We start from the raw sequence: 72089 nt of genomic DNA, 5'->3' as shown, positions 1-72089 counted from the left end.
TAATATATAAATATAAGAATATCATATTAATATATACAGTATTTACAGCCGTGGCCAAAAGTTTCGACACAAATATTAATTTTCACAAAGTCTGCTGTTTTCAGTTTTTATGATGGCAATTTGCGCATACTACAGAATATTATGAAGAGTGATCAGACGAATTGCAATTAAATGCAAAGTCCCTCTTTGCCATGAAAATGAACTTAATCCCATAAAATAAAATTTCCACTGCATTTGTGAAGAAGGTTTTAGGGCGCCCAAGAAAGTCCAGCAAGTGCCAGGACAGTTGATTCAGCTGGGGGATCGGGGCACCGCCAGTGCAGAGCTTGCTCAGGAATGGCTGCAGGCAGGTGTTGGTGCATCTACACGCACAGTGAGGCGAAGACTTTTGGAGGATGGCCTGGTGTCAAAAAGGGCAGCAAAGATGCCACTTATCTCCATGAAAATCATCAGGGACAGACTGATATTCTGCAAAAGGTACAGGGATTGCCTGAGGACTGGGGTAAAGTCATTTTCTCTGAAGAATCCACTTTCCGATTTTTTTTGGGACATCCAGAAAAAACCTTGTCTGGAGAAGAAAAGTTGAGCGCTACCATCAGTCCTGTGTCATACCAACAGTAAAGCATCCTGAGACCATTCATGTGGGGATGTTGCTTCTCAGCCAAGGGAGTGATCTCACGATTTTGCCTAAGAACACAGCCATGAATAAAGAATTGTACAAAAACATCCTCCGAGGGCAACTTCTCCCAACCATCCAAGACCAGTTTGGTGAGGAACAATGCCCTTTCCAGCATGATGGAGCACCTTGCCATAAGGCAAAAGTGATAACTAAGTGGATTGGGGAACAAAACATCAAAAAATTGTGTCCATAGCCAGGAAACTCCTCAGACCTTAATCCCGTTGAGAACTTGTGATAAATCCTCGAGGCGGGTGAACAAAAAAAACAACACAAATTCTGACAAACTCCAAGCATTGATAATGCAAGAATAGGCTGCCAGCACTCAGGATGTGGCCCAGAAGTTGATTGACAGCACACCAGGGGGAAATGCAGATGACTTGAAAAAGAAGGATCAACACTGCAAATATTGACTTTGCATACATTTCATATAATTGTCAATAAAAGCCTTTCACACTTATGAAATGCTAGTACCGTATTTATCGGCGTATAACACGCACGGGCGTATAACACGCACCCTAACTTTAAGAGAGAAGTTTCAGGAAAAAACTTTCCACAGCCCCTGCGTATAACACGCAGGCACAGTTTACCCTCTATTTTCAGAGTAAAAAAGTGAGTGTTATACGCCAATAAATACAGTAATTATACTTCACTATATCATAGTAACATCTTAAAAAAAAAAGTTCTAAAAACACTAAAGCAGCAGACTTTGTGAAGGTTAATATTTGTGTCATTCTCAAAACTTTTGGCCACTGTATATAAATAAGATGTAGTGGAGCAGGGAGAATGGTTCTTACCTGTGTCTATTAGATTTCTCTGTATACTTTGTCCTTTTTCTCTTTGGTCTTCGCAGTGTCCTCAGGATTCTGGTCCTGTTTGGTCCTTGCAGTCTTCTGAGCTCCATCTTCTCCGCTGCGCTCTTATACACCCAGAGGGAACTCATTGCTGGATATCATAGAAGTGAATCTGGGATCTTCCTGAGCTGTTTTACTTTCCCTTCTCCAAACGTCTTGTCGAGATGATGTTTTCACATCTGTGGCGCCCTCTAGTGGTCTCTTAATTTATTAATCTTTGTGTACGGAGACGTACTGTCGAGGAAATCCCACAAAGCCGTGACAACATGTCTGTATACTGATTTGGATTCCTGATCTGTTGTATCTAAATAATCTCATATAAAAAAAAGATTATAGCAGGGCGCTCCTTTACTCCTGATGCTCAGATGCAGGAGCACTCCCCTTTAAGGCCCCTTTCACATTGAGGAGTTTTTCAGGCGGTACAGCGCTAAAAATAGCGCTGCTATACCGCCTGAAAAACTCCTGCCCAGCTACCTCAATGTGAAAGCCGGAGGGCTTTCACACTGAGGCGATGCGCTGGCGTGAGACAAAAAAATCTCCTGTCAGCAGCATCTTTGGAGCGGAGAGAGGAGCGGCGTGTATACCGCTCCTTCACCGCTCCTTCCCATTGAAAACAATGGGAAACCGCGGCAATACCGCCCGCAATGCGCCTCTATAGAGGCGCATTGCGGGCGGTATTAACCCTTTATCGGCCGCTAGCTGGGGTTAATACCGCACCGCTAGCGGCCGATTCCCGCGGCAATCTCGGCGGTATAGCGCCGCTATTTTTAGCGGCGATATACCGCCACCGCGGCTACAGGTCCAAATGTGAAAGGGGCCTAAAGGAGAACTCCAAGGAAAGAACGTTTATTTAAAATCGGCTGGGTAACAAATCGTTAAATACAGTGCTGGAGGACTGACTATTCTGTACAATTTACACTTTTATTCTTGCACGGAAGTATAGAATCCACTCACAGACCACAAAGCTTCCTGGGCATGGAAGAAGGGGTGGGCAGTGTTTTAAAAGATCCCAAGGCCTCCTGTTGGAAAGTGAAACAAAGTTATATTTCTCAAAATGAATAAAAGTTTAAATTGCAAAGACCAGTGTGTGACCCAGAAGGTGGCATACCCACCCAAGAAGCTCAAAAAGGCCTTATCTGATGTGATAGATGGCAACTGATTTGCAGCCAGGTGAGAGGCTCTCCATTGTCAGAATTGGCGTGGGGATAACTAGGCCAGAGCCTAATAGCTCACGGCTCCTCCAGATGACCCAGCTACTGTGGGGGAGCGCCTCCCTAATTACTACCACAGTATTGCAGTTTTAGTGAGGTGGCTCTTTGTCCTCAGGCCTGGGATCCCTCTAGATGTTCACCAGAGCGATCCTGGACTTTGTTAGAATAAAATCAAATAAAATCAAAACGATATCATCTTGTGAAATTCATATTCAAATAATATAAATTAGACTTCTAATAAAATAGAAAAGAATAGAATAAATAAAAATAGAAAAGAAAACAATATAATTGTCTGATTGGACACTGCAATCCCTGATGACCTTCTGCGGCCATCTTGGTTGGGGCATCCCTTTTTAAATAGAGGCTCCTGCAGGGGTTTGGCGCACATTCTGCGAGTGGATCGTGTAGAGACAGGAACCCGCTTTGTCAGGGAGAGAGGGTGAGTGTTAATGAAAGGTTCCAGTGCAGGGAGGGCAAGAGTAGGGATAGCGCATTACACCCTCAAAACACAGGTCTCCAGAATTGCCACGGCAGATGTTCCTATTTGCTCTATTGCTGCCAGGGCCTCCTACCCTGTTAGTCACCAACTCTCCAGCAGATGCTGTCCCGGTAAAGTGGGCCTTGTCTGTGTTGTGGCCACTGTGCCTGAAGATATACTGCTCTAATGCTGTGTTCTAGTGCCAGGATATTCCAGATCAAGCTGGCTTATCTACACTGCTATTTCCACCTGTGCTATAAGGACTGTACCAGCACACTATTGGGAACTGTATTGCCCCTCTTACCCCAAGTTTTGTTGTGCCTTTACTGCTCTGTACTGCACCTGTTGCCATTAGAGGATTTACTAGTGTTTCATTACATTGAATACCCTACTACTGGCCCTGTTCACATACTGCCCACTTTAATACCCTCTGCACTTCTCTCCTGTACATTCTGTCTGCTCTCATATTCTCTGCACCCTTTTACTGTTGAGTTTTCAACATTGTGTTGAAATACAATGTCCATTTGTATTTTGTGCAACAACTACATCAGCCAGTAGATGGCAGAGTTTGTAGCTGTATATACGGAATGCTCTATGTCTTTTCCCTGAATACATTTTCTGTTTCCTGACTGCAGTTAAGAAGCGAAACCCGTGTGGACTGTGCATGGTCTTGTCAGAGAAACATATAAAGAAACATATTATACTTTGAACACTAGATGGCAGCAAAATAACAGAGCTGTCAGAGAAACCTTCAGACTGGCCATCACATGACACAAACCACATGACTTCCACATGACATCCTGGCTGCCTATAAAGCTGAGCAAGTGCTCAGAGGAATTGCTGGTTTGTCTTCAGCTTCCTGTACCTAAATTCCTGTTTCCTGTTAATTAATTACCTGCTGTGACCCGGATTGACCCTGACCTACTCTGATCTTCTCCTGGACCCGACCTCGGCTTGTTTTACGGACTTTTAGGTAGATTAGGCCGGCTTATCAGTAGATAAGCCGACCTAACTCAGAATCTACGCCGACTTATGTTTAAGCGTATGCTCAAACAGAGATACGCTTAAACATATCTAAGATACGACGGCTTGCGCCGTCCTATCTTAGATTGCAATATTTTGGATGGCCGATAGCTGGTGCTTCCATTGCGGTCGGCGTTGAATATGTAAATGAGGAGACGCAGTACTTTTACGCCGTTTACGTAAGAGATAGGCCCTGTAAAGTTAGAGCTAGGCCCTATTGGAATAATAATGTCAAGTATGGCCGCCGTTCCCGCGTCGAAATTCGATTTTTTTACGTCGTTTGCGTAAGTCGTCCGTGAATCGGGATTTACGTAGTTTACGTCCACGTCAAAATCAATAGGCCCGTGCGGCGTACTTAGCCGCAATGCACACTGGGAAATGTAGGCGCCCGGCCCATGTGCAGTTAAAAAAAAATTTGAAAAATGTAAGATCAAGCACAATTAGCATACAACACGCCCCCCTAACACACATTTGAATTATGCCCGCCGATTTAGGCTACGCCGCCGTAACTTAGCAGGTAAGTACATTGTGAATCATGTACTTGCCTAGCTAACTTACGGCGGCGTAGCTTAAATGCCTTAAGCTACGCCGCCGCAAAGTTGCGGCCATGTACTTGAATCTAGCTATTAGTTCCTGTCTCCTGTGTTTGACCTTCTGCTTGTGACCCAGTCTTGCCTCCTGTCTCCAGTGCCTTGACCCCCCAGCCTGTGACCTGGATTGTCTGCTTACCTGTGTTTGATCCTCAGCCTGCTCTGGACTTTCTACCTGTCTTCTCCTGCTGGATCCTGATACCCATCGGTCCCTGCTCCAGTTTTACAGGACTTCCACGCAAGTTCTACCCTGCCTGCTGGTAGCTTGTGACTCTTTGTGCCATCCACCCTCTGTACCACCTTCAGGGGGCGGACTGTGCTTAGTCGCAACAGCGAACCGCTCTCGGCCTTGGTGAGTACCCTATTCTGTAGGGCTATATACAAAATTGTTAATATGCTATTGTCTGTTCTAAAAGGGGCAACGTTTTGGCAAGTTCAGTATAAAATGACCTACGCAGCCCAGTCCTGACCATGAAAATTATATAATTATTCTGTAATTTCCATTCTTACTTTTCCTTCTGTTCTGTTCCTTGTTAAACGCTACCATTTATTTCATAAAAGTAGAAGCGCACATAAGGAGACCACTCGGTTCTATATCTGTTTAATAGGCTTCAGCTTCATCTCCTCCCAAGCCATGTCCCTCCAATGCATTTCACCTGATCATGGGTTTAGTCATAGAGGCCATGAAGGGGTAAAATGCATTGGGGTACGTGGTTTGGGAGGAGACGAAGTTGAGGCAACTTGACACTTGAACCAGGCAGTCTCCCTTTGTGCCCTTCTACTTTTCATTTATAGATTGCCTATTGGGCAATACGGGCCCCTTTGAAGCCAGCACCCAGCAGTGTTTGGAGTCTACAGGCTGAACACTGTGGGGCTTGGAGCAGCACATTTATTTCATATTGTAGTAATTATATATTAGTATATAAGTATATTATTTCCCCCCACTTCCCAACTATTATCCAACATCTTCTGACCACAACGAGTTATTTTTCTTTCTTATTTTGAGGTGCCATAGTTGCACCCCTCACTACCCCATCATTAATCGATCCTGAATTTTCTCTTTCTCCATTTTCATTTACATAATTACAGGACAGAAGTCAGAAAATGTCAAATATATATATTTTTATTGATCCACTGTAAATATAAAACTTCATTTATATTATAAATAAATAAATATAAAAAATACATAAATATATAAAAATAAATAAATATTTCTATTCAGTGAATTTGGTCACATGGCTAGGAAAGACTTCTCAGTAGGCTTAGTCTTCTCATGCGAGACGAGAGCTGACTGGCCAGCAGGAGATTCCTCTGAATTTCAGCATTGACGGCTCTCCGGGCGCACACCTGGTTGTCCTGTGGAAAGGGGTAAATGTCAGTATGTGTATAAGAAAGCCATAGAGCCTTAGACAGACAGATAAGCCAATGGATAATCTGTTAACACCTATTTACAAAAGATCTGTGAACCACTAGCTATCTTCTTTTTTTTTTAAATGAGAATTTAATTATCATATGCTGTTTTCACCCCCCACCTAAAGTGTTGTTTTCACATCAGAGACCCTCCCCTGAGGATCTACGAACAATAGACCTTTTAATGGGTGAAAAGGAGGAGGTGACTTACTTTCTCCTCTATGATTCTCTGCAGGGTGATAAATTGTTGGCTGATTCCTTGTACGAAGAGCTGATTTTCTGCTCCCTCTGGGATCTGGAAGATAGAAAACATTTGTATATAACGTCTCCTGTCTTTAATGGCCTGGGGGTAAGAGCAGGTTGTGGGTCACTTGGAAACTTACACAGTCAGACAGTTGCTGCTCCTGGTAATAGAGAAGCTCCTGAAGCCTCTCCCAGGCAGGCACGTGGTAGTCCAGCTGCTCCTCATATCTCCTATAGAACTGGATGATTTGGTTGGCAACTTCACGCACAGCGATGGCCGCGGACTCAACCTGAAAAAAAATCAGACATCAATACCACTTCACAGCAGAGAGATAGTATTATTACAATGTGATTAGCTTATTTCTCATCTAGATGAGCCATTGTTTTACTTTTGGAAAGAGCTAGAAATGTTGTCAGGCTTTGTTGCTGAATGTCAGAGTTTTTCAACCAGGGTTCCATGGACCTCGAAGGTTCCTCAAGAGGTTGCTAGGGGTTCCTTGAGCCATGAGAAATGTCTGCCTCTCAGATAAGTTACCACTGACAAATTGATTTTCTTAGCTATCTGTAATGCCGCATACACGCGATCGGAAATTCCGACAAGAAAAGTCCGATGTGAACTTTTGGACGGAAATTCCAAACATTGGAATTTCCGCCAACAAAATGCGGTCCGGAAAATGGCAGAGCTAAATCAATTGTGCTTTCTGTGTCCCCATTGTAAGGATATAGCATCAATTCTTCTCCCTGTTGCACCCGGTCACATTTTTAAACTTGAGATGTCACAAGGACAGTCAGCGTGTGGAATCTCATCAACGAGGATCCAAACACTAATGAAAATATGAAAGAGTTTCTAACCTTCTAACACGTCACTGAACTTACTAAAAAAAACATAGGTTCCTACAAAAAAAAGTGCATTCGGCGAAAATTCTAATGTGAAATGGTAGGCCACTTAGTGCTTTATCCACTGTGCACCTAAAACATCACAAAACTTTTGGGCAGTATTGATAATACTGGTCCTCCCCATCCAGGTGGGTCTGATCAGCTTTGGAAATTCATTTATTTTATCTACAACCAGCCAGTCCCCCATTCTTATTATCATCTTTATATGATGATGTCTTGAGTTTGTGAAAGAGCTCTCAATATGAAGTTTCACTTACCTTGGAGATGTTGTAGAGAGTCTTGATATTGGGGACACTGAAGTTACTATTGAGACAAAATCCAGGAGAATCTTCAGCCGGAATCTGTAATGTACAGTATGATAGATTTACCTTTTTTGATACATTTGATGTCCACAGTGGCATAAAAAAATACAACACGATGAAGAAGAAGAAGAAGAACAAGAAGAAGAACAAGAAGTAAAGTTCATGACAAACATTAAGAGAGGAGAGGAATGGCATGGTGGCATCACACCTTCTGGTTGTACAGGAACACCAGTGACCCCCATGATTGGGGTGGACAGACCAGAGGTGGCATGAACCTCCATGTATGGCTTTAAATAGCAGAAGAAGGCCAGGACCCCGATGGGGCTGTAGAGAGCAGAACTAAGGGTTGGGTGATTACAGCATTTGGATATGTGAGCACACTAAAGATACATAGATGAGACCCCGAATCATAAAGATGGACAGAGCAGAAGAAAACTGTCTGGGACTCACCATCTGCTTAAAGTTTTGGAGAATCTGTCTGTTCACCACTGCTTGGTTTAGATGGAGCCATTTGCAGCTTTGAGTAGAGACAATGGATGTGAGGCTCATGAAGATGAGAATTGTCCAGGAATACGTGGTAGTCATTGTGGCTGGGAAAGAAAACATAATATATAAATATAAGAATATCATATTAATATATACAGTATATATACTGTATATAAATAGGAAGATGTAGTGGAGCATGGAGAATGGCTCTTACCTGTCTCTTAGATTTCTCTGTATACTTTGTCCTTTTTCTCTTTGGTCTTCGCAGTGTTCTCAGGATTCTGGTCCTGTTTGGTCCTTGCAGTGTTCTGAGCTCCATCTTCTCCGCTGCGCTCTTATACACCCAGAGGGAACTCATTGTTGGATATCATAGAAGTGAATCTGGGATCTTCCTGAACTGTTTTACTTTCCCTTCACCAAACGTCTTGTCGAGATGTTTTCACATCTGCGGAGCCCTCTAGTGGTCTCTTCATTTATTAATCCTTGTGTACGGAGACGTACTGTCGAGGAAGTCCCACAAAGCCGTGATAACATGTCTGTATACTGAGTGCGATTGATGATCTGTTGTAAAAATATTTGATGTGTAGCGGGGCGCCCCTTTACTCCTGATGTTCAGATGCAGGAGCAGGCCCCTTTAAAGGAGAACTCCTGGGACAGAAAGTTTATTTAAAATCAACTGGGTAACAAATAGTTAAAGGGGTTGTAAAGCTTCGTGTTTTTCCATCTTAATGCATCCTATTCATTAAGCTGAAAAAACACCTTGCACTGTCGGGCCCCCCAGCCCCCCGTTTTACTTATCTAAGCCACGAAACTCCGTGGGCTCGTTCCCGCGATGGTTTTCCCTGCTTGAGGCGGCTCGTCATTGAAGATTCATAGCAGCGCAGCCATTGGCTCGCGCTGCTGTCAATCACATCCAATGACGCCGGGGGCCGAGTGATACAGTCGGCGGCTGTAGCCGCCGGCCGTATAATAGGAGAGCGCCCACAAGCTGACCCCCTTGAGAGAGAGCTTCCCATGAAGGGGGTTAGCGCTTGCGGGAAGGAGCTGAGACAGCCGCTGAGGGACCCCAGAAAACCAGGATGAGGGCCACTCTGTGCAAAACGAACTGCACAGTGGAGGTAAGTAGAACATGTTTGTTATTTAAAAAATATAAAAACCAAAGCCATACAACCCCTTTAAATGTAGTGCTGTGTGCTACCTGCTGGAGGACTGACTGTTTTTTTTATAATTTACACTCTTATTATTTTTTATTTATTATTATACAGGATTTATATAGTGCCAGCGCTTTACAACATGAGGGCAGTCAGTTCAGTTTCAAATACAGGAGGAATCAGAGGGCCCTGCACATCAGAGCTTACAATCTAGCCAGGAAGTATATAATTAATTCCGACTACAAAGCCCCCTGGACATGGAAGAAGGGGATGGACAGTGCATTATAAGAGCCCAAAACCTCCTGTTGGAAAATGAAAAAAAAGTTTTATTTCCCAAAATAAATAAAAGTTTGAATTGTAAAGAATAGTCCTTGATCCAGGGGGTGGCATACCCACAACTTGTTCCCAGGAAAGATAAGGTTCCTTCCCTTCCCTCAGCAGCTCAGAAAGGCCTTATCTGATGATGTAGAGCAGGGGTCTCCAAAATGCGGCCCGAGGGCCAGATGCGGCCCTTTGCTAGCCTTTATCCGGCCCTCAGGGCTTTATTCCTCCCACTGATATGAGGCACTATTCCTCCCACTAACTCCAACAAGGGGGCACTTTTTCTTCCTGGCCATCCCTCTAAACTTTCAGCTCATACAAGGAGAAGACTGATCAGAGATGCAGCCAAAAGGCCCATGATCACTCTGGATGAACTGCAGAGATCTACAGCTGAGGTGGGAGACTCTGTCCATAGGACAACAATCAGTCCCTGTATACTGCACAAATCTGGCCTTTATGTAAGAGTGGCAAGAAGAAAGCCATTTCTTAAAGATATCCATAAAAAGTGTCGTTTAAAGTTTGCCACAAGCCATCTGGGAGACACACCAAACGTGGAAGAAGGTGCTCTGGTCAGATGAAACCAAAATCCAACTTTTTGGCAACAATGCAAAACAATATGTTTGGCGTAAAAGCAACACAGCTCATCACCCTGAACACACCATCCCCACTGTGAAACATGGTGGTGGCAGCATCATGGTTTGGGCCTGCTTTTCTTCAGCAGGGACAGGGAAGATGGTTAAAATTGATGGGAATATGGATGGAGCCAAATACAGGACCATTCTGGAAGAAAACCTGATGGAGTCTGCAAAAGACCTGAGACTGGGACAGAGATTTGTCTTTCAACAAGACAATGATCCAAAACATAACGCAAAATCTACAATAGAATGGTTCACAAATAAACATATCCAGGTGTTAGGCCTCGTACACACGACAGAGTTTCTCGGCAGAATTCGGCGAGAAACTCGGTCAGAGCCTGATTCTGCCGAGAAACTCTGTCGTCTGTACACTTTCGGCCCGATGGAGCCGCCGAGGAACTTGTCGAGGAAATAGAGAACATGTTCTCTATTTCCTCGTTGTTCTATGGGAGCTCTCGGCCCGCCAAGCTCCTCGGCGGCTTCAGGGCTGAACTGGCCGAGGAACTCGATGTGTTTGGCACGTCGAGTTCCTCGGCTGTGTGTACGGGGCCTTAGAATGGCCAAGTCAAAGTCCAGACCTGAATCCAATCGAGAATCTGTGGAAAGAACTGAAAACTGCTGTTCACAAACCCTCTCCCTCCAACCTCACTGAGCTCGAGCGGTTTTGCAAGGAGGAATGGGCAAAAATTTCAGTCTCTCGATGTGCAAAACCGATAGAGACATACCCCAAGCGACTTAGCTGTAATCGCAGCAAAAGGTGGCTCTACAAAGTATTAACTTAAAAGGGCTGAATAATTTTGCACGCCCATTTTTTACGTTTTTTATTTGTTAAAAAAGTTTGAAATATCCAATAAATTTTGTTCCACTTCATGATTGTGTCCCACTTGTTGTTGATTCTTCAAAAAAAAATTACAGTTTTATATCTTTATGTTTGAAGCCTGAAATGTGGCAAAAGGTCACAAAGTTCAAGGGGGCCGAATACTTTCGCTAGGCACTCTATAATACCCTCTGTACCTCAAGAGGGGGCACTTGCCGCTATACTGAGGGAGTTGAGATTCAGGGGGATATTTTCCCTCTGGAGCCTCTGTAGGTGTCACAGGAAGAACAGCTGTCCGATTGGACACTGCAATCCCTAATCACCTTCTGCGGCCATCTTGGTTGGGGCAGCCCTTTCAAATAGAGGACTGTTCGGGGGTTTGGCACACATTCTGTGAGTGGATAGTGTAGGGATAGGAACCCGCTCTGTCAGGTCTCCAGAATTGCCACTGCAGATGTTCCTATTTGCTCTATCGCTGCCAGGGCCTCCTGCCCTGTCAGTCACCAACTCTCCAGCAGATGCTGTCCCGGTAAAGTGGGCCTTGTCTGTGTTGTGACCACTGTGCCTGAAGATATACTGCTCTAATGCTGTGTTCTAGTGCCAGGATATTCCAGATCAAGCTGGCTTATCTACACTGCTATTTCCACCTGTGCCATATGGACTGTACCAGCACACTATTGGGAAATGTTATCATTCCTGTTACTTCCATTAGAAAATGTACTAATACTTCACTACATTGGATACCCTACTACTGGCCCCGTACACATACTGCCCACTGTAATACCCTCTGCACTTCTCTCCTGTACATTCTGCCTGCTCTCATACTCTCCGCACCCATTTCCTGTTCAGTTTTCAGCAGGGATGGACTGGCCATTGGGACTACAGGGAGTTTCCCGGTGGGCCGATGGCTTAGTGGGCCGGCTTCAGTGACAGCGGACCGCCGCCCCCCCCACTGACTCTCCCTCCCTGCAGCACTCACCTCCTCTCCCTCCCCGCAGTGCTCACCTGGGGGGGGGGACAGAGAAGCAGGGGGAGGACCAGAGGAGCATGGGGGTGACCAGAAGGAGCACGGAGGAGGGGACAGACAGCTGACTCAACAGCTATGGCCTTGGAGTTTCTCACTTCTGCCTAATCTTGTCCTATGGGGGGGGGCACCGAACTGATTCTTTGCCCGGGTGAAATAATGTCTAGCTTCCCCACTGGTACTGCCTATAAGAGTACCAGTACTAGCCGTTCTACTCTAATAAAGTATGGGGGGCGGTAGTTGTCCGGCCGCCATAGGAGAGACCTATTAAAGTGGGCCAGTCTGGATGAAGTCCAGGGCCACATTTTTGTCCCAGTCCAGCCCTGGTTTTCAGCATTGTTTGTGTTGAAATACAATGTCCATTTGTATTTTGTGCAACAACTACTTCAGCCAGTAGATGGCAGTGTTCATAAGTTTGTAGCTGCATCTATGGTCTGCTCTATGTCCTTTCCCTGAATAAAGTTCCTGCTTCCTGTCTGCAGTTAAGCAGCAAAGCCCACGTGGACTGTACGTTCTGTGGAACTATATACAGAATTTATAATATGCTATTGTCTGTTCTGGAAGGGGTAAAGTTTTTGCTAGTTCAGAATAAAATGACCTACACAGCCCATGAAAATGTTACAATTATTTTCCATCCTCACTTTTCATTCTGTTCTGTTCTTTGTTAAACGCTACCATTTATTTCATGAAAGAAAAGTAGAAGCGCACACAACAAGACCACTCGGTTCTGTATCTGTCAAATAGGCTTCAGTTTCATCTCCTACCAAGCCAGCATTTCATCTGATCATAGGCTTAGTCATAGAGGCCATGAAAATGTGTTGGGGAGTGTGGCTTGAGTGGAGACAAAGCTGAAGCCTACTTGCCTATGGGTGGTTTCCTGGGCCCGGATTCAGAAAGCAGTTACGACGGCGTATCTCCAGAAACGCCGTCGTAACTCTGAGTGCGGGCCGTCCCATCTCGCCGTCTGATTCATAGAATCAGATACGCCTCAATGTTGCCTAGATACGAGTGGCGTAAGTCTCCTACTCCGTCGTATCTTAGGGTGCAATATTTACGCTGACCGCTAGGGACGCTTCCCTAGACTTCCGCGTCGATTATGCAAATTAGGTAGATAGATTTAGAAATGTACGTCCGCCCGGCGCATTTTTTTACATCGTTTACGTTAGGCTTTTTCCAGCGTAAAGTTACACCTGCTATATGAGGGGTATCCTATGTTAAGTATGGACGTCGTTCCTGCGTCAAATTTTGAAAATGTTACGTCGTTTGCGAAAGTCGTTCGCGAATAGGGCTGTACGTAAGTTACGTTCACGTCTAAAGCATTGACGATTTGCGGCGTAATTTCGAGCATGCGCACTGGGATTCTTTCACGAACGGCGCATGCGCCGTTCGTAAAAAACATCAAATACGTAGGGTCACAATTAATTTAAATAAAACACGCCCACATCATCCACATTTGAATTAGGCGGGCTTACGCCGGACCACATACGTTACGCCGCCGTAACTTACAACGCAAGTTCTTTCTGAATACGGAACTTGCGCCCTAATTTACGGCGGCGTAACGTATCTGAGATATGTTACGCCCGCCCATAGATACACCAATGTATCTGAGTCCGGGCCCTGGTGTGCGCTTCTACTTTTTTCTTTTTTATAGATTGCCTATTGGGTAAAACAGGCACCTTTGAAGTCAGCAGCACCCAGCAGTATTTGGAATCACCAGGCTGAACACTGTGGGGCGTGGAGCGGCACTTTTTGTTTTATTGGGTTACCATTTATTTCATATTGTAGTAAGTATATTATTGTACCCCATTCTACAACTATTAGCCAACATCTTCTGACTACACTGAGCTCCTCTGTGTCCTTTCCTGACAAATATATTTCTTATTTCGGGGTGCCATAGTGACACCCCTCATTACCCCATCATTAATCCATCCTGAAATAGATAAGTTACATTCCCCATTTCTTTTTCTCCATTTTCATTTACGTAATTACAGGACAGACGTCAGAAAATGTGAAAAAAATGTTTTTTAATAAATCCATTGTAAATATAAAACTACATTTATAATATAATATAATAAATATAAATAAATAAAAAAAATACATAAATAAATATAAAAAATACATAAATAAATAAATACATAATACATAAATATATAAAAATAAAAAATAAAATATTTCTATTCAGTGAACTCGGTCACATGGCTAGGAAAGACTTCTTAGTAGGTGTGGTTTTCTCATGCGAGACGAGAGCTGACTGGCCAGCAGGAGATTCTTCTGAATTTCAGCATTGATCGCTCTCCGGGCGCACACCTTGTCCTCCTGTGGAAAGGGGTAAATGTTAGTATGTGTATGAGGAAGCCATAGAGCCTTTAGAGATAGTCAGATAAGCCAATGGATAATCTGTTGATAACACCTATTTTCAAACTATCTGTGAACCGCCAGCTACAGTATCTTCTCAGTTTTTTTGATAAGGAGGATTTAATTATCATATGCTGTTTTCACCCCCCACTAAAGTGTTGTTTTTACATCAGAGACCCTCCCCTGAGGATCTATGAACAATAGACCTTTTAATGGGTGAAAAGGAGGAGGGTGACTTACTTGCTCCTCTAGGATTCTCTGCAGTATGATGAATTGTTGGCTGATTCCTTGTACGAAGAGCTGGTTCTCTGCTCCCTCTGGGATCTGGAAGATAGAAAACATTTGTATATAACTTCTCCTGTCTTTAATGGCCTGGGGGGAAAAGCAGGTTGGGGGTCACTTGGTCACTTACACAGTCAGACAGCTGCTGCTCCTGGTAATAGAGGAGCTCCTGAAGCCTCTCCCAGGCAGGCCAGTGGAGGTCCAACTTCTCCCCATACCTCCTATAGAACTGGATGGTTTGGTTGGAGACTTCACGCACAGCGATGGCCGCGCACTCAACCTGGAAAATATTATATGTCAATACCACTTTACAGCGGAGAGTGAGTATTATTACAATGTGATTAGCTCATTTCTCATCTAAATGAACGATTGTTTTACTTTGGGATAGAGCTAGAATTTTTTTCAGGCTTTGTTGCTGTATGTCAGAGTTTCTCAACCAGGGTTCAGTGGACCTCTAGGGTTCCTCAAGAGGTTGCTAGGGGTTCCATGAGCCATGAGAAATGTCTGCCTCTCAGATAAGTTCCCACTGATAAATTGATCTTTTTAGCTATCTGTATCTGAGTTAATTCCTTTCAATGACCACAAGTGTAAGGCCTCGTACACACGACCAGGTTTCTCGGCAAAAAACAGCAAGAAAACTGCTTCTTGCCGAAAATTCCCGTTCGTGTGTACGAGGCATTCAGGTTTCTCATCTGAAATATCTGGCCAGAATCTCGACAAGATAAAAAGAGAACCTGCTCTTTTTTTTCTCGTCGGGATTGTCGTTTGCCTGTTTCCAAACGAGAAACCCGAGAGTGTGTATACTTACCTGTCGCCGTGGAAACCCGCTCATGCTCTAAATGACTTTTTTTGATGTATCCACAAAACAAGATACGACGGCATCTGGGATCGATCCGACAGGCGTACGTCTTAGGTGGCGTTTCCATCGAAATCTGTGTCGAATATGCAAATTAGCTATTTACGGCGATCCACGAACGTACGTCCGGCTGGCGCATTTTTTTACGTCGTTTTCGTTCGGCTTTTTCCGGCGTATAGTTAAAGGTGCTGTTATGAGGCGTACTCAATGTTAAGTATGGCCATCATTCCCGCGTACAATTTTGAAATTTTAACGTCGTTTGCGGAAGTCGTTCGCGAATAGGGATTTGCGTAGAATGACGTCACCGTCAGAAGCTTTTTCCGGGTTAATTTCGAGCATGCGCACTGGGATACCCCCACGGACGGCGCATGCGCAGTTAAAAAAAAACATTGTTTACGTCGGGTCACAACATATTTACATAAAACACGCCCCCATTACATCCATTTAAATTCCGCGCCCTTACGCTACCAGAGATACACTACGCCGCCATAACTTACTTAAACTACAACCAGCCAGTCCTGCATTCTTCTTATCTTCTTTATGTGCCCAACTTCTTTATGAGCCCAACTGTCTTGAGTTTATGAAAAAGCTCCCAATATGGAGTTTCACTTACCTTAGAGATTTCATTGTAGAGGTGCGTGATATTGGGGACACTGATGCTACTATTGAGACAAACTCCAGGAGAATCTTCAGCCAGAATCTGTAATGTACAGTATTATAGATGTTCACAGTGGCATCAAAATATACAACACGATTAAGAAGAAGAAGAAAAAGAAGAAGAAGTGAAATTCATGATGAGCATTTAGAGAGGAATGGCATGGTGGCATCCCATCTTCTGGTTGTACAGGAAGACCAGTGACCCCCATGATTGGGGTGGACAGACCAGAGGTGGCATGAACCTCCATTTATGGCTTTACATAGTAGTGGAAAGCCAGGACCCCGATGGGGCTGTAGAGAGCAGATGTAAGGGTTGGGTGATTACAGTATTTGGATTTGTGAGCACACTAAAGATACATAGATGAGACATCGAATGACAAGGATGGACAGAGTAGAAGAAAACTGTCTGGAACTCACCATCTGCTTAAAGTTTTGTAGAATCTGTTTGTTCACTTCTTGTTTTCTATGGAGCCATTTGCAGCTTTGAGCAAAGACAATGGAGGGGAGGATCATGAAGATGAGAATTGTCCAGGAATATGTGGTGGTCATTGTGGCTGGGAAAAAATGTATATATATATAAATAAAATAATTTTATACTAATATACATATACAGTATATATATATATATATATATATATATATATATATATATATATATATATATATTGTATATTTTAGAAGATGTAGGGGAGCAGGGAGGATGGCTCTTACCTTTTTTTGTCGGACTGCTCTGTAGACTTTCTCCTTTTTTCTCTTTGGTCTTTGCAGCGTCCTCAGGATTCTGGTCCTGTTTGGTCCTTGCAATGTTCTGAGCTCCATCTTTTCCGCTGCGCTCTTATACACCCAGCGAGAAAAATCCTTATTAGATATCACAAAAATTAAATCTGTGAATCTGGGATCTCCCTGAGCTGTTTTGCTTTCCCTTTTCCAAACTTTTTGTCAAGAAGTTTTCACATCTGCGGAGACCTCTAGTGGTCTCTTCGTTTACTCATCTTTGTGTACGGAGACGTACTGAAATCTCTCCAACTGAACCGCAATTTCTGCTTCTCTGTCCAGGAAGTCCTACAAAGCCGTGACAAGATGTCTGTATACTGAGTTCCTGATCTGCTGTATCTGAATAGTCAGATATTAATATGATTAGATGTGTAGCGGGGCGCCCCTTTAATCCTGATGCTCAGATGCAGGTGCAACCTTTTTTAACCACTTAAGGACCGAGCCTCTTTCTGAGATTTTTTTACAAGTTAAAAACTGTTTTTTTTTTGCTAGAAAATTACCTAGAACCCCCAAACATTATACATTTGTTTTCCTAACACCCTAGAGAATAAAATGGCGGCCGTTGCAATACTTTGTCACACCGTATTTGCCCAGCGGTCTGATGCCGCGTACACACACGATCGTTTTTAATGTCCTAGAAAAAACAAAGTTTTTTTCTACGTGATTCTTGTCAAGCCTGCCTTCCATACACACGATTGTGAAAAAAAAAATGCTTGCGCAAAGCGCAGTGACGTACAACGGGACTATAAAGGGGAAGTTCCATTCGAATGGCGCCATCCTTTGGGCTGCTTTTGCTGATTTCGTGTTAGTAAAAGTTTGGTGAGAGATGATTCGCGCTTTTCAGTCTTCTTGCTTCTCAGTCTGTTTCAGCGTGACGAATGTGCTATCTCCATTACAAATGCTAGTTTTACCAGAACGAGTGCTCCCATCTCATAACTTGCTTCTGAGAATGCACGTTTTTTCCTCGTCATAAACGACAACTTGAAAAACAACGATAAAAATTACAGCATGTTCTAAATTAATAATGCCCATTTTTCACGTCAAGAAAAATGCTCTGGAGCCTACACACGGTCGTTTTTAATGACCAATTTAAAAAATGGAATTTTAAACGGTCGTGTGTACGCGCCATTACAAGCACACTTTTTTTTGAAAAAAATACACTTTTTTGAATAAAAAAATAAGACAACAGTTAAGTTAGCCCATTTTTGTTTTTTATATTGTGAAAGATAATGTTACGCTGAGTAAATTGATACTTAACGTGTCATGCTTAAAATTGCGCACACTCGTGGAATGGCGACAAACTTTTACCCTTAAAAATCTTCATAGGCGACTTTAAAAAATTCTACAGGTTGCATGTTTTGAGTTACAGAGGAGGTCTAGGGCTAGAATTATTGCTCTTCCTCGTGGTGGTTTGAATACCGTTTTCATATGTGGGCGCTGCTCACGTATGTGTTCGCTTCTGCACGCGAGCTCGGCGGGACAGGGCACGTTTACATATTTTTTTCTTATTTATTTTACCTTTTATTTTTATTTTTTACGCTGTTCTTTCAACAAAAAAAAAATTGTGTCACTTTTATTCCCTTTACAAGGAATATAAACATTCCTTGTAATAGAAAAAAAGCATAACAGGTCCTCTTAAATATGAGATCTGGGGTCAAAAAGACCTCAGATCTCATATTTACACTAAAACGCAATAATGTTTTGACGTCGCTTCCGCCCTGCTATGGTATGGAGATGGATGGGGGCCATCTTCCCCTCACTTACTTCCCCTTACCCAGCCACCAGAAGGACCCGATTGCCTCCGCCGCTGCTGACGGCTCCGGTCAGCGGTGGAGGGCACGGGAGAGCGGCGGGAGGGACCACTCCCGCTGCCGATTAAAGTCATTTCACGGCAAATCCGCCGTAGAGACCACTATTACCGCAAAAAGACAACCCGCTGAAGAAGAGGCTACCTGGTATATGGTAACTAGCTGCTGCCATAGCAAAGATATCCCTCTTCAAACAGCCAACGTATATCGGCGTGCGGCAGTCCGGAAGTGGTTAAAGGAGAACTTAAAGGAAAAAAGTTTATATAAAAGCAGCTGGGTAAAATTTAAATGTGGTGGAGTGTGCTACCTCCTGGATGACTGACTGTTCTTTACAATTTACAGCCTATTCTTGCCTGGAAGTATAGAACCATTTCACAGAATACAAAGCCTTCTGTGAATGGAAACGGGAGAAGAGGGTAGACAAAGTGACTTGTGTGTAAAAGAGCATGAAGTCTCCTTATGGAAAGCGAAGAAAAAATTCTATTTTCTAGAATGAATAAAAGTGTAGCCAACAATCCGGGAGGTGGCATACTCACAACAACTCAGGAAAGATGAGGTTCTTTGCTTCCCTCCCACAGCAGCTATGAAAAGCCACATCTGAGGAGGTAAAGGTAGCTGGAAATTTATTTCCAGCCAGGTGAGAGGCCAAGCATTGCCAAAAGCAGCGTGCAAGCAGCCGAACCACAGCCTAATGCCGCCTACACACGATCGGAAATTTCCGACAAGAAAAGTGCGATGTGAGCTTTTGGTCCGAAATTCCGACCGTGTGTATGCTCCATCGGACTTTTGCTGTCCGAATTTCCTGCTAACAATAGATTGAGAGCTGGTTCTCAGATTTTCAGACGCAAAAAAATCCTATTGGAAATTCTGTTCGTCTGTAGCAATTCCGACGCGCAAAATTCCGACGCATGCTCGGAAACAATTTGACGCATGCTCGGAAGCATCGAACCTAATTTTCTCGGCTCGTCGTAGTGTTGTACGTCACCGCGTTCTTGACGGTCGAAAGTTCAGAGAACTTTTGTGTGACCGTGTGTCAAGCTTGAGCGGAAATCCGTCGGAAAAACCATCCAAAGGTTTTTCCGATGGAAAATCCGATCGTGTGTACGCGGCATAACTGTTTCTCCAGAAGGTCCCCATGACTAAGCTCCGGGGAAACAGAGCGAAACATGTTGGCACAGTGGATGCGTTTGATGGGCACAGTGAGGCTGCAATTGATGTTTTTAATTCTTCAGTTTGTTTGCGCACCCCCCCAAAAAAACCTTGAGCCATTGGCTGGTGGACGCGTGCGATATTTACATAGAATTTCTCTATTCGGCTGTATTAAAAGTCTGAATGCCTGCCCCCCCCCCCCAAAAAAAATAAAAAGACAGATTCATGCAACACAGTGCTGGAAAGATAGCAGGGTACTGCAGGACATCAGCGATGCGCACAGTGTGGAAGTTGCAGTGGTTTTACAGGCAGGGATTTTTCCTCTTTCTTACCATTCAGTTGATTTACTTTCACTTTCATATTCATTTTCCATTTGCAGATTACATCAGCCCTTTCAGCTTTTTTGGGTTTCCTCCACCCCTCCCCCGTCTCATCATCTCTCCGGCATGAGCGCTGATGATGTCACATTCTGGCCCCGTCCTCTATCACCCAAGACTAGCATGCCAAAGTGTGCCCCCTGAGCCCTTTAATTCAACACTACAAAAACCTAAAAAACAAACTTAAACCATTTGTGTACAAAGAATTTAAAAAGGTAAGGGAATCAAGGATGAATGAAAGCATAATATAAATAATTAGCATTAACTAGAATTTTTAATTACAAATTTAAGGGTAAAAAAACGAATCATGCAACTTCTGTTATTTTAGTTAACCCTATCTGTTCCGCTCTGGAATTTTATGGCTAGTTTTAGTTTAGGGCTCAATAACCAGTATAGGCTAAAACCAGATTAGGCATCTGACAGCCACTTCTGGTAGTTGGAGGTAAAGTTGCATGAGAGATTAGACGCTTCTAGGTTCTAAGGCCCAGATTCACAGCGGAGATACGCCGTCGTATCTCTCAGAGTATCTATGCGACTGATTCATAGAACCAGTTACGCATAGATATCCCTAAGATCCGACAGGTGTAATTGTTTTACACTGTCGGATCTTAGGATGCAGTACCGCGGCCGCCGCTGGGGGGAGTTTGCGTCGTAAACCAGCGTCGGTATGTAAATTAGGAGTTACGGCGACCCACAACGGTTTTTCGCGTTCGATACGTCGCCGCTAGTCTAGTTTCCCGTCGCAAAGTTAGTCGTCGTTTTGGGTGCCTTAACTTTACACAGCACACGTATGTGCTGTATAAAGTATGGCCGTCGTTCCCTCGTCGAAATTTAAAAATTCACGTTGTTTGCGTAAGCCGTCCGGGAATACGTAATTACGCTACGCGGGTTGCCGTTCGAAAAAATGACGTCACTTCGCGCAAAGCACGGCGGGTAATTCAAAAGGGAGCATGCGCAGTAGGTCCGGCGCGGGAGCGCGCCTAATTTAAATGGCACACGCCCCTTTGAATTACGCGGGCTTACGCCGGAGGCCGCCGGCGTAGGTTTTCATTGCAAGTGCTCTGTGAATCAGGCACTTGCGATAAAAACTTGCGGCGGTGTAACGTATCTACGATACGTTACGCCGCGGCACTTCTACCTGAATCTGGCCCTAAATACACAGCAGTTCAACCAAAAGAAGAAAAAAAAAAATCTATATATATATCTTTTCATGTGACAACACTGAGGAAGTGACACTTTGCTACAATGTTGTGTAGTGATTGTACAGCTTGTATAACGGTGTAAATTTGCTGTCCCCTCAAAATAACTCAACACACAGCCATTAAAGCGGAGGTTCACCCAAATAACATCTATATAAGACCAACTTCTTTATACTCCTAACATGTACAGTCCGCAATTTTTTTTTTTTTTTTAGACTGTACATACCTTCTAATCTATATTTGCAATCTGGCTTCCAGGTACTTCTCCCCGCGGGAGTAGGCGTTTCTATGCTGAGGAGGCATGTCATCTGGGAGGTCGCCCAGATGATTGGCGTTGTTTCAGAAAAAGTTCCCCCCTGGCGGATTAGTTTCCCCCCACCGTATTGCGTAGGCGCGTCACGAGTCACGGCGTTTCCGAAAGAAGCCGAACATGAAGAAGCTCTTTACGGCGCCTGCGCAGTCAGCTCTACGCGGCTCCTAGTCGGTGCGCAGGCACCGTATAGAGCTAACTCGCAGCTCTGCATGTTCATAATTGTGAAGTGGAAGGAAACCCCCGCTTTATACTTCTCCACAACTGTATCCCTGACCTGTCTGGTGTGTTCCTTGGCCTTCAAGATACCGTTTGTTCACTGAGATTCTCTGACAAACCTCTAAAGGCTTCACAGAACAGCCGTATTTATACTTAGATTAAATTACACACAGGTGGATTCTATTTACTAGGTGACTTCTGAAAGCAATTGGTTCCACTAGATTTTAGTTAGCGGTATCAGAGTAAGGCCTCTTCCACACAGGCGGACACGTTGCTACGGAGTCCGCCTGCTCCCGCCCGCTCAGCGGGAGATCTCTCACTAAGCGGGGAGGAGCTTGTGCAGCACCGCTGTCTCCTATGGGGAGATCTGATGAAAACGAACAGCATGGATATCAGACCACAGTGAGGGACAAATGAGGAGGAATGAGGGACAGAGGGACATTGCTCCAAATCAGGGACAGTCCCTCTAAATCAAAGACAGTTGGTAACTATGGCATAGTATGGACACGGGGCAGTATGACGGATATCAGGGGCAGATAACAGGGCAGTATGACGGATAACAGGGCAGTATGACGGATATCAGGGGCAGATAACAGGGCAGTATGACGGATATCAGGGGCAGATAACAGGGCAGTATGACGGATAACAGGGCAGTATGACGGATATCAGGGGCAGATAACAGGGCAGTATGACGGATATCAGGGGCAGATAACAGGGCAGTATGACGGATAACAGGGCAGTATGACGGATATCAGGGGCAGATAACAGGGCAGTATGACGGATATCAGGGGCAGATAACAGGGCAGTATGACGGATATCAGGGGCAGATAACAGGGCAGTATGACGGATAACAGGGCAGTATGACGGATATCAGGGGCAGATAACAGGGCAGTATGACGGATATCAGGGGCAGATAACAGGGCAGTATGATGGATAACAGGGCAGTATGACGGATATCAGGGGCAGATAACAGGGCAGTATGACGGATATCAGGGGCAGATAACGGGGCAGTATGGGATATCAGTGGTGGGCACAGTGTAGAAGTTGCAGCGGTTTTACAGGCAGGGGGGATTTCCTCTTTCTCTCTCTATTCAGTTGTTTCACTTTCACTTTTCAATTGCGGATTACATCAGCATTTTCAGCTTCGTTGAGTTTCCTCCACCCCTCCCCCGTCTCATCATCTCTTCGGCATCAGCGATGGTAATGTCACACTCCAGCCCCCCCCCCCCCCCCCTTCGGGACGAGGTCCTCTACCACCACCTAATGCTAGCATGCCAAAGTGCGCCCTCTGAGCTCTTTAATTAATTGCTACAAAAAAAACTCAAATTCATATACAAAGTGTTCGAAAAAAGTGCTAATCAAGGAGTTAAAAATAATTAGGAATATTTGAGCTACAAATTGTAGGATTAAAAAATAAATCAGGGTTCACTAGAAAAAAAAAATCCAGAGTTTGTCCCTTTTGTATAAGGTGTTAACCACTTCAGCCCCGGACCATTATGCAGGTAAAGGACCTTGCCCCTTTTTGCGATTCGGCACTGCGTCGCTTTAATGGACAATTGCGCGGTCGTGTGACGTGGCTCCCAAACAAAATTGACGTCCTTTTTTTCCCACAAATAGCGCTTTCTTTGGGTGGTATTTGATCAACTCTGCGGATTTTATTTTTTGCGCTATGAACAAAAATAGAGCGACAATTTAAAGCAAAATTCAATATTTTTTACTTTTTGCTATAATAAACATCCCCAAAAAAGATATTCATTTTTTTTTTCTTAATTTAGGCCGATACGTATTCTTCTACATATTTTTGGTAAAAAAAAAATTGCAATAAACGTTTATTGATTGGTTTGCGCAAAATTTATAGCGTTTACAAAATAGGGGATAGTTTTATGGCATTTTTATTAATAATTTTTTTTTTTACTAGTAATGGCGGCGATCAGCGATTTTTTCATGACTGCGACATTATGGCGGACACATCAGACACTTTTGACACATTTTTGGGACCATTGTCATTTTCACAGCGAAATTGCTATAAAAATGCAATGATTACTGTGAAAATGACACTGGCAGTAAAGGGGTTAACCAGGAGGGGGCGCTGTAGGGGTTAAGTGTGCCCTAAGGGAGTGTTCTTACTGTGGGGGGGGGGGGGGGCGTGGCTTAGCGCGTGACATCACTGATTGTCGTTCCCTAACACAGGGAACAGACGATCAGTGATAGCCACACTAGGAAGCACGGGGAGAGGTTTGTTTACACTTACCTCTCCCTGTTCTTCCTCTCTGTGACCCGATCGCGGGACACCGGCGGCGATTGGATCCATGGTCAAGGAGGACAGGACCGGGGTCGCAAGCGCACCGCCGCCGCCGGCGCGCTCGCGACCCACGGCTGGGCTTCTTAAAGGGGATGTACCTGTACGTTCATGTGCCCAGCCGTGCCATTCTGCCGACGTAAATAGTCGTGCGGCGGTCCTTAAGGGGTTAAAATCTGTTTGGGTGGGTTAAAGGCGCCCCGCTAGCGGTCCAAAAGCGGAGCTTAAACACTGGTAGAGCTCCGCTAAAACGAGCTGCGCTTTACCGCAAACGCACGGGCGGCCCCAGTGTAAAAGCGGTCTTAGCCCTAATTTTAACCCCCTAAGCCTAACAAAAGAAATACAATAAAACAAGTAAATGAATAATCTTTAACCCCTAACTGCTTAAAAATAAAAGATAAATAAATAAACGCTGTAAAAAAACGCGCATACAAACGCCCAGAAAACGGGACGCTCGGGTGTAAATGCCGCACACATGATGCACAATCCGCACAGCTCTGCACCGGACATCACGCCTGTGTTTTGGTGTGAAGGAGACACTTAGGGGCAGATTCACGTAGAGCCGCGTAAAATTGTGCGGGCGTAACGTATCTGATTTACGTTACGCCTCCGCAACTTACACGGGCAAGTGCAGTATTCTCAAAGCACTTGCTCCGTAAGTTGCGGCGGCGTAGCGTAAATCGGCCGGCGTAAGCCCGCCTAATTCAAATGTGGGACAGGGGGGCGTGTTTTATGTTAAACTACTTTGACTCGACGTGATTGACGTTTTTGCGGAACGGCGCATGCGCCGTCCGTGGAATTTCCCAGTGTGCGTTGCTCCAAAGTACGCCGCAAGGACGTCATTGGTTTTGACGTGAACGTAAATGACGTCCAGCCCCATTCACGGACGACTTACGCAAACGACGTAACTTTTTCAAATTTCGACGCGGGAACGACGGCCATACTTTGGCTGCGCCTCATATAGCAGGGGCAACTTTACGCCGGGAAAAGCCTAACGTAAACGTCGTAACTTTACTGCGTCGGCCGCGCGTACGTTCGGGAATTCGCGTATCTAGCTAATTTGCATACTCGACGCGGAATTTGACGGAAGCGCCACCTAGCGGTAAAAAAAAAAAAATGCAGTTAAGATCCGACGGCGTAAGAGACTTACGCCTGTCATATCTAATGGATATCTATGCGTAACTGATTCTAAGAATAGGACGCATAGATACGACGGCTCGGATTAGGACTTACGACGGCGTACATGGCGCTGCGCCGTCGTAAGTCCTCTGAGAATCCGGGCCATAGAAAACAATGGTTCTCTGTGTGTTTTGCAGACATCTGCGTTTTTCTAGCGCAGGAAAACGCCGCTCTGTGTACACAGTGTGGAGGAGAGGAGGCGGAGTCAGGGACTGGCAGGGAAGGAAGGTCTCAGGCCGAGTGGAAGGGGCGGAGTCTGGGTGTGTAGTAGTGTAAGGAGGAGGCGGGCCGCCGCGCGGTGCTTGTAGCTTGTGGGTGTGGTCGGGAGAGGAGATTGGTCACGTTATCCAGCGCTCGGGCATAGGGGCGTGCACTACGTGAGACTTCTGAGCCCCGCCCCTAAGCTTGTCAGCTGATGTCGTGATCACATGACCGGAAGAAGGTTTGTTGCGGAGGGTGAGTACGGGGCACCTGTGGAATGGGGTGTAGAGAGACCGAATGGGGGCGGAGTTTCTCTGCTAGGACCCCTCACCCGCTTCTTTATCACTGACCGGCTGAGCCGGACACATGGCGGGCCACAGAACGGGAACCTGATATGGGAACTCAGCGCTCCTCAGAATTCTGCTGGCCCGACTGTAATACTGACCCCCTCCCCCCGGGGTTTATCCCCCGCCTAGAACATATGAGGGGTGTGCTGACTTCACTGGTTGCATGCTTGTCCCAGCCGTCTGTGTATTCCTTCCTCATAGGTTCCCTTCCCAGAATACCGGGCTCTGATTGGTTATGCACCTGTCCCCCATCACATTGCCCCCCCCCCTATACCCTGCCAACCATCAAACTGCCCCCCTATACCCTGCCAACCATCAAACTGCCCCCCTATACCCTGCCAACCATCAAACTGCCCCCCCTATACCCTGCCAACCATCAAACTGCCCCCCTATACCCTGCCAACCATCAAACTGCCCCCCTATACCCTGCCAACCATCAAACTGCCCCCCTATCACACTGCCCCCCTATACCACATCCCCATCAAACTGCCCCCCCTATACCCTGCCAGCCATCACACTGCCCCCCTATATCCCTCCCCCATCAAACCACACCCCCGTCAAACTGCCCCCCTATACCCTGCCAGCCATCACACTACCCCCCCATACCCCTCCCCTATCACACTGTCCCCCTATACTCCACCCCATCACACTGCCCCCCCCTATACCCCTCCCCCAACACACTGGTCCCCTATACCCCTCCCCCAGCACACTGGCCCCCTATACCCCTCCCCCATCACACTGCCCCCCCTATACCCATCACACTGCCACCCCCCTATAAACCTCCCCTATCACACTGCCCCCCTATACCCAACACACTGCCCCCCTATACCACACCCCCATCAAACTGCCCCCTATAAACCTCCCCTATCACACTGCTCCCCCATACCCCTCCCCATCACACTGCCACCCTATACCCATCACATTGCCCCCCTATATCTATCCCCGCACACTGCCACCATATACCCCACCCCCATCAAACTGCCCCCCTATAAACCTCCCCTATCACACTGCCCCCCATACAATGCCCTCACCACACTGCCCCCCATACCCTGCCCTCACCACACTGCCCCCCACCTCCTTATAAACCTCCCCTCTCACACTGCCCCCCCCACCTATACACCACCCCCATCACACTGCCACCCTATACCCTGCCAACCATCAAACTGCCCCCCTATATCCCTCCTCCAGCACACTGCCACCCTATACCCCACCCCCATCAAACTACCCTCCCCAGCACACTTACCTTCTATACACCCCATCACACTGCCCCCCCCCCATATCCCTTCCCCAGCACACTGTCACCCTATACCCTGCCAACCACCCCCTAGCACACTACCACCCTATACTCCACCCCCAGCACACTGTCACACTATACCCAACCAACCATCAATCTGCCCCCCCCTATACCCCACCCCCATCAAACTGCCCTTCTATACCCTCCATCACACTGCCCCCCATCAAACTGCTCATTATACCCCCTCCTCCATCACACTGTACCTCTATACCCCCTTCACATGGCCCATTATACTGCTCCCCCATCGCTCTGCCCCTTAACCCGCACATCGCACTGCCCATTTTACCCATCACATGGCACCCTTACTGCCCACTATACCCCCCCCCCCCATCATGCTGCCTATTATACAAACCCCCCCCCCCAATCATACAGCCCTCTATACCCCTCCCGTATGACACAAAAGGGAACTTATGGGAGCAATAAGGGGGTTATCAGGGGCTCATCTATCCTGAAAATGCTGCTGATCTGGCTGTAATGCTGATCCTCTGGTTTCATTTTATTTATTTTGATTCCCTGCCTTTTACTAGTAAACCGAGGGGGAGTTCTGACTTCATTGGCTGCATGCTTGTTCCAGGCCGGGCTGTTGTGCTTTCCTGCAGAGCTGTGTATTCCTTCCCAGAATACTGAGCTGTGATTGGTGGATCCGTTATACCCCTCCCCTCCCCCCCCCCGCCCTTTGTCCGCTGTCTCAGGGCAATGTGTGTTTACACTTCTCTGTCTTCTTCCTTCTCAGATTGGGGATTTCACGTGTGATGTGATATTTGGTTCGGAGCCGTCACAATGTCCTCAGCTCCCGCTCTCAGCCCAGACAATAGGGAGGTGAAGCAGGTAAGACGGGTTTTCATTTTTATATGAAGAGTAATAGAAAATTGCTTCCTTCTCGCTGTGTGGGTGAATACCGTACCGCCACATTCCGGGGTGAGTCAGGTGTTCTCCTTCATCACTGGTGCTGACTGTGCCAGGCCAGCGGTCACATCCTCCCACCACAAATCATGGGAAGTGTCACATTGTATCTAAAACCACAACATTTTGTTTTAGTTTTTGATTTGGGGGGTGTTAGGCCCCTCTGTCAGTGTTCGTGTCCCCACTGGGCAGATTCACCCTTTGTTTGTCCTCTTTACTAAGACAGGAAGTGAGCGGAAACACAGAACAGAAACAGGAAATGGGGAAACCCCTAGAATTCCCCCTTATGTGTCAGACAGGAAATGAGCGGAAGCACAGAACAGGAAATGGGGAAACCTCTAGGGCAGTGATGGAGAACCTTGGCACCCCAGATGTTTTGGAACTACATTTCCCATGATGCTCTGGCACTCTGCAGTGTAGGTGAGCATCATGGGAAATGTAGTTCCAAAACATCTGGGGTGCCAAGTAGGGTTGTCCCGATACCAGTATCGGGACCGATACAGAGTATTTGCGGGAGTACTTGTACTCCCACAAATGCCCCCGGTGCCTGAATTAATATATGGGGGGACATGGCTGGATATATGTGGGGGGACACGGCTGGATATATGTGGGGGGACATGGCTGGATGGGACATGGCTGGATATATGTGGGGGGACATGGCTGGATATATGTGGGGGGACATGGCTGGATATATGTGGGGGGACATGGCTGGATATATGTGGGGGGACATGGCTGGATATATGTGGGAGGACATGGCTGAATGGGACATGGCTGGATATATGTGGGGGGACATGGCTGGATATATGTGGGGGGACATGGCTGGATATATGTGGGGGGACATGGCTGGATATATGTGGGGGGACATGGCTGGATATATGTGGGGGGACATGGCTGGATATATGTGGGGGGACATGGCTGGATATATGTGGGGGGACATGGCTGGATATATGTGGGGGGACATGGCTGCAATATATGGGGGGACATGGCTGAATGGGACATGGCTGGATATATGTGGGGGGACATGGCTGGATATATGTGGGGGGACATGGCTGGATATATGTGGGGGGACATGGCTGGATATATGTGGGGGGACATGGCTGGATATATGTGGGGGGACATGGCTGGATATATGTGGGGGGACATGGCTGGATATATGTGGGGGGACATGGCTGGATATATGTGGGGGGACATGGCTGGATATATGTGGGGGGACATGGCTGCAATATATGGGGGGACATGGCTGGATATATATGGGGGGGATATGGCTGCATATGTGGGGGGACATGGCTGGATATATGTGGGGGGACATGGCTGCAATATATGGGGGGACATGGCTGGATATATGTGGGGGGACATGGCTGCAATATGTGGGGGGACATGGCTGCATTTGGGGATACATTAAAAAAAAGTATCGGTATTCGGTATCAGCGAGTACATGAAAAAAGTATCGGTACTTGTACTCGGTCCTAAAAAAGTGGTATCGGGACAACCCTAATACCAAGGTTCGCCATCACTGCCCTAGGGAATTCCCCCTTATGTGTCCGAAACAGGAAGTGCAGGGAAATCTCCCCAACGCAGACAGGGATTGTAACAAATCAACAAAAAAGAGATTTGCAGCCGACCAGTTCTTTGAGGCCGCCGTAGGACGTCCTTCCGTGATCTCGCCCGCTGTGGCCAGTCCCTGTTGAGCCAGCTGACATTTGATCCATCTGTGGCCAGTTTTACTCTAAGATGGGGGGGAAAAAAAGTTTTGTCATTAATTCTATTTTTTAGATAAAATGTAACGTTTATAAAATGATCTTCAGTCTGTGAATAACACAATTGGGGTTATTTATTGTGAAAAAGCTGGTGAAGCTCTGCATAGAAACCAATCGGCTTCCAAGTTTTAATGCCGGTTCACACAGGGGCAACACGACTTCCAGCGCGACTTTGCGAGACGACTTCCAGCGCGACTTACAACGCGACTTCAAGTTGCCTCCAGGACAGGCGACTTTGCCAGTGGCCAATCAAACAATAATCAGCTCTGTGCGCTACCTGGATTAACTTTTCCTCAGTGTAGCTTTGGAGTGCTGTACCTGGACCCCACTGGACTGGATGTGGCAGGACTCACTCTTTGCAGGTCCAGAGCCGATTGCAATGCCTCAGTTCTTGCCCTGTCTCAGTAGGTCGGTGAGGCTTGGCACTGGAAACTATCTCATTGTTGGGCTTCTGAGCGCTTTCAAATTTCCTGCTTTCTCACCGGTTTTACCTTGGGTGGGGTTACCACTGAACGCTGACACTTGGTGGAATGTCATGTGCCTCGTGCTCCCTTATCTACATTTCAGCATTGAGGAATAATAACCCTGGTAGTTGCTTCTGCTTTTAAAAAGTGCCACACGTGACTTCGATCTCTAGTCTGTTTCTCCTTTCCTAGACTTTAGTCACCTCTGGCTTGGACCCCTTCATTAAAGAGTGCATGAAACCGATCTCTGGAGCGCTAACTTCCACTGTGATGGCCGGCTTGAAGCATCTATACTCTGGTCTCATTGCCTATACAGATGTGCCAGCCCTCTGGTTAAGGCAGACTCTGTGTACAAGGAGCATCTGACTCATTTAGTCTTCGCATGAGCGACCTCTCTTTAGGCCTACCCTATAACAATATTTTTTACTTTTTGCTATAATAAATACCCACAAAAAAGAGATAAAAAAAACGTTTTTTTCCTCAGTTTAGGTCTATACGTCTTCTTCTACCTATTTTTGGTAAAAAAAATCGCAATAAGCGTTTATTGATTGGTTTGCGCAAAATTTATAGCGTTTACAAAATAGGGGATAGTTTTATGGCATTATTAATATTTTACTACTAATGGCGGCGATCAGCAATTTTTTTCATGACTACGGCATTATGGCGGACACATCGGACAATTTTGACACATTTATGGGACCATTGCCATTTTAACAGCAAAAAGTGCTAAAAATGTACTGTTTACTGTGAGAATGACAATTGCAGTTTAGGAGTTAACCACTAGGGGGCGCTGTAGGGGTTATGTGTGACCTCATATGTGTTTCTAACTGTAGGGGACGTGTGACGTCACCGATCGCCTTTCCCTATATCAGGGAACAGACGATCAGTGACATTGCCACTGTGAAGAACGGGGAAGGTGTGTTTACACACGCCTCTCCCCGTTCTTCAGCTCCTGTGACCGATTGCGGGACACCGGCGGCGATCGGGTCCGCGGGTCCCACGGGCGCGGTCACGGAGCTTCGGACCGGGTCGCTGGCGCACCCCCGACCCACGGCTGGGCACTTAAAGGTGACATACAGGTACGTGGATGTGCCCAGCTGTGCCATTCTGCCGACGTAAATGTGAAGGAGGCGGTCCTTAAGTGGTTAAGCTTACAAAATGAGTCCCCCCTTCTTTTCCTACTCCCTAGAGTAGGCACTACTAGTCGTTTTTAGGCCTGGCTCTACTCTCGAGTAGAGGCAAGGAATCTACTAAACCCTCAAAGGAAGTCTTCCACATGAAGGTGAGCCCCCAAGTTGTGGCATTTTTGGTAGTTTTTCTCTCCTACACAAGGTACAAATAGTGCCCAAGTCGTCCAGGATGACTTGCAGAGAAGAGAGGCTTCTCCCACCTAGCACAGGAAACATATGATCCGTATTATAAAAAGGCCCACAACCAGCAGCTGTGTTCCCTTCGGCCAAGATAGGAACTCGGGGGGGGGGGGGGGGGGGGGGGGGGGGGGGGGGGGGGGGGGGGGGGGGGGGGGGGCAATCCTGTCTGGCCTCTATACTAAGTGGCAGGGACCCCCCGGCCGTTGAATCCCAGTAACAGGGGCAGTAAACCTTGGAATGCATTCGGTTCAAGGTCCATCTAGTGTCCCCCTGCCTCCAACGCTCTCTCTTTTAGCTGCTCAACCTCTACCTTCCTGTGCCTCCTCACAGGTGAACAGACCTACCTTTTGTTTCCTGCAGGGTCTTGAAACCTGGAAATTCAAGCCTTTTTGCCTGTTTGGCTTCTAGAGCAATGTTCCATTCTGATCAATGTTCCCTTCCCCCAAAGCAATTGTTTGCGTTCCTTGGGGTATATAGTTTTGTTTGGTATCAGTCAGAACCACTGCCCTTGTCTTTCCCCTTAGGGACTCTCTGATCTGTATGGTTGGCTGAAACTAACACTGGCTGATCATTTTCCTATCAGGGCTCTGACTTATCAGGGTCAGTCCGGTGATCTGCCGGTATGGTTCTGGCTATCGTGAAAGTTCCTGCGCAGGCACAATCTCATCTGCCGATATGGTTCCGGCTAACGAGAAAGTTCCTTTAAGGACTGCGCAGGCGCAAACTTGCCGACGGAAATCTCTGAACCTCGGCCGGCATCCAGGGCGACGTGGATTTCGAGGAAAGTGGCCACATCCTCCAATCCACGGGGATGTTAAAGAATGAGCCTGGATGCTGGGCGAGGTTCAGAGATTTCCGTCGGCAAGTTTGCGCCTGTGCAGTCCTTGAAGGAACTTTCCCGTTAGGGGAACCTTAAGGACAAGTCACCGGCACTCTTTTCATGCCTCAAGGGTTTGGCTCCAGTGTATGTGGAACACTGAGGCGACATACTGTGGAAAGAACCATTCCTGTGGACCACTTCTTCCTGATGGACTAAAGGCCTCCAGAATTTGGCTAAACCTTGTTTGGGCAGGAGTTGGGTCTTGAAACTGTAAATTCCCTTTAGTCAGTTCGAAACAATTTTTTTTTCTTTAGTGGAAGGGTCTACAACATGTTTGCCCATTATATCCCCCTCCACTGGTCAGGGAGGTATGTCTCTTCACTGCTGAAGGAGAATCGGGTCAAAGGGGCCTTGTCCTCCAAGGCACCTTCTTCAGACCACCGTAATACTTCCCTACATTATTGTGGGTCTAGCTCTAAAGCAGCATAATTGCTCTGTCTCTAAGTATCAGGCAACTCCCAACCCAAGTCAGTCTTCCACTCATGGAAGACTCTTCTCAATTTTGTCAAGATCTTGTCTTCAGAGAGAACTTTTCTCCTGGGCTACTTTCTGGATTTCAAGAACAGGTGGTTCCTCTTTCATCACGGGAGCATTTCATGGTCACGTCTTCTGATAAGACACTATTGGACATGGTCAAGATGCTGGCATGTCTTCACCGCAAAGGAGGAGCAGGAGCTCTTGTATTGAAGAGAGTCGGTTTGGATCCTTGTATCATTGATAACGTAGGTTATAGTGATTTTTTTTCCTCTTACTTTCAGGGTGAGTTTCTGGAAACTAGGGTAGTCCCGATACCACTTTTTTAGGACCGAGTACAAGTACCGATACTTTTTTTTTAAGTACTCGCCGATACCGAATACCGATACTTTTTTTTAAATGTGTCCCCAAATGCAGCCATGTCCCCCCCCACAGATGCAGCCATGTCCCCCCCACAAATGCAGCCATGTCCCCCCACAAATGCATAATAATAATGATGATGCCGCCGCCGCGTTAATCACCATGCGGCAAACATTACAGGCAGCTTTCGTTTGAATAGCTGTTTTCCCTGCCACGCCGTGTAAAGGACACTCCCCCTTGCTTGGGATTGGACAGATCCGTCCAAGGGGGAGTGTCTATACACGGCGCGGTGGGTAAAACAGCTATTCAAACTAAAGGTGCCTGTAATGTTCGCCGCACGGTGATTAACGCGGCATCGGCGGATTTGCGATATACGACGGCGGCGGCGGTGACGGCAAGTATTCTATTTAGATATCGGGGGTATTTGCGGGAGTACAAGTACTCCCGCAAATACCCGGTATCGGTCCCGATACTGGTATCGGTATCGGGACAACCCTACTGGAAACCAATGTTTCCCAAATGGTTACTCCTAGACATTGGGGGAGCATTCCATTCACCAAAGGGTTTGTTTAAGTTAGAGAGTTCCAAAGGATGGGAGAGGCTCTGGAGAAGTCTGGGAGAAGAGCATAGGAGGAGGGGAGAGGATGGTTTAGGTCAGGGATATGCAATTAGTGGACCTCCAGCTGTTGCAAAACTACAAGTTCCTTCATGCTCTGTCTTTGGCTGTCATGCTTGTGGCTGTCAGAGTCTTGCTATGCATCATGGGACTTGTAGTTCTGCAACAGCTGGAGGTCCGCAAATTGCATATCCCTGGTTTAGGTGATAAATGGAGACAAGATTGGTGATGTGGCTCAGGACAGAGTTGTGAATGGCTTTGTATGTTAGTATTTTGAATTCAGTTGGCTGGGCAATCAGAAGCCAGTGAAGGGATTGGCAGAGAGGGGTGGCAGACACTCTTGACAATTTGCCCATGGGACTTTTAGGAGTGGTGCTAAGTAAAATGGTATAACAAATTTATAAAAATACAAAATTTGTTTCAGTTTACATATACACATCCACATTAATTGTGTAGAAATAAAAACCCTGTTTCATCAATGTACATCCTAAATGCCAACGTGGTTAGTAAATCATTGTTCATTTGCAGAAGCTGTTCATGGGACAGCGCCCACTTTATCAGAAGACAGTTGGTTTATGTGTACATCTATGGAAAAACCATGTCAGTATGCAAATACATTTAAAGAGGAACTGCAGTCTGCTCACATAATTTGTAGGGGTGCAACGGATCAAAAAACTCACGGTACGGATCGTTCCTTGGATCAGGAGTTACGGATCGGATCATTTTTCGAATCGGCTAAAAAATAATAATTCTCCCCCACTGTATTATCCACATCCCCCCCCCCCCCCACTGTAATATCCACATCTCCCCCACTGCAGTGGCGTCTCTAGGGTTGGTGTCACCCGGTGCAGAAAAAAAATGGTGTCACCCCCCCCCACCAACTATAGTCCCCCCTCAGTAAAGAACCCCCTTGTGCGGACACCCGCATCGGTACAGACAGACCCCCCCCCCCCGGGTAGTACAGACAGACCCCCCCCCCCCGGGTAGTACAGACAGACCCCCCCCCCCCCCCCGGGTAGTACAGACAGACCCCCCCCCCAGGTAGTACAGACAGACCCCCCCCCCCAGGTAGTACAGACAGACCCCCCCCCCCCCAGGTAGTACAGACAGTCACCCCCCCCCTAGGTAAGACACCCCCCAGGTAGTACAGACACCCCCAGTAGTATGACTCCCAGCGGTGTGTCCGAGTGCGGGCTCCTCCTCCTCTGTGGGTGTAAACAGAGAGGAGGGCCACCGCCGGGTGTACCAAGATGGCCACGGCTCTGGAGCTAGGCCGAAGCCATAACATTAGGAAAGGCCGCGGCTTCGGCCTAGCTCCGGAGCCGCGGCAATCCGCGGATCACAGTGTGTGCCGATCTGAAGGGGGTGACCCGTTCGGATCACGGATCAACTGTGATCCGTTGCACCACTAATAATTTGTAATAAAAACATTTTTGCCATTCTGAAGCTATTTTGGCTCCTTGAAAACAACCACACCATCTTTTTCCAGAGCAACCTGTATTTCATCCTGAGGTTATCTGTGGGTTTTTCTTTGTATCCCAAACAATTCCAGTGGCAGTTGTGACTGCAATCTTTCTTGGTCTACCTGACCTTGGCTTGGTATTGAGTTCCCCAAATTGTACACTTCTTATTAAGTGATTGAACAGTGCTGACTGTTATATACAAGGCTTTGGATGTCTTTTTATATCCTTTTCCATCTTTGTAAAGTTTCATTACCTTGTTACGCAGGTCTTTTGACTGTTCTTTTCTACCTCCTCATGGCTCAGTGTCTAGCCTGCTTAGTGCATCCATGTGAGAGCTAATAAACACATTGATTATTTATTCACAGACACTAATTGTGATTTAAAAAGCCACAAATGTGGGAAATTAACCTTTTAATTGCCTTTTTAACCTGTGTGTGCCACCTTCTGTGTCTGTACCAGGGCCAAACATTCCAGGGGATGGAAACTTTTCATCAGGGCCATTTGGGTGATTTCTGTTTTGATTAAAAAAGAATCCAAAAAAACACATAATAATAAATGGCTTCATGTGATCACTATCCTTAAATAAAAGACAGTTTTTTTTGGCATGATCAGTCATATTTTCAATATTAATGCCAAAATTTCGCAATTTTTCTGCAAACTTTTGAGCACAACTGTGGGGGACAACGGGATATACTTGCATTGAAATTAAAGCGAAGTTCCACCCAAAAGGGGAACTTCCGCTTATCTGATCCCCACCACCCCTCTCCAGTGCCACATTTGTAAGTTCACTGTACAGATTTTTCTGGCAAAAATGGCAAACTGATCTCATCTTGCATGGCTAGACAGCACGGTGTCCTGGAGGGTGTCTGTATGGCTCCTCCGCTCATGGTAATCTCTGTATGGGTTGTATGATGTAGGATAATGTGTATTATGACTTTTCTCCACAATCACTGTGTGTTTTTTTTTTTGTTTTTTGTATCTCCAGAAGATAACGAAGAAGTTGTCGTCTTCCCTCCGAGCACTACAGATCCGATATGTGACGACTGATGATGTGGTCACCAGCGATGACGACGATGCCAATGGCTTGTGTGTGGCCCTGGAGGCTGTGCTGGTGCATGGACTGAAGGCAAAGTTTATTAAAATGCAGACGGAGAGGAGGAGGAGGAACAAGGGGCGCAGTGTATCCTTACCCCAACCGGCCTTCTGGGCGCTGCTGAAAGCCATCACTCACCGGTCAGTCACTGTTGTGAGCTTGTGTTTTATAACGGACCAAAGGCCATATTGAATGGAATGTGTGTCCCTCTGGTCATGTGATCACTCTGGTTTAGCACCTTGTGGATGATGACGGGGAGTGCTGTAACCAGTAAGAATTTCAGGTCAAGCAGGTTAACCACTTAACCCCCGGACCATATTGCTGGTCAAAGTGGGTGGAGAATGCCACACGTATTGGGTAGGTGGGTGAAGAATGGGACACGTATTGGGTAGGAGGGTGATGAATGGGACACGTATTGGGTAGGAGGCTGAAGAATGGGACACGTATTGGGTAGGAAGCTGAAGAATGGGACACGTATTGGGTAGGAGGCTGAAGAATGGGACACGTATTGGGTAGGAGGGTGGAGAATGCCACACGTATTGGGTAGGTGGGTGAAGAATGGGACACGTATTGGGTAGGAGGGTGAAGAATGGGACACGTATTGGGTAGGTGGGTGAAGAATGGGACACGTATTGGGTAGGAGGGTGAAGAATGGGACACGTATTGGGTAGGAGGGTGATGAATGGGACACGTATTGGGTAGGAGGGTGATGAATGGGACACGTATTGGGTAGGAGGGTGATGAATGGGACACGTATTGGGTAGGAGGGTGAAGAATGGGACACGTATTGGGTAGGAGGGTGAAGAATGGGACACGTATTGGGTAGGAGGGTGAAGAATGGGAGCACGTATTGGGTAGGAGGCTGAAGAATGGGACACGTATTGGGTAGGAGGGTGAAGAATGGGACACGTATTGGGTAGGAGGGTGAAGAATGGGACACGTATTGGGTAGGAGGGTGAAGAATGGGACACGTATTGGGTAGGAGGGTGAAGAATGGGACACGTATTGGGTAGGAGGGTGAAGAATGGGACACGTATTGGGTAGGAGGGTGAAGAATGGGACACGTATTGGGTAGGAGGGTGAAGAATGGGACACGTATTGGGTAGGAGGGTGAGTAATGGGACACGTATTGGGTAGGAGGGTGAAGAATGGGACACGTATTGGGTAGGAGGGTGAAGAATGGGACACGTATTGGGTAGGAGGGTGATGAATGGGACACGTATTGGGTAGGAGGGTGATGAATGGGACACGTATTGGGTAGGAGGGTGAAGAATGGGACACGTATTGGGTAGGAGGGTGAAGAATGGGACACGTATTGGGTAGGAGGGTGACGAATGGGACACGTATTGGGTAGGAGGGTGAGTAATGGGACACGTATTGGGTAGGAGGGTGAAGAATGGGACACGTATTGGGTAGGAGGGTGATGAATGGGACACGTATTGGGTAGGAGGGTGATGAATGGGACACGTATTGGGTAGGAGGGTGAAGAATGGGACACGTATTGGGTAGGAGGGTGAAGAATGGGACACGTATTGGGTAGGAGGGTGAAGAATGGGACACGTATTGGGTAGGAGGGTGAAGAATGGGAGCACGTATTGGGTAGGAGGCTGAAGAATGGGAGCACGTATTGGGTAGAAGGGTGAAGAATGGGACACGTATTGGGTAGGAGTGTGAAGAATGGGACACGTATTGGGTAGGAGGGTGATGAATGGGACACGTATTGGGTAGGAGGGTGAAGAATGGGACACGTATTGGGTAGGAGGGTGAAGAATGGGACACGTATTGGGTAGGAGGCTGAAGAATGGGACACGTATTGGGTAGGTGGGTGATGAATGGGACAGGTATTGGGTAGGAGGGTGAAGAATGGGACACGTATTGGGTAGGTGGGTGATGAATGGGACACGTATTGGGTAGGAGGGTGAAGAATGGGACACGTATTGGGTAGGTGGGTGATGAATGGGACACGTATTGGGTAGGAGGGTGACGAATGGGACACGTATTGGGTAGGTGGGTGATGAAAGGGACACGTATTCGGGGTTGGGGGGGAGTGAAGTATTGGAAGGATGTTTTGATAGGCTTGTCGCCAAAGTGGCACCTTGAATTCATGGCTCTCTCCTGATCTTGCAGAAATGTGATCTCGCAGCTGGAAAACATCAGTTACATCAGTACAGATGTGGGTCGCTGTCGTTCTTGGCTGCGTCTGGCGCTCAACGAATGTTTGATGGAGTGTTACTTCCTGACCCTGCAGCGGGAGAAGTCTCGTCTTATGGAATTTTATCAGCCGTTCGCCTTGATGCTGGACATGGAGGACTGCGATGTCGTGCTGAGTTATTTGCAGGGTTTGTCCTCCTTGTCCTTCGATTTGTCTTACAAGTCTTCAATATTAAATGAATGGACGGTGTCTCCTCTGTCACTAGCCGGGCTGTGGCTGGATGAGAGTGAACAAGTCATTCCATGCGGACCCCACAGGAGGAAGTCGCTGGACTCGGTGTCTCAGTCCTCGAGCTCGGATGATGCCAATAATCCTATGATCAATGGAAGTCAGAGAAAGGCAGACTCGTCGGCTCTCAGTCTGGATACCGGGAGTTCCTCTTCTCAGCTCTCCTCCAGCTTGGGCTCCGATGAACAGAGCAGGGGCGCCACAGCCCCCATCCTGGCCCAGAACTCCACCTTCTCCTCAATAGTTACCGATGAGGCCGACACTGATGAACAAATGAGCAAATCTCCAGCAGAGTAAGAGTTCCTTTTATGAGTGTCAGTTCTGCTATACAGCTAAGATGATTGGCTGCACTCTGTACATAATCTATTATACTTTATCCGATCAATTCCTGTCCTTCCCCTGCTGTCCCTGCGTGTAGTATGACTATACTGTTCTCTTTTCTCCTATGCCAGGACTTATGGAAGCATTCATTGTTTATGTTCCCTTTTATCCAGAGAAATACAGAGGCTGCTGTCGCTGCTCTCTACTGGAAATGCTCTTCTCTTTATTCTCTCTGTTTGTTCTCCCCCTTCCTACTCTGCTCCCTCAACCCCCTACATTGCACTCTGCTCCCTCAACCCCCTACATTGCACTCTGCTCCCTCAACCCCCTACATTGCACTCTGCTCCCTCAACCCCCTACATTGCACTCTGCTCCCTCAACCCCCTACATTGCACCCTGCTCCCTCAACCCCCTACATTGCACTCTGCTCCCTCAACCCCCTACATTGCACCCTGCTCCCTCAACCCCCTACATTGCACTCTGCTCCCTCAACCCCCTACATTTCACTCTGCTCCCTCAACCCCCTACATTGCACTCTGCTCTCTCAACCCCCTACATTGCACTCTGCTCCCTCAACCCCCTACATTGTACTCTGCTCCCTTAACCCCCTACATTGCACTCTGCTCCCTCAACCCCCTACATTGCACTCTGCTCCCTCAACCCCCCACATTGCACTCTGCTCCCTCAACCCCCTACATTGCACTCTGCTCCCTCAACCCCCTACATTTCACTCTGCTCCCTCAACCCCCTACATTGCACTCTGCTCCCTCAACCCCCTACATTGCACTCTGCTCCGTCAACCCCCTACATTGCACTCTGCTCCCTCAACCCCCTACATTGCACTCTGCTCCCTCAACCCCCTACATTGCACTCTGCTCCCTCAACCCCCCACATTGTTCTCTGCTCCCTCAACCCCCTACATTGTACTCTGCTCCCTCAACCCCCCACATTGTACTCTGCTCCCTCAACTCCCCACATTGTACTCTGCTCCCTCAACCCCCTACATTGCACTCTGCTCCCTAAACCCCCCACATTGTACTCTGCTCCCTCAACCCCCTACATTGCACTCTGCTCCCTCAACCCCCTACATTGCACTCTGCTCCCTCAACCCCCCACATTGTACTCTGCTCCCTCAACTCCCTACATTGCACTCTGCTCCCTCAACCCCCTACATTGCACTCTGCTCCCTCAACCCCCTACATTGCACTCTGCTCCCTCAACCCCCTACATTGCACTCTGCTCCCTCAACCCCCTACATTTCACTCTGCTCCCTCAACCCCCTACATTGCACTCTGCTCCCTCAACCCCCTACATTGCACTCTGCTCCCTCAACCCCCTACATTGCACTCTGCTCCCTCAACCCCCTACATTGCACTCTGCTCCCTCAACCCCCTACATTGCACTCTGCTCCCTCAACCCCCTACATTGCACTCTGCTCCCTCAACCCCCTACATTGCACTCTGCTCCCTCAACCCCCTACATTTCACTCTGCTCCCTCAACCCCCTAAATTGCACTCTGCTCCGTCAACCCCCTACATTGCACTCTGCTCCCTCAACCCCCTACATTGCACTCTGCTCCCTCAACCCCCTACATTGCACTCTGCTCCCTCAACCCCCTACATTGCACTCTGCTCCCTCAACCCCCTACATTGCACTCTGCTCCCTCAACCCCCTACATTGCACTCTGCTCCCTCAACCCCCTACATTGCACTCTGCTCCCTCAACCCCCTACATTGCACTCTGCTCCCTCAACCCCCTACATTGCACTCTGCTCCCTCAACCCCCTACATTGCACTCTGCTCCCTCAACCCCCTACATTGCACTCTGCTCCCTCAACCCCCTACATTGCACTCTGCTCCCTCAACCCCCTACATTGCACTCTGCTCCCTCAACCCCCTACATTGCACTCTGCTCCCTCAACCCCCTACATTGCACTCTGCTCCCTCAACCCCCTACATTGCACTCTGCTCCCTCAACCCCCTACATTGCACTCTGCTCCCTCAACCCCCTACATTGCACTCTGCTCCCTCAACCCCCTACATTGCACTCTGCTCCCTCAACCCCCTACATTGCACTCTGCTCCCTCAACCCCCCACATTGCACTCTGCTCCCTCAACCCCCCACATTGCACTCTGCTCCCTCAACCCCCTAAATTGCACTCTGCTCCCTCAACCCCCTACATTGCACTCTGCTCCCTCAACCCCCCACATTGCACTCTGCTCCCTCAACCCCCCCCCCCCCCGCTTTCATCTCTGCTCCCTCAACCCCCCACATTGTACTCTGCTCCCTCAACCCCCCACATTGCACTCTGCTCCCTCAACCCCCTACATTGCACTCTGCTCCCTCAACCCCCTACATTGCACTCTGCTCCCTCAACCCCCTACATTGCACTCTGCTCCCTCAACCCCCTACATTGCACTCTGCTCCCTCAACCCTCCACATTGTACTCTTCTTCCTCCCCCCCCCCCCCCCCGCTTTCATCTCTGCTCCCTCAACCCTCCACATTGCACTCTTCTTCTTCCAACCCCCCCCCCCCCCCGCCTTTTTCCACTATGCTTCCTTAACCACCCACATTGTACTCTGCTCCCTTAACCCCCCACATTGCACTCTGCTCCCTCAACCCCCCACATTGCACTCTGCTCCCTCAACCCCCCCACATTGCACTCTGCTCCCTCAACCCCCCCACATTGCACTCTGCTCCCTCAACCCCCTACATTGCACTCTGCTCCCTCAACCCCCCCACATTGCACTCTGCTCCCTCAACCCCCCCACATTGCACTCTGCTCCCTCCAAACCCCCCTCATTGCACTCCTGCTCCCTCCACCCCCCTCCCGCGCTTTCCCCGTCTTCTCTCCCAACTTTCCCTTCTTTTCCTTTAATTTCAATCCACTTTTTTCACTATCTCTCTCTTCTCACTTTCTCTTTTTTTTTTTTTTTCAGGGACATGGACACCGGGATTTCTTCTTCATCTGACACTACCGCTCCCAGCTCCCCTCCCAGCCCCCTCGCCCTGGATACCCCATCATCGGACTTCGCTGCACCTACAGAAACTTCATCCAGTGACAGCCCAGTGCTGGAAGGCCATGCGACTGACACAAAGGACTCTAATCATGTGGCCTGTTATTTGGCGGAAGACACAAGAGACACACAGGCGCTGTCATCTCAGAAGGTTATATCACAGGCGCTCCCATCACAGACTGTTAAATCACAGGTGCTCCCATCACAGACTGTTAAATCACAGGCGCTCCCATCACAGACTGTTAAATCACAGGCGCACTCATCACAGGCGCTCCCATCACAGACTGTTAAATCACAGGCGCACTCATCACAGGCGCTCCCATCACAGACTGTTAAATCACAGGCAATCCCATCTCAGAGCAGATCTCAGGCAGATCCGGAATCTCGGAGGGACGCAACGCTTTTCCTCGAATCCTCTGCAGAACTTACAGTGAGTAGCTGTGAATCAGACACCTTGTGACCAGCGTGCTGGCACTCCGGTGGTTAATTCTACTAAGGGAACTTCTGCTTTTTACAGGAAAGCATAACATTGAGCGGTTTTAGCTAATATTTTTTTAATCGCAGAAATCCATTATTAGATTAAAAAAAACACAGTAGATCTTTGGAAAACTTTTTTTTACCTTTACGAACATGTTATACTTACCGGCTCTGTGCTGTAGTTTTTGAACAGAGCAGCTCCGATCCTCCTCTTTTTGAGTCCCCTGCTGGCACTTCTGGCTCCCCCACCCCCCATGCTGAGTGCCCCCGTAGCAAGCCAGCTAAAATAGTTAGGAGCCCAAAAAAAATGCGCCCCATCTCGCCGAGCTCGCGCGCAGAAGCAAACGCATACGTGAGTAGCGCCCGCATATGTAAACGGTATTTAAACCATACATGTGAGGTATCGCCGCGATCGTTAGAGCGAGAGCAATAATTGTAGCTCTAGACCCCCTCTGTAACTCAAAACATGCAACCTGTAGAATTTTTTAAGCGTCGCCTATGGAGATTTTAAACGGTAAAAGTTTGTTGCCATTCCACGAGCGGACGCATTTTAATCTTTAGGGTGTTAGAATAAAAAATATATATATATATATAATGTTTGGGGCTCTAATTAGAGGGAAGGAGATGGCAGTGAAAAACACATTAGAATTGCTGTTTTACTTGTCATGCCAACGGCCACCACAAGATGGCGCCAGATCACAAAAGGAAGCTTAGGCCTGCAGAAGGCCGCAAAGCCGCGGCCTCAATTATCGGCCGGCGCGGCAGGGGAGGTGGGGGGCGCACGGAGACCCAAGATGGGGTATCCTGGGTCTCCATGCGCCCCCGCCACGTGATCGCGCCGGCCGGTAAATGAGGCAGCGGCTTTGCGGCCTTCTGCAGGCCTAAGCTTCCCCGGGTGCCAGGTCGCCATTTCTTGTCGCAATTGCGACCAGGCGCACGGATTTTGTCGAGCCCTGGTGTAGGGCCCTTGGTGAAGTCAGAATATTATTTTTGGGGCTGTGGGCCACATAATACACCCTCAGTTTTAGTTTAGAGCGGTGCTGTTTACAGAGTGTTGCTGCCCGTCTTTCTATAATGGCCTCCTCTTGTTATGGTTTGTGTTCCTATAAGGATTTGTTGTTGTATTGTCTTCTCCAGAAAAGCAGAAGTTGGATTTCAGAAGAGGATTTCACACAAGTGGATCGCGTGATTCCTGTGGAAGAGGCCCAGCCTGGACCTATCCTCCCAGCTCAGTCCGTAGAATCGGCCCCTCTTGAGTCCAATGGGCAGAACCAGTCTGGCCAAGCCTTTCGCGTTGTACACCGGAGGCAGATGGGTAATTGTGTTCTCCCTTTTGTGTAGCCTTATGGATACTTTTTATTGCTGTGTCCTTATTGTTGTGTCTGATCCATTCCTTTCCCTCCCCAGGACTTTCCAACCCTTTCCGGGGTCTCTTGATGTTGGGCGCTTTGGAGCGTAAGAACACTTTAGGATTGTACAAGCCATATTACTGCGAGCTAACACCGTACGAGTTTCGCCTGCAACCAGACGGAGATGAGCAGAGCTGCGCAGAGACTTGCTCCTTGCTGCGCTGCGAGTCTGTGGGCCCCGCCCACACGGACGGGCGCTTTGATCTTCAGTTTCACAATAAACGTTTGTATATGAGGGCAGCGTCTAAAAACGAGGCTCAGGACTGGGTAGACAGGATAACTGAAGCCATCCAAAAATTCAGACCAAACAAAGATGATGCCTGGGAGATTCTAAATGTCCCCAACTCTCCACAGAGATCACTGGACCTGAAAAGTAACTCTCCACATAAGGATTCTCAGAGCCCCATTGAAAGCTACTTACCATCTGAAGTGTTTGATTGGGGTTGTCCGTTGGAGGTGGAGCCAGATGCATTGAAGGAGTCGGTTCTTTACATGAGGATACACAAGAAGTGGACTCGATTTGTCTTCTCATTGTCAGACCGAGCTTTGAAATGTTTCCTACCCCGAGACACGGAGAAATCCCTCTATTGTGTTTACAACATTGAAACGATGAAAGACATTTTACCGGACTCTAGCCTTGGTAGCCCATCCTGCTTCCGTCTGGTGACCACTAAAGGCTCCCTACAGTTGCAAGCTGAGAACGGACAGGAGGCCAAGGCCTGGCGAGAGCTGGTCCGTGCCGCATACCTGGAGTCTGAGGACGACCCTACTTTTCTCCCGACTGTTGGAAATTATCAGATAAAATCCCACATTAAGGAACATGCGCTCTTCCAGTACCTTATCCATATTCCCACTGAGAGCGGGCTGGACACGCAGAACTTCAAGTGTGCAGGTCAGTGGTGGCAAGGCAGAGGTAGTGGGTTGGTGGTGTTTCAGAAGTGACAGGTAATCAGTGGTGGGTTAGTGGGGGATGGTAGTTGCAAGATAACAGGTCAGCAGGGGAGGGTTGATGGTGGGGTTGCTTGCCGGCAATGATTATTCAAGGGTCGTGGATCAGCCACGACATGTCAGTGTTGGCAGTTCAGAGGTAGAAGATCAGTGTGTCACTGTTAGTGGGGCATCAGTGGTGGACCAGCCAGAGCAGGTCAGTGGTGAGGGCACGATGATGGTAGATTACCAAATCTTTGATTGAAATTTTTGTTAGGTCAGGAGTAGTCGGTCAGTCAGGGCAGGTCAATGGTGGTAGGGCAGCAGTGGTGGGTTGGCAGTTGAGGGTTGTTGATAGGGCTGTAGGGCAGTGATGGTGGTTCAGGAGTGGTGTGTCAACCTTGACAGATCAGTGGTGGTAGGTGAGAGGTGGTGAGTCAGTGGAGGTGGCGAATCGGGGGCAGTGAGTTGATAGTGGTGGGGGGGTGCAATGATGGTAGGTCACCGGATCAGTGACAGTAGTTCAGATTTGGCAGGTCAGGGGTGGTCGTTCAGCCAAGGCAGGTCATTGTTGGCAAGGCAGCAGTGGTGAGTTGGCAGGATGGTAGTGGAGGGCGGTTGTTTGGGCAGCGGGCCAGTGATGGTGGTTCAGGAGTAGTGGATTAACCTTGGCAGGTCCATGGTGGCAGGGGAGAGGTGGTGGTTCAGTGGCGATTCAGAAGAGGTGGATCTGGGGGAGCAGGTCAGTGGTGGTGATGCAGCAGTGGTGGGTCAATGGTGGAGGCACAATGATGGTTGGTTTCTCGGTCAGTGATGGTGGTGTAGCAGTGGTGGGTCAGCCAGAGCAGGACAGTGGTGGGGGGTGCAATGATGGTAGGTCACTGGATCAGTGATGGTGGTTCCGTTTTGGCAGGTCAGGGGTGCTCGGTCAGCCAGGGCAGGTCAGTGGTGGCAGAGCAGCAATGGTGGATTGGCTGGACGGTAGTGGCAGGTCAGCTGTGGAGGTTTGTTGGATTGGGCTGTGGGCCAGCGATGGTGGTTCAGGAGTGTTGGGTCAACATTGGCAGGCCTGTGGTGGGGATTCAGAGGTGGCAGCGCAGGGGCAGTGGGTCAGTGTTGGTGGGTCAGACAGGCAGATGAGCAGTTGTCCTTTGCCGTGTCGGAATGATTTATATGTCCTTTCTCATTGCAGGTTGCCACAAGCAAATTGGATTCCAGTTTGGAAAGGCAAAGCTGTGTGCTTATTCTGCCTTGTACTATTGTGACTTGTGTCATCAGGATGAGAAATCGGTCATCCCTTCTAGATTTGTCCATAACTGGGATATGGTAGATCGAGCGGTGAGTCCTTTGCTATGGGGAAAATTAGTTTATCCACTTTTCTACCAGAACTGGTTGTTATAAATGGTGGCTGGTAGGGGTTGATTTACTAAACCTGGAGTGCAAAATCTGGGGCAGCTCTGAATAGAAACCAATCGGGTTCCATTTTTTTTTTTTTTTTTGTCAAAGCTTAAAATGGTTGTAAAGGTACATTTTTTTTTTTCCCTAAATATCTTCCTTTACCTTAGTGCAGTCCTCCTTCACTTACCTCATACTTCCATTTTGCTTTTAAATGTCCTTATTTCTTCTGAGAAATCCTCACTTCCTGTTCTTCTGTCTGTAACTCCACACAGTAATGCAAAGCTTTCTCCCTGGTGTGGAGTGTGGTGCTTGCCCCCTCCCTTGGACTACAGGCGAGTCAGGACGCCCACTAACACACAGCTCCTTTCCCTATCTGCAACGTAGAGAGCGTCCTGACTCTCCTGCAGACGGAGGAAAATCCTATTTTTCCACCCATCTGTAGAGCGGATCGGGTGAACACAGACAGACGGTCCGTGTTCATCCTATCCCCCCCATAGGGGAGAGCGGGAAAAAAGACAGGGCAGTCCCTGCACAGTGTGCGGCGACCGCCCTGTCATTCGCCGGCTCAGCCGGGGATCAGCGGAGCGATTCCCGCTGAGCAAGCGGAGGTTCACGGTGCGGATCATCACGGATCCGTCCCGTGTGAAAGGGCCCGTAGTCCCTTTTAACACGGGGCAGATTCCATTACAACCAGCAGGGGATCTGTGAGCTGATTGGAGCAGAGTGCTTTGATAACACATACAGTGGGGATCGAAAGTTTGGGCACCCCAGGTAAAAATGTATTGTATTATTGTGCATAACGAAGCCAAAGAAAGATGGAAAAATCTCCAATAGGCATCAAATTACAGGTTAGACAGACATTCTTATAATATGTCAAAAAAAAGTTAGATTTTATTTCCAACATTTACACTTTCAAAATTACAGAAAGCAAAAAATGGCGTCTGCAAAAGTTTGGGCACCCTGCAGAATTTATAGCATGCACTGACTGATTTTTTTATTATAAAGCACAGTCACAGGGGGACATTACATGAATCAACCGAGAGGATAATGTAAATTTAACCCTGTGGGTTAACAACCACTTTGAAATAATGATAAACATACAAGGAGTAAAAAATATATGTACACAGGATGGTCAGAAATGGAAGGAAGTCTGTGATGACATGTCTGTCCTCAGTGGGTACATGGGATGGCAGGAAGTTGGTGATGACATGTCTCCTCTGTGGGTCAGGGTCACAATGGGTTCATGGGGTCGCTAGAGATGAAAGGAAGTTGGTGAAGACTTTTTGGAGGAATGGTGGGGATTTCTCATTGTAATTTGTCTTTTGTTCCTCTAGGTGTCCCGACAGGCCATAAACTTCCTGAAAATGGTGCATAACGAGCCGATCTTTAACTTGAAATATTTGAATGAGAGTCTGTACCAGCACACAAAGACCATGTGCGACATTGAACGTAACCGCGAGAAGCTGCGTCTCCTCGGGGAATATCTGATGACATGTCGCAGTGGAGCGGTGAAGGAACTGAGCGCCAGGTGAGCCGCTGATGTCACATGAGGTGGGATAGGAGGCAGAAGGAGACCAGTTGCAACTGAGGCAGATGTACTACTGGAAAGGATGAAGCATAAATTATTTTTATCCAAATATTCCAGCACTGGCCCTTCCTGATTATAACTACCGTATATACTCGAGTATAAGACAAGTTTTTCAGCACATTTTTTTTTTTTGTGCTGAAAATGCCCCCCTTGGCTTATACTCGAGTCATCTTTTTGCGCCTGACCTCCAGGACTTTGGGGACCCGGTACCGGCCGGCCGTAGATCCCCTGGACCCCAAACTTGGCACACATGTAGGTTCCTCTACAAGTGTGCAAAGTTTGTTGTCCTGGGGACGAACGATTTTTCAAAGTTGGGCACCCCTTCCATAGACTTCCATGTTAAACAGTAAGTTCACTGGTAACTTTGGGGACCCGGTACCGGCTGAACATAGGTCCTCTGGACCCAAAACTTGTCACACATGTAGCCCCAGTTCTCCCCTACAAGTGTGCAACGTTTGCTGTCTGGGGGACCTATGGCCAGGAAGCCAAAGCCGGGCACCCCTTCTATATACTCCCATGTTAAACGTAAGTCTAGTCATGAGCACGGTGAGGCATGCACATGGACACAGTGAGGCATGCAGATAGATACCCTAGGCTTATACTCGAGTCAATACGTTTTCCCATTTTTTTTGTGGTAAAATTAGGTGCCTCGGCTTATACTCGAGTATATACGGTAAAAATCGGTTTTAAGTAAAATGGGTCCAATCTGCGTCACTAGATATTGTTCATATTCTCATCGCACATGTTCCTGGAATAGGCTCAGAAGTAGTGAGTGCTGCAATGGCTGGCCAGCTGGAGACATTACAGATCATCGCATATATTTGCGCACCCCGGATCATCCAATATTGTCCAAAATGTTTATTGAAGGATGATCACAAAGTGCAACGTTTCGGAGCCGCGCAGGGCCCCTTTGTCAGGCATGTCCTCATATACCTGATGGAAGGGGTCCTTCGCTCTGAAACTTTGTCCTTTGTGATCATTCTTCAATAAACCTTTTCAGGATAATTGATGGTGCACTGGTGAATAGATGCATTGGTCTGCTCCACTATCGCCCATATATGGTACACTGCTGTACTGATACTGTGCAATAATTGGTAGGAATAACTGGAATGTGCACAAATAGGTAATTATGGGTGTGGGTGGCTATGAGGAATGTGCAGTAATAGGTAGGTATTAGTGGGGGAGGAGTATGGGTACTGTTCATTATAATGTAGGTATGGGTGAGGAAGCGGGATTTTACAATAATGGGTATTATAGGTGGTAGATGGGTAGGGTGGAATGTACATGGTGGTGGGGTAATGTATTATGGGTGGAATGTACATGGTGGGGGAGTGATGCATTATGGGTGCAATGTACATGGTGGGTGAGTGATGCATTATGGGTGCAATGTACATGGTGGGTAAGTGATGCATTATGGGTGGAATGTACATGGTGGGGGAGTGATGCATTATGGGTGCAATGTACATGGTGGGGGAGTGATGCATTATGGGTGCAATGTACATGGTGGGTGAGTGATGCATTATGGGTGGAATGTACATGGTGGGGGACTGATGCATTATGGGTGGAATGTACATGGTGGGGGAGTGATGCATTATGGGTGGAATGTACATGGTGGGGGAGTGATGCATTATGGGTGGAATGTACATGGTGGGGGAGTGATGCATTATGGGAGGCATCTGAGGTTTTCCCTCACATTTGTGATGTGCTCTGACACAAAACAGCCAGTCAGTTTCATGGCATCGTGCAGACCTTATGGTCTGTAAATTGCAGACATTTCATTGGCTGTAAGCCTCCCACTTGGGGGGGGCTAGCTATTTCTAACGTCCATTTATTTATATTTTTTTCATTTCCTCATTATTATTTAATTTTTTTTATTTTTTTTTACATAGTTTGGATCAACGCAACTACCTTCTGGACTGTGCTCACACATACAGCTTGCAGGACCTTAAACAGGTGCAGTATGGGAAATTTCTTGGTATTTTCTTGGAATTTGTCAGGGTCACCTTTTTGAATGTTGCAGATTTGGAGTATTGGGAATCTCATTGTTGGGATTTGATAAAGGAAACCCGTTTCCTCATTCAGCTCTCATGGTGATCCTCTGGCTTCGATGCTTTTTGCATCACTGACCTGGAAATTGTGTCGCAGAGAAGGTCTTGTAAACAGCTTTTTTTCCCAGCATAGTCAAATAATGTTATCAGTGTAAACTATATTATCAGTGCTCATCATTAACATTCAGCTTTTGGTGACAGGCTCAATCCCATTGGATACCGGTTTATACACTGTGTGATTTGGGAGTTGTCAGGGATATGGGGGGTTCGCTGTATGATGTGGAAGTTGGTAATATCAGTGCACACTGTGTGGTGCTTTTGCTATCTGGGATGTGTGGTTGGGTGAGAGTGCTATCAGGAATAAGTGTGTGCGCTGTGGGGTGCAGGAGCTGTCAGGGACACCGTAGTGCTCTGTGTGACGCAGGTGCTGCCAGGGACAGCGGTGTGCTCTGTGTGACGCAGGAGCTGTCGGGGACACCGGTGTGCTCTGTGTGACGCAGGTGCTGCCAGGGACACCGGTGTGCTCTGTGTGACGCAGGTGCTGCCAGGGACAGCGGTGTGCTCTGTGTGACGCAGGAGCTGTCAGGGACACCGTAGTGCTCTGTGTGACGCAGGTGCTGCCAGGGACAGCGGTGTGCTCTGTGTGACGCAGGAGCTGTCAGGGACACTGGTGTGACGCAGGAGCTGTCAGGGACACTGGTGTGCTCTGTGTGACGCAGGAGCTGTCGGGGACACCGTAGTGCTCTGTGTGACGCAGGAGCTGTCAGGGACACCGGTGTGATCTGTGTGACGCAGGAGCTGTCAGGGACACCGCAGTGCTGAAGAGCAAAAAATATGTCTGATCGTGAAGGGGTGGGGGGTAAAACCTTCCGGAGGTCAAGAGGTTAAATCACCCACCAACATGTAAAAGCCTTTCTTATAAACCTCTTGGTTAAAGGGGTTGTAAAGGTACATTGTTTTTTTCCTGAATATCTTCCTTTACCTTAGTGCAGTCCTCCTTCACTTACCTCATCCTTCCATTTTGCTTTTAAATGTCCTTATTTCTTCTGAGAAATCCTCACTTCCTATTCTTCTGTCTGTAACTCCACACAGTAATGCCAGGCTTTCTCCCTGGTGTGGAGTGTCGTGCTCGCCCCCTCTCTTGGACTACAGGAGAGTCAGGATGCTCTCTACGTTGCAGATAAAGGAGCTGTGTGTTAGTGGGCGTCCTGACTCTCCTGTAGTCCAAGGGAGGGGGCGAGCACGACACTCCACACCAGGGAGAAATCCTGGCATTACTGTGTGTAGTTACAGACAGAAGAACAGGAAGTGAGCTATTTAGGGGGAAAAAATTGTACCTTTACAGCCCCTTTTAAATCTCTGTATAATAGGAATCTGCTATGCTGGTGCAATCATTTTGTAGATGTTGTATTGCAGTCTCAATATATCTCGGGCAGATGTTGTAATGTGTGTCTCTTGCAGATCTCTGATGGGATGTTTGAACCTTTTCTTCAGTCCGCTGTGGAGTTTGCCTGCAGTCATGTCTTTCAGTGTGATCTCTGCAGTCAGAGAGGATTCATCTGTCAGATATGTAACAGCAATGAGATCATCTACCCCTTCCAGTTTGACACAACCTGCAGGTGAGACGTCAGGATTCCAGATTCTTTTGTGTTATTGTGAAAAGTGTTGCGCAAACTGTTGGTGCTCTATAATTATTATCCTATTATTATTTGGTACACCTAGGCACTGCTCATGTTTCCACTATGGGTTCAGTTAAAACAAAACTGATGCCGGTGACTTATCCTTAAGGTTCCCCTAACAGGGAAGTTCCTTCAATGACAGCGCAGGCGCAAACTTGCCGACGGAAATCTTCGAACCTGAACCTCCCCCGGCATCCAGGCTCATTCTTTAACATGCCTGTGGATTGGAGGATGTTAAAAAAAGAGCCAGGAGGCCGAGCGAGCGAAGCGAGGACGTGAGGCCGACTGGCCACTTTCCTCGAAATCCACGTCGCCCTGGATGCCGGCCGAGGTTCGGAGATTTCCGTCGGCAAGTTTGCGCCTGCGCAGTCTTTGAAGGAACTTTCCCGTTAGCCGTGAACCATCTCGGCAGAGCACATTGCGCCTGCACAGGAACTTTCACGATAGCCGGGAACCAGCTCGGCAGATCACGGTAACTAAGACCCTTTCTCTACCGTTCATGGACGGACACAGCAGAAATTGACCTTGGGGTATTATATCCTTCCTTCCAGGAAGTCTCTCCTGGAAGGAAGGATATAATACCCTAAGGTCAAAGGCTGCTGTGTCTGTCCATGAACTCAGAGAAATGGATTTTACGGTGAGTACAAAAATCCTATTTTTTCATAAATGATGAGAATTGTGTTTGGGTTCCAGTGATTGATTACATCAGGGGTGTCAAACTCAATTTCATCGCGGGCCACATCAGCATTATTATTGCCCTCAAAAGGACCGGTTGTATCTGTAAGATTAGATGTCCAGCGCATCCCCTCCCCTTACATTAGATGTCAAGAACCACCCCACCATTAGAAGTTGAGTCCCCCACTCTCCCTTACATCACAGTGCACCCCCTTTCCTTATGCTGCTGCAGCTGGGAAGAAGCTGGATGCATTGCTTGAAATTAAGGGTCTGGGGTAGGACCAGAGGAGGCCATGAGCTCTCCTGCAGCAGCTGCAGAAGAGGTGCGAGGGCCACACGAAATGGCCTGGAGGGCCAAATTCGGCCCGCGGCCCTTGTGTTTGACACCTGTGGATTACATCATCCCTGACAGCAGCTTCTAATTCACCAACTAGATCTATTCAAATATGCTGCCAGTTCTTCCATGTCCCAGGACAGGTTGCCATTCTCTATGTCCATCCACTAGATGGCAGCATCTGAGCCCTGTTTCTTCTCTTATAGGTGTCCTGAATGTAAAGCAGTCTTCCATATTCCGTGTAAGGCTCAACAGACGCAGTGCCCACGTTGCCTACGGAGAAGAAGGTACCAGGACCAGGGGGTGAAGGTGTGAGGCGCTTTTGAATTTTGCTCAATTTCCTGCGGTGTGGAAGATATGGTCGCTACTGCCCGTCACTTTATTCCTGTATATAGACTGTATATTCCTTGTGTGTATGTAGTGTACAGACTCTGCAATGAAGGTAGAGAAGGATATGGCCCATCATGCTTTATCGGATGGGGTGGATCCTTGTTCTCCATGGCCAAGACTTGCAAGAAACGCTCTAATATTCCTTCAGCCATCAACTGCCTGGACAACTCTCTATGCGTCCGGTCCCTACATGTTAATCCAGTCTTCCATCCCTCACTGCTTATTTCATGTCACAGGAAGGAGAACTGTCCGCTATCAGAGCCTTGGCCAGGCAGCATTCTTTTATATCCCTGCTAATGCGAGAACTGTGCGCCATCAGAGCCTCGGCCAGGCAGCATTCTCCTTCATCCTTGCTAATACCAGAACTGTCCGCCATCAGAGCCTCGGCCAGGCAGCATTCTCCTCCATCCTTGCTAAAACCAGAACTGTCCGCCATTAGAGCTGCGGCCAGGCAGCATTCTTTTATATCTCTGCTAATGCGAGAACTGTGCGCCATCAGAGCCTTGGCCAGGCAGCATTCTCCTCCATCCTTGCTAATACGAGAACTGTCCGCCATTAGAGCCTCGGCCAGGCAGCATTCTCCTCCATCCTTGCTAATACGAGAACTGTCCGCCATTAGAGCCTCGGCCAGGCAGCATTCTCCTCCATCCTTGCTAATACGAGAACTGTCCGCCATCAGAGCCTCGGCCAGGCAGGACACCCCTCTTCCAAACTAATATGAGAACTGTGCGTTATCAAAGCCTTGGCCAGGCAAGAATCCCCCCTCCTCACTAATATGAGAACTTCCACCATCGGACCCCCCTCCTTCCTTTCTAATACAAGAATTGTCCATCAGATCTTCAGGCAGGCTGGACAACCCCCTTCCTAACTAATATGACAGCTGTCCAACATTGAACCCTTGGCCAGGAAGGACACATGCTTCCTAAGTACTAGGAGAACTAATTTGTCTTCAGAGTCTCAGCCAGGCAGGGCCCTCCCTTTCCTCACAATACAAGAACTGTCCGCCATCGGAGCCTCTGTGAGGCAGGACACCCCTCCTCCGAACTAATATGACCGCTGTCCACCATTGAGGTCTTGGCCAGGAAGGACACCAACTTCCTAAGAAGTAATAAGAGAACTATCTGTCATCAGTCTCAGCCAGGCTGGGCACCCCGTTTCTTACTAATACAAGATCTGTCCACCATCAGAGCCTCGGCCAAGGAGGACACCCCCTTCTTAACTGTTAATAGAACTAATATGAAGATATCAACCATCGAAGCCTCTGCTAGGCAGGACACCCCTTCCTATCTTTACTTTATTAATCTCAAAGGGAAATTGTTAATACAAGAATTGTCCGGCCTCAGATTTTCAGCTAGGCTGGACACCCCCTTCCTAACTAATATGACAGCTGTCCAACATTGAAGCCTTGGTCAGGAAGGAGACCTACTTCCTAAGTACTAGGAGGACTATTTGTCTTCAGTCTTGGCCAAGCAGGACACCCCCTTTCCTTACTAATACGAGAACTGTCCGCCATCGGAGCCTCTGTGAGGCAGGACACCCCTCTTCCAAACTAATATGACAGCTGTCCACCATTAAAGCCTTGGCCAGGAAGGACATCCACTTCCTAAGTAATGGAACTCTTTGTCTTCAGAGTCTTAGCCAGGCAGAACACCCCTTTCCTCACTAATACGAGAACTGTCTACCATCAGAGCCTCTGTGAGGCAGGACACCCCCTCCTCCGAACTAATGACAGCTGCCCACCATTGAGGCCTTGGCCAGGAAGGACACTCACTTCCTAAGAAATAATAGAACTACCTGTCATCAGTCTCAGCCAGGCTGGGCACCCACTAATATGAGGGCTGTCCACCATCAGAGCCTCGGCCAAGGAGGACACCCCCTTCTTAACTATTAATAGAACTGTTGTCTGTCATTAGAACCTCAGCCAGGCAGGACACCCACTTCCTCACTAATACGAGAGATTCTCACCATCGGAACCTCAGCCAGGCAGGACACCCTCTTCCTTACTAATACGAGAGATTCTCACCATCGGAACCTCAGCCAGGCAGGACACCCACTTCCTCACTAATACGAGAGATTCTCACCATCGGAACCTCAGCCAGGCAGGACACCCTCTTCCTCACTAATACGAGAGATTCTCGCCATCGGAACCTTTGCCAGGCAGGACACCCTCTTCCTCACTAATACGAGAGATTCTCGCCATCGGAACCTCAGCCAGGCAGGACACCCTCTTCCTCACTAATATGACAACTGTCCACCATCGGAGCCTTGGCTAGAAAGGACACCCCCCCCCCCCTCTTCCTCACCAATCCTGATGTATCATGAAGAGTTACTCTTTATTATTTTTATGCAAATATGAAGTTTACAACTTGTAATATTTTTCTAGTTTTCATCATCTTTTTAATGAATCATGTGCCTTTCTGACAATGGACAGTAGTGAGTAGCATCCAAGCATCATGGAAGCTAGAGGAGGACAGAGCCGGGCACGTTGAGTGTCTGTAGATTGACTGAAGTACGCACATAGTGTGGATGACTCCTGATTGGACAGCAAGGCGAAATCGCAGCATTACCACTTCACCCACTCACTATAGGAAGAGCCAGTCCCAAGTTTTGGGCTTATAGTTCAGGGAAATCTGGATCCTAACCGTTTGGCCTATACAGCTGCTCTAGGCAATTGCTTTGTTTACTTTAACAGATTGTAGTGTGTGAAAAATTCTCTATTTTTAAAGGAAATGTTTCATTTGGGGAAGAAAACCACTCTCTTTGTAAGGTGGGCGTAATTCATTATTTTCAGTGGCGGGAAGCTGATAATGACACTTTCCTCAAAGCATCTTTTTATTTTGTTTTCACGGTTTTCTAAAATGTTTGTCATTCCATTCAAAATCCTACGAAGGCGAAGCTAAAGTTCCACAAAAGAGAAGTCCTAATCTTTGCTGATCTTTATAAATAACCTAATCATGGTCCACAACTCCTCCAGCAGCCAATCCATCTAAATACCTAATCGTGGTCCACAACTCCTCCAGCAGCCAATCAGTAAAAATATCTGATCATGGTCCTCAACCCCTCCAGTAGCCAATCCATCTAAATACCTAATCGTGGTCCACAACCCCTCCAGCAGCCAATCCATCTAAATACCTAATCGTGGTCCACAACCCCTTTAGCAGCCAATCGGTAAAAATATTTGATCATGGTCCTCAACTCCTCCAGCAAGCAATCTATATAAATACCCAGTCATTGTCCACAACCCCTCCAGCAGCCAATCCATCTAAATACCTAATCGTGGTCCACAACCCCTCCAGCAGATAATCCATCTAAATACCTAATCGTGGTCCACAACTCCTCCAGCAGCCAATCCATCTAAATACCTAATCGTGGTCCACAACTCCTCCAGCAGCCAACCCATCTAAATACCTAATCATGGTCCACAACCCCTCCAGCAGCCAATCAGTAAAAATATCTGATCATGGTCCTCAACTCCTCCAGCAACCAATCTATATAAAATACCCAGTCATGGTCTGCCACCCCTCCAGCAGCCAGTCTATCTAAATACCTAGTCATGGTCCACACACAACCCCTCCAGCAGCTTTTAGGTATAAATACCTAATCATGGTCCACAACTCCTCCAGCAGCCAATTGGTAAAAATATCTGATCATGGTCCTCAACCCCTCCAGCAATCAATCTATATAAATACCCAGTCATGGTCCACCACCCCTTTAGCAGCCAATCCATCTAAATACCTAATTGTTGTCCACAACCCCTCCAGCGGCTTTTAGGTATAAATACCTAATCATGGTCCACAACTCCTCCACAAGTCAATCTATATAAATAACTAATCACGGTCCACAACTCCTCCATACAAATACCCAGTCCTGGTTCACAACTCCTCCAGCAGACAATTTATATTAATACTTGATCCTGGTCCACAACCCCTCCATATAAATACCTATTCATGGTCCACAACTCCTCCATATAAATACCTAATCATGGTCCACAACTCCTCCATCATCCAATCAATATAAATACCTAATCAGGGTCCACATCTCCTCCAGCACCCAAATTTTATATAAAAACCTAACTAATGGACCACAACCACTCCAGCAGCCAATCTATAAAAATACCCTATTGTTTCCCACAACTTTTCCAGCAGCCAACCTTTCTAACTACCCCAATCATGTCCCATGACTCAACAGCAGCCTGTCTACATAAATGCCCTTGTATGCCCCTTCCACAGCCATCCTTTAGAAATACAAATTATGTTTTAAATGACTCCTCAAGAAAACAATCTTTATATAAATTCCAATCATCTCCTATGACTCCTCAATCAATCATAAATACCAATCATCATGTTTTACGATTCGTCCAACAGCCAATCTTTATAGATACCAATCATGTCCCATGACCCATCCAGCAGTCAATCTATTTAAATACTACATGTTGTCCCATTACTCCTCCCACAACCATTCTTCATATCTACCTTGTGATGTGTAATGGCGCTTTTAGCAGCCAATCTTTAGAAAAAGACCCATCCTGTCCCATGACTTCTCCAGTAGTCAAACCTAAGGCCCTCATGCACATGGAAGCTTTTGTGAGTCTTGCCCAAATTGAGAGCATGAGGCAGCTGCAGCATACAACCACCCATAGTAATACATGTTTGAATGCAAGCTGTACATGCGTCTACACCATATTTGCAAAGGTACGCACATGGGCATATGTGCTGGAACACGGCTGTTGCATGTTCTTGGATTGGAGTTTATGTTAAGTACAGCTAGCATTCAGCCTTTTGTTACTAGGGGCGGCTATACACTGCATGCCCGCGTGTGTCCCTGTGCATGAGGCTCAATAAAAATACTCCATCGTAGCCCATGATTGTTTTCAGCAGCCAATCTTTATAAATAATGCATCGTGTCCTATGACTCTTCCAAAAGCCAATCTTTAAAAAAAATACCACATCGTGTCCCATGACTCTTCCACCAGCTAATCTATATAATTACCCCGTTGTGTCCAATGACTCTTCCAACAACAGCCAATCTTCGTAAATACCCCATCGTGTACCATCACTATTCTAACAGTAATCTTCGTAAATACCCCATCGTGTCCCATCACTATTCCAACAGCAATCTTCGTCAATACCCCATTGTGTCCCATGACTCTTCCAACAACAGCCAATCTTTAAAAATACCACTTTGTGTCCCTTGACTCTTCCAACAGACAATCTTTAAAAAAAATACCACATAGTGTCCCATGACTCTTCCACCAGCTAATCTATATAATTACCCCGTTGTGTCCAATGGCTCTTCCAACAACAGCCAATCTTTGTAAATACCCCATCGTCTACCTTGATTCTTTTAACAGCCAATCTTTGTAAATACCCCATCATGTCCCATCACTATTCCAACAGACAATCTTTGTAAATACCCCATTGTGTCCCATGACTCTTCCAACAGCCAATCTATATTATTACCCCAATGTGTCCCATGACTCTTCCAACAACAGCTAATCTTTGTAAATACCCCATTGTGTCCAATGACTCTTCCAACAACAGCCAATCTTTGTAAATACCCCATCATGTCCCATCACTATTCCAACAGCCAATCTATATAAATACCCCATTGTGCACCATGACTCTTCCACCAGCCAATCTATATTATTACCCCAATGTGTCCCATGACTCTTCCAACAACAGCCAATCTTTAAAAATACTGCGTCGTGTCCCATGACTCTGCCAACAGCCAATCTTTGCAAATGCCCCATTGTGTCCCATGATTTTTCCAGTCTTCATAAAGACCCTATAGTGTACCATGATCCCCACACACTGACAAATGATTCTAGAGAAGCGAAATAACTGACATATCCATATTATATTTACCTGGTCTGGAAGGTTGCAGTCATTGCCCATTGGGATCTTCTTCCTGTCGCCCGGCCTTGCTGGATTTGGAGGTTGCAGTTGACCGCACAGTAACGTGATGGTGTGATTAGCAGCTTCCACCCTTCCAGGACACAGAAGACGTAACCTAAGCTAACTCCTATCTGGGGAGTGGTAATGAGGAGCTCACGTGCCAAACATTTACTAACCAAACCTGTCATCTTTTTAAATTATTCTGCCAATAAACCAGATTTACCACTACGGTGTGTGTGTGTGTAGTTTCATTTCATGTGTGTTCTCAGATTCGTTTCCTGATTTCTCCAGCGTTTTGTACATATATGGAAAGATGAATGCAAGACAACCCCCAACATCTCCTCGTTCCTGTATCCTCTGCTGTAGACTGTCACACTTTAATGAGAACATTACACAGTATATATAACTTATATCTGGAGAGCGGTGGTGTCACTTCTGAATAATGTGGCTGATATTTAGAGAGCGGTGATGTCACTCCTATATAATATAACATATCTGAGGAGTGGCAATGTGACTCCTATATAAGATATCTGGAGAGCGGTGATGTCACTCCTGTATAATATAAGATGTCTGGAGAGCGGTGATGTCACTCCTGTATAATATAAGATATCTGGAGAGCGGTGATGTCACTCCTATATAATATAAGATATCCGGAGAGAGATGATGTCACTCCTGTATAATATAAGATGTCTGGAGAGCGGTGATGTCACTCCTGTATAATATAAGATGTCTGGAGAGCGGTGATGTCACTTCTGAATAATGTGGCTGATATTTAGAGAGCGGTGATGTCACTCCTATATAATATAACATATCTGAGGAGTGGCAATGTGACTCCTATATAAGATATCTGGAGAGCGGTGATGTCACTCCTGTATAATATAAGATGTCTGGAGAGCGGTGATGTCACTCCTGTATAATATAAGATGTCTGGAGAGCGGTGATGTCACTCCTGTATAATATAAGATATCTGGAGAGCGGTGATGTCACTCCTATATAATATAAGATATCCGGAGAGAGATGATGTCACTCCTGTATAATATAAGATGTCTGGAGAGCGGTGATGTCACTCCTGTATAATATAAGATGTCTGGAGAGCGGTGATGTCACTCCTATATAAGATGTCTGGAGAGCGGTGATGTCACTCCTATATAATATATCTGGAGAGCGGTGATGTCACTCCTATATAATATAAGATGTCTGGAGAGCGGTGATGTCACTCCTGTATAATATAAGATGTCTGGAGAGCGGTGATGTCACTCCTGTATAATATAAGATGTCTGGAGAGCGGTGATGTCACTCCTGTATAATATAAGATGTCTGGAGAGCGGTGATGTCACTCCTATATAATATATCTGGAGAGCGGTGATGTCACTCCTATATAATATAAGATGTCTGGAGAGCGGTGATGTCACTCCTATATAATATATCTGGAGAGCGGTGATGTCACTCCTATATAATATAAGATGTCTGGAGAGCGGTGATGTCACTCCTATATAATATAACTTACAGTATCTCACAAAAGTAAGTACACCCCTCACATTTGTGTAAATATTTTCTTCTATCTTTTCATGTGACGACACTGAAGAAATGACACTTTGCTACAATGTTGTGTAGTGAGTGAACAGCTTGTATAACGGTGTAAATTTGCTGTCCCCTCAAAATAACTCAACACACAGCCATTAATGTCTAAACCGCTGGCAACAAAAGTGAGTACACCCCTAAGTGAAAATGTCCAAATTGGGCCCCAAAGTGTCCATATTTTGTGTGGCCGCCATTATTTTCCAGCACTGCCTTGACCCTCTTGGGCATGGAGGTCACCAGAGCTTCACAGGTTGCCACTGGAGTCCTCTTCCCCTCCTCCATGATGACATCACAGAGCTGGTGGATGTTGGAGACCTTGCGCTCCTCCACCTTCCATTTGAGGACGCCCCACAGATGCTCAATAGGGTTTAGGTCTGGAGACATGCTTGGCCAGTCCATCACCCTTTACCCTCAGCTTCTTTCGCAAGGCAGTGGTCGTCTTGGAGGTGTGTTTGGGGTCGTTATCATGTTGGAATACTGCCCTGCGGCCCAGTCTCTGAAGGGAGGGGATCATGCTTTGCTTCAGTATGTCACAGTACATGTTGGCATTCATGGTTCCCTCAATGATCTGTAGCTCCCCAGTGCCGGCGGCACTCATGCAGCCCCAGACCATAACACTCCGACCACCATGCCTGACTGTAGACAAGACACACTTGTCTTTGTCGTCCTGGTTGCCGCCAGATAGTTTCAGTAATCCCATGTTCTTAGTCTGCTTGTCTTCAGCAAACTGTTTGCAGGCTTTCTTGTGCATCATCTTTAGAAGAGACTTCCTTCTGGGACAACAGCCATGCAGACCAATTTGATGCAGTGTACGGCATATGGTCTGAGCACTGACAGGCTGCCCCTTCAACCTGGCCTTTAGGAGAAAGATCAAAACCTATCTCTTTTAAGGTCAAAGGAGAAATGGTCAACAAGCGCCCAGAGGCGATGTGTAGCTCTATATAAGTTTTTCACTCACTCACTCAACCTCTGCAGCAATGCTGACGTGCACTCAACTTCTTTGGTTGACCATGGCGAGGCCTGATCTGAGGGGAACCTCTCCTGTTATACCGCTGTATGGTCTTGGCCACCGTGCTGCAGCTCAGTTTCAGGGTCTTGGCAATCTTCTTATAGCCTAGGCCATCTTTATGTAGAGCAAGAAATCTTTTTGTTCAGACCCTCAGAGAGTCCTTTGCCATGAGGTGCCATGTTGAACTTCCAGTGACCAGTATGAGAGAGTGAGAGCGATAACACCAAATTTAACACACCTGCTCTCCATTCACACCTGAGACCTTGTAACTCTAACGAGTCACATGACACTGGTGAGGGAAAATGGCTAATTGGGCCCAATTTGGACATTTTCACTTAAGGGTGTACTCACTTTTGTTGCCAGTGGTTTAGACATTGAGGCTGCATTTACACCTGAGTGTTTTCAGCTCATGAAAAGCCCAACAAATAAAATCCCATTCATTTCAATGGCACCTGTTTACATCTGAGCGTTTTGTCACCTGAAGCAAAACGCCCAAAAAACGCAGTAAGCTCAAAAAAAGAACACAAGCTTCTTTGGGAGAGATTACAGGCATTTCTCTGCCTTTTTACATTGGTGACCCGAACAAATCACGTTAAAAAAACCTGTGGTAAAAACGCACGACTTTGAAACGCTCAGGTGTGAATGCAGCCTGAAGGTTGTTACCTGAGTAAGTTGGGGTAGATTCAGGTAGCTACGCTATAATTTACAGCAGCGTAGTGTATTTACGCTACGCCTCCGCAACTTACAGGAGCAAGTGCAGTATTCACAAAGCACTTGCTCCGTAAGTCGCGGCGGCGTAGCGTAAATGGGGCCGGCGTAAGCGCGCGTAATTCAAATGGGGAAGGGGGGCATGTTTTATGGTTATATGTGATGACCTGACGTGATTTACGAACGGCGCATGCGCCGTCCGTGTACATATCCCAGTGTGCATTGCTTCCAAGTACGGCGTAACGACGTATTGGTTTCGACGTGAACGTAAATTACGTCCAGCCCTATTCGCGAACGACTTACGCAAACAACGTAAATAATTCAAATTTCAAAGCGGGAACGACGTCCATACTTAACATTGGCTGCGCCTCCTAATAGCAGGAGCAGCTTTACCCCGAAAAAGCCTTAACGCAAACGACATAAAAAACGAACACCGGGCGCACGTACGTTTGTGAATCGGCGTATCTAGGAAATTAGCATATTCTACGCCGACAACAACGGAAGCGCCCCTAGCGGCCAAAGTTATATTGCACACAATTCTACGCCGCCGCAATCAAGTTACGTCGGTGGAGGAAGCCTATTTTTCCAGCGTAACTGCCTTTGTGAATCAGCGTAACGCTACGCGGGTGCGGAATTCAAATTACGGTGTATGTGAATCTACCCCAATGCAGATACAAAGTGTCATTTCTTCAGTGTTGTCACATGAAAAGATAGAAGAAAATATTTTGAAAAATGTGAGGGGTGTACTTACTTTTGTGAGATACTGTATATCCGGAGAGTGGTGATGTCACTCCTGTATAATATATCTTATATCTGGAGAGCGGTGATGTCACTCCTGTATAATATATCTTATATCTGGAGAGCGGTGATGTCACTCCTGTATAATATATCTTATATCTGAAGGGGGGTGATGTCACTCCTGTATAATATATCTGGAGAGCGGTGATGTCACTCCTATATAATATATGTTATATCTGGAGAGCGGTGATGTCACTCCTGTATAATATATCTTATATCTGGAGAGCGGTGATGTCACTCCTGTATAATATATCTGGAGAGCGGTGATGTCACTCCTGTATAATATATCTTATATCTGGAGAGCGGTGATGTCACTCCTGTATAATATATCTTATATCTGGAGAGCGGTGATGTCACTCCTGTATAATATATCTTATATCTGGAGAGCGGTGATGTCACTCCTGTATAATATATCTGGAGAGCGGTGATGTCACTCCTATATAATATATGTTATATCTGGAGAGCGGTGATGTCACTCCTGTATAATATATCTTATATCTGGAGAGCGGTGATGTCACTCCTATATAATATATCTGGAGAGCGGTGATGTCACTCCTGTATAATATATCTTATATCTGGAGAGCGGTGATGTCACTCCTGTATAATATATCTTATATCTGGAGAGCGGTGATGTCACTCCTGTATAATATATCTTATATCTGGAGAGCGGTGATGTCACTCCTGTATAATATATCTTATATCTGGAGAGCGGTGATGTCACTCCTATATAATATATGTTATATCTGGAGAGCGGTGATGTCACTCCTGTATAATATATCTTATATCTGGAGAGCGGTGATGTCACTCCTGTATAATATATCTGGAGAGCGGTGATGTCACTCCTGTATAATATATCTTATATCTGGAGAGCGGTGATGTCACTCCTGTATAATATATCTTATATCTGGAGAGCGGTGATGTCACTCCTGTATAATATATCTTATATCTGGAGGGCGGTGATGTCACTCCTGTATAATATATCTTATATCTGGAGAGCGGTGATGTCACTCCTGTATAATATATCTTATATCTGGAGAGCGGTGATGTCACTCCTGTATAATATATCTTGTATCTGGAGGGCGGTGATGTCACTCCTGTATAATATAAGATGTCTGGAGAGCGGTGATGTCACTCCTATATAAGATGTCTGGAGAGCGGTGATGTCACTCCTATATAATATATCTGGAGAGCGGTGATGTCACTCCTATATAATATAAGATGTCTGGAGAGCGGTGATGTCACTCCTATATAATATAAGATGTCTGGAGAGCGGTGATGTCACTCCTGTATAATATAAGATGTCTGGAGAGCGGTGATGTCACTCCTGTATAATATAAGATGTCTGGAGAGCGGTGATGTCACTCCTGTATAATATAAGATGTCTGGAGAGCGGTGATGTCACTCCTATATAATATATCTGGAGAGCGGTGATGTCACTCCTATATAATATAAGATGTCTGGAGAGCGGTGATGTCACTCCTATATAATATAACTTACAGTATCTCACAAAAGTAAGTACACCCCTCACATTTGTGTAAATATTTTCTTCTATCTTTTCATGTGACGACACTGAAGAAATGACACTTTGCTACAATGTTGTGTAGTGAGTGAACAGCTTGTATAACAGTGTACATTTGCTGTCCCCTCAAAATAACTCAACACACAGCCATTAATGTCTAAACCGCTGGCAACAAAAGTGAGTACACCCCTAAGTGAAAATGTCCAAATTGGGCCCCAAAGTGTCCATATTTTGTGTGGCCGCCATTATTTTCCAGCACTGCCTTGACCCTCTTGGGCATGGAGGTCACCAGAGCTTCACAGGTTGCCACTGGAGTCCTCTTCCCCTCCTCCATGATGACATCACAGAGCTGGTGGATGTTGGAGACCTTGCGCTCCTCCACCTTCCATTTGAGGACGCCCCACAGATGCTCAATAGGGTTTAGGTCTGGAGACATGCTTGGCCAGTCCATCACCCTTTACCCTCAGCTTCTTTCGCAAGGCAGTGGTCGTCTTGGAGGTGTGTTTGGGGTCGTTATCATGTTGGAATACTGCCCTGCGGCCCAGTCTCTGAAGGGAGGGGATCATGCTTTGCTTCAGTATGTCACAGTACATGTTGGCATTCATGGTTCCCTCAATGATCTGTAGCTCCCCAGTGCCGGCGGCACTCATGCAGCCCCAGACCATAACACTCCGACCACCATGCCTGACTGTAGACAAGACACACTTGTCTTTGTCGTCCTGGTTGCCGCCAGATAGTTTCAGTAATCCCATGTTCTTAGTCTGCTTGTCTTCAGCAAACTGTTTGCAGGCTTTCTTGTGCATCATCTTTAGAAGAGACTTCCTTCTGGGACAACAGCCATGCAGACCAATTTGATGCAGTGTACGGCATATGGTCTGAGCACTGACAGGCTGCCCCTTCAACCTGGCCTTTAGGAGAAAGATCAAAACCTATCTCTTTTAAGGTCAAAGGAGAAATGGTCAACAAGCGCCCAGAGGCGATGTGTAGCTCTATATAAGTTTTTCACTCACTCACTCAACCTCTGCAGCAATGCTGACGTGCACTCAACTTCTTTGGTTGACCATGGCGAGGCCTGATCTGAGGGGAACCTCTCCTGTTATACCGCTGTATGGTCTTGGCCACCGTGCTGCAGCTCAGTTTCAGGGTCTTGGCAATCTTCTTATAGCCTAGGCCATCTTTATGTAGAGCAAGAAATCTTTTTGTTCAGACCCTCAGAGAGTCCTTTGCCATGAGGTGCCATGTTGAACTTCCAGTGACCAGTATGAGAGAGTGAGAGCGATAACACCAAATTTAACACACCTGCTCTCCATTCACACCTGAGACCTTGTAACTCTAATGAGTCACATGACACTGGTGAGGGAAAATGGCTAATTGGGCCCAATTTGGACATTTTCACTTAAGGGTGTACTCACTTTTGTTGCCAGTGGTTTAGACATTGAGGCTGCATTTACACCTGAGTGTTTTCAGCTCATGAAAAGCCCAACAAATAAAATCCCATTCATTTCAATGGCACCTGTTTACATCTGAGGGTTTTGTCACCTGAAGCAAAACGCCCAAAAAACGCAGTAAGCTCAAAAAAAGAACACAAGCTTCTTTGGGAGAGATTACAGGCGTTTTTCTGCCCTTTTACATTGGTGACCCGAACAAATCGCGTTAAAAAAACCTGTGGTAAAAACGCGCGACTTTGAAACGCTCAGGTGTGAATGCAGCCTGAAGGTTGTTACCTGAGTAAGTTGGGGTAGATTCAGGTAGCTACGCTATAATTTACAGCAGCGTAGTGTATTTACGCTACGCCTCCGCAACTTACAGGAGCAAGTGCAGTATTCACAAAGCACTTGCTCCGTAAGTCGCGGCGGCGTAGCGTAAATGGGGCCGGCGTAAGCGCGCGTAATTCAAATGGGGAAGGGGGGCATGTTTTATGGTTATATGTGATGACCTGACGTGATTTACGAACGGCGCATGCGCCGTCCGTGTACATATCCCAGTGTGCATTGCTTCCAAGTACGGCGCAACGACGTATTGGTTTCGACGTGAACGTAAATTACGTCCAGCCCTATTCGCGAACGACTTACGCAAACAACGTAAATAATTCAAATTTCAAAGCGGGAACGACGTCCATACTTAACATTGGCTGCGCCTCCTAATAGCAGGAGCAGCTTTACCCCGAAAAAGCCTTAACGCAAACGACATAAAAAACGAACACCGGGCGCACGTACGTTTGTGAATCGGCGTATCTAGGAAATTAGCATATTCTACGCCGACAACAACGGAAGCGCCCCTAGCGGCCAAAGTTATATTGCACACAATTCTACGCCGCCGCAATCAAGTTACGTCGGTGGAGGAAGCCTATTTTTCCAGCGTATAACTGCCTTTGTGAATCAGCGTAACGCTACGCGGGTGCGGAATTCAAATTACGGTGTATGTGAATCTACCCCAATGCAGATACAAAGTGTCATTTCTTCAGTGTTGTCACATGAAAAGATAGAAGAAAATATTTTCAAAAATGTGAGGGGTGTACTTACTTTTGTGAGATACTGTATATCCGGAGAGTGGTGATGTCACTCCTGTATAATATATCTTATATCTGGAGAGCGGTGATGTCACTCCTGTATAATATATCTGGAGAGCGGTGATGTCACTCCTGTATAATATATCTTATATCTGGAGAGCGGTGATGTCACTCCTGTATAATATATCTTATATCTGGAGAGCGGTGATGTCACTCCTGTATAATATATCTTATATCTGGAGAGCGGTGATGTCACTCCTGTATAATATGTCTGGAGAGCGGTGATGTCACTCCTGTATAATATATCTTATATCTGGAGAGCGGTGATGTCACTCCTGTATAATATATCTTATATCTGGAGAGCGGTGATGTCACTCCTGTATAATATATCTGGAGAGCGGTGATGTCACTCCTGTATAATATATCTTATATCTGGAGAGCGGTGATGTCACTCCTGTATAATATGTCTGGAGAGCGGTGATGTCACTCCTGTATAATATATCTTATATCTGGAGAGCGGTGATGTCACTCCTGTATAATATATCTTATATCTGGAGGGCGGTGATGTCACTCCTGTATAATATATCTTGTATCTGGAGGGCGGTGATGTCACTCCTGTATAATATATCTTGTATCTGGAGGGCGGTGATGTCACTCCTGTATAATATAACTTATATCTGGAGAGCGGTGATGTCACTCCTGTATAATATATCTTATATCTGGAGAGCGGTGATGTCACTCCTGTATAATATATCTTATATCTGGAGAGCGGTGATGTCACTCCTGTATAATATATCTTATATCTGGAGAGCGGTGATGTCACTCCTGTATAATATATCTGGAGAGCGGTGATGTCACTCCTGTATAATATATCTGGAGAGCGGTGATGTCACTCCTCTATAATATATCTGGAGAGCGGTGATGTCACTCCTCTATAATATATCTGGAGAGCGGTGATGTCACTCCTGTATAATATATCTGGAGGGCGGTGATGTCACAAGTTTACTTTGGAAGGGTTGCTCCGTGTTCTTTGTATTGGGAGTACAGGAAGGTATTGCATTGGGCAATGTGCATGACTCCTCCTGTGTGCGGTGGGTCTGTGCGGCATCTCCTGTGATTGTATGTAAAGGAAATGTGTGAATCTCGTCTCTGCATTTCACTGAACAGGAAATATCAGAGGCAGGCTGAGGCACAGGACAGGCGCGCCTTCCGTACTCGCTGAGGTGCTGCCTCTCTCTGTACAGAGGTTCTGCCAGCGACTGCTGTGCTCACCTCCCGGCTCCTGCTGCACCTCACACTGACCCCGGACACTCTTCTCCATTACACCTACAGGTTGCCACCGGATACCCTCGTCGTGACGCTTCCCTACCCAGTGTCACCGTCCGCTCGGTGGGCAGCGGCTGGCGCTGAGCTGTACAGGGGGCATCCGTGTTTCTGTACTCTTCGGGGATGAGGATGACAGTAGATGTGTCCAATCGTCACACAGAGCTTTGAGGATTCCAGGTAAGACGTTTCACTAATGCCGGATATGAGATCCCTCTGTTATTATCAGGTATGAGATCCCTCTGTTATTATCAGGTATGAGATCCTTCTGTTATTATCAGGTGAGATCCCTCTGTTATTAGGTATGAGATCCCTCTGTTATTAGGTATGAGATCCTTCTGTTATTATCAGGTATGAGATCCTTCTGTTATCATCAGGTATGAGATCCCTCTGTTATCATCAGGTATGAGATCCCTCTGTTATTATCAGGTATGAGATCCCTCTGTTATTATCAGGTATGAGATCCTTCTGTTATTATCAGGTGAGATCCCTCTGTTATTAGGTATGAGATCCCTCTGTTATTAGGTATGAGATCCTTCTGTTATTATCAGGTATGAGATCCTTCTGTTATCATCAGGTATGAGATCCCTCTGTTATCATCAGGTATGAGATCCCTCTGTTATTATCAGGTGAGATCCCTCTGTTATTATCAGGTATGAGATCCCTCTGTTATTATCAGGTGAGATCCTTCTGTTATTATCAGGTATGAGATTCCTCTAATAATATCAGGTATGAGATCCCTCTGTTATTATCAGGTATGAGATCCTTCTGTTATTATCAGGTATGAGATCCCTCTGATATTATCAGGTATGAGATCCCTCTGTTATTATCAGGTATGAGATCCCTCTGTTATTATCAGGTATGAGATCCCTCTGTTATTATCAGGTATGAGATCCCTCTGTTATTATCAGGTATGAGATCCCTCTGTTATTATCAGGTATGAGATCCCTCTGTTAGTATCAGGTGAGATCCCTCTAATAATATCAGGTATGAGATCCCTCTGTTATTATCAGGTATGAGATCCCTCTGTTATTATCAGGTATGAGATTCCTCTAATAATATCAGGTATCGGATCCCTCTGTTATTATCAGGTATGAGATCCTTCTGTTATTATCAGGTATGAGATCCCTCTGTTATTATCAGGTATGAGATCCCTCTGTTATTATCAGGTATGAGATCCTTCTGTTATTATCAGGTATGAGATCCCTCTGTTATTATCAGGTATGAGATCCCTCTGTTATTATCAGGTATGAGATCCCTCTGTTATTATCAGGTATGAGATCCCTCTGTTATCAGGTATGAGATCCCTCTGTTATTATCAGGTATGAGATCCTTCTGTTATTATCAGGTATGAGATCCCTCTGTTATTATCAGGTATGAGATCCCTCTGTTATTATCAGGTATGAGATCCCTCTGTTATTATCAGGTATGAGATCCTTCTGTTATTATCAGGTATGAGATCCCTCTGTTATTATCAGGTATGAGATCCCTCTGTTATTATCAGGTATGAGATCCCTCTGTTATTATCAGGTATGAGATCCCTCTGTTATCAGGTATGAGATCCCTCTGTTATTATCAGGTATGAGATCCTTCTGTTATTATCAGGTATGAGATCCCTCTGTTATTATCAGGTATGAGATCCCTCTGTTATTATCAGGTATGAGATCCTTCTGTTATTATCAGGTATGAGATCCCTCTGTTATTATCAGGTATGAGATCCCTCTGTTATTATCAGGTATGAGATCCCTCTGTTATTATCAGGTATGAGATCCCTCTGTTATCAGGTATGAGATCCCTCTGTTATTATCAGGTATGAGATCCTTCTGTTATTATCAGGTATGAGATCCCTCTGTTATTATCAGGTATGAGATCCCTCTGTTATTATCAGGTATGAGATCCCTCTGTTATCAGGTATGAGATCCCTCTGTTATTATCAGGTATGAGATCCCTCTGTTATTATCAGGTATGAGATCCCTCTGTTATTATCAGGTATGAGATCCCTCTGTTATTATCAGGTATGAGATCCCTCTGTTATCATCAGGTATGAGATCCCTCTGTTATTATCGGGTATGAGATCCCTCTGTTATTATCAGGTATGAGATCATTCTGTTATTATCAGGTATGAGATCATTCTGTTATTATCAGGTATGAGATCCCTCTGTTATTATTGGGTATGAGATCCCTCTGTTATCAGGTATGAGATCCCTCTGTTATCATCAGGTATGAGATCCCTCTGTTATTATTGGGTATGAGATCCCTCTGTTATCAGGTATGAGATCCCTCTGTTATCATCAGGTATGAGATCCCTCTAATAATATCAGGTATGAGATCCCTCTGTTAGTATATCCGGTATGAGATCCCTCTGTTATTATCAGGTATGAGATCCCTCTAATAATATCAGGTATCAGATCCCTCTATTAGAATATCCGGTATGAGATCCCTCTGTTATTATATCAGGTATGAGATCCCTCTGTTATTATCAGTTATGAGATCCCTCTGTTATTATCAGGTATGAGATCCCTCTGTTATTATCAGGTATGAGATCCTTCTGTTGGTATCGGGTATGAGATCCCTCTTTTATTATCAGGTATGAGATCCCTCTAATAATATCAGGTATGAGATCCCTCTAATAATATCAGGTATGAGATCCCTCTAATAATATCAGGTATGAGATCCCTCTGTTATCATCAGGTATGAGATCCTTCTGTTATTATCAGGTGAGATCCCTCTGTTATTATCAGGTATGAGATCCCTCTGTTATCATCAGGTATGAGATCCTTCTGTTATTATCAGGTATGAGATCCCTCTGTTATTATCAGGTATGAGATCCCTCTGTTATCAGGTATGAGATCCTTCTGTTATTATCAGGTATGAGATCCCTCTGTTGGTATCCGGTATGTGATCCCTCTGATAATATCAGGTATGAGATCCCTCTGTTGGTATCAGGTATCAGATCCCTCTGTTATCATCAGGTATGAGATCCCTCTGTTGGTATCGGGTATCAGATCCCTCTGTTGGTATCGGGTATCAGATCCCTCTGTTGGTATCGGGTATCAGATCCCTCTGTTGGTATCAGGTATGAGATCCCTCTGTTGGTATCGGGTATCAGATGCCTCTGTTAGTATATCCAGTATGAGATCCCTCTGTTGGTATCCAATATGAGATCCCTCTGATAATATCAGGTATCGGATCCCTCTGTTATTATCAGAGTGATCTCATACTGGATATACTAACAGAGGG

General features: G+C 46.6%; 2 protein-coding genes across 10 annotated transcripts in view; both read left to right on the top strand.

Moving 5' to 3' along the window:
- Window positions 1-25953: 25953 nt before the first annotated feature.
- PLEKHM1 (pleckstrin homology and RUN domain containing M1) lies at window positions 25954-59630 on the top strand. Of its 3 annotated transcripts, none has more exons than XM_040330855.1 (13): window positions 25954-26038; window positions 28158-28252; window positions 36697-36944; window positions 38932-39537; window positions 42506-42776; window positions 42927-43013; window positions 44198-44375; window positions 44468-45361; window positions 46589-46734; window positions 48129-48322; window positions 50272-50335; window positions 51892-52049; window positions 53325-59630. In XM_040330855.1, the coding sequence occupies exons 2-13, from the start codon at window positions 28205-28207 to the stop codon at window positions 53431-53433; spliced, it is 3003 nt and encodes a 1000-aa protein (XP_040186789.1). In that variant the 5' UTR covers window positions 25954-26038; window positions 28158-28204; the 3' UTR covers window positions 53434-59630. The 3 variants fall into 3 exon arrangements, with proteins under 3 accessions (XP_040186789.1, XP_040186788.1, XP_040186787.1); XM_040330854.1 differs by having other exon boundaries at window positions 42852-43013; XM_040330853.1 differs by having other exon boundaries at window positions 42506-43013.
- A 9013-nt stretch (window positions 59631-68643) lies between these two features.
- The window catches only part of LOC120918942 (rho GTPase-activating protein 27-like), a gene marked incomplete at its 3' end in the record, with an annotated part of 75539 nt that continues 72093 nt past the window's right edge, over window positions 68644-72089 (top strand). For 2 of the 7 annotated variants that reach the window (XM_040330851.1, XM_040330849.1), the window contains 1 exon segment: window positions 68647-69029. 7 annotated transcript variants of the gene reach the window in all.

This window comes from Rana temporaria, chromosome 12 (genome assembly GCF_905171775.1).
Source record: "Rana temporaria chromosome 12, aRanTem1.1, whole genome shotgun sequence".
NCBI classification, from domain to species: Eukaryota; Metazoa; Chordata; class Amphibia; order Anura; family Ranidae; genus Rana; species Rana temporaria.
The sequence above is the reverse complement of the archived record's forward strand: the minus strand, read 5'-3'. Positions and strand labels throughout refer to the sequence as shown.

Bases quoted from the DNA above. Each gene is read 5' to 3' on its own strand.
- PLEKHM1 (XM_040330853.1), top strand. From the start codon at position 28,205: ATGTCCTCAGCTCCCGCTCTCAGCCCAGACAATAGGGAGGTGAAGCAG. The intron at 43,014-44,197 runs GTGAGTAGCTGT...TGTCTTCTCCAG, and splicing joins AATCCTCTGCAGAACTTACA to AAAAGCAGAAGTTGGATTTC. The intron at 45,362-46,588 runs GTCAGTGGTGGC...TTCTCATTGCAG, and splicing joins GCAGAACTTCAAGTGTGCAG to GTTGCCACAAGCAAATTGGA.